At 40.2% G+C, this 72089-nt stretch overlaps 3 protein-coding genes and 1 pseudogene across 3 annotated transcripts; 2 read left to right on the forward strand and 2 right to left on the reverse strand.

The window, feature by feature from the left end:
* Positions 1-4123: 4123 nt before the first annotated feature.
* Positions 4124-6267, forward strand: LOC149818092 (zinc finger protein STOP1 homolog). Its single transcript, XM_089985612.1, has 2 exons — positions 4124-4141; positions 4246-6267. The coding sequence occupies exon 2, from the start codon at positions 4386-4388 to the stop codon at positions 6108-6110; it is 1725 nt and encodes a 574-aa protein (XP_089841738.1). The 5' UTR covers positions 4124-4141; positions 4246-4385; the 3' UTR covers positions 6111-6267.
* Positions 6268-10354: 4087 nt separating this feature from the next.
* On the reverse strand, positions 10355-13836 carry LOC149818093 (small ribosomal subunit protein uS10y-like; annotated as a pseudogene).
* Positions 13837-15788: 1952 nt separating this feature from the next.
* On the forward strand, positions 15789-27217 carry LOC149818094 (uncharacterized). Its single transcript, XM_089985613.1, has 2 exons — positions 15789-16181; positions 26977-27217. Exons 1-2 carry the CDS (start codon positions 15825-15827, stop codon positions 26998-27000), a joined length of 381 nt encoding a protein of 126 aa, XP_089841739.1. The 5' UTR covers positions 15789-15824; the 3' UTR covers positions 27001-27217.
* Positions 27218-31986: 4769 nt separating this feature from the next.
* LOC149818095 (TLD-domain containing nucleolar protein) lies at positions 31987-59696 on the reverse strand. The gene is made up of 7 exons (XM_089985614.1): positions 59396-59696; positions 58290-58895; positions 57232-57419; positions 33297-33541; positions 33013-33212; positions 32569-32694; positions 31987-32443 (listed from the first exon to the last, which is right to left on the reverse strand). Exons 1-7 carry the CDS (start codon positions 59561-59563, stop codon positions 32345-32347), a joined length of 1632 nt encoding a protein of 543 aa, XP_089841740.1. The 5' UTR covers positions 59564-59696; the 3' UTR covers positions 31987-32344.
* Positions 59697-72089: the final 12393 nt, after the last annotated feature.

The following is a 72089-nucleotide window of genomic DNA, read 5'->3' on the forward strand; positions in this document are numbered from 1 at the left end:
ATTCGAACTTGCAACGTCCCAACACAAGGTGACGTGCACTAACTTCTGCCTGCAGACAAGCGGTGCCCCTCAATGTGTTAAGTGCAGCTTTTTATGACTTGGCTTTGGTTGTCTTTTCTACCCGCCTCTGGTGTGACCCATGACCACCCTGCCTTACATGGCTCACCTATGAAAACTATGAACACTTAAAGCATATATATATATATATATATATATATATATATATATAATGAGATAAAAGTATGTGGGCGAGATGGTGAGTGTAGGGATGGCAGTGGACCGGGGGAAAGCGGGGCCCCGCCCCGCCTCGCCCCGTTTGGACCGGGGATGAAGGGTATGAAACGGGGATGAAGGCGGGGGTGGAGGATAAAATCCATCCCCGCCGCGGAGGCGGGGCGGGGGTGGACGTGCACTTTTCCCCGCCCCGCCCCACCTCATCCCCGTTTGGACCGGGGATGAAGGGTATGAAACGGGGATGGAGGCGGGGGTGGAGGATAAAATTCATCCCCGCCGCGGAGGCGGGGCGGGGGTGGAGGATAAAATTTTGAGGCAGGGCGGGGGTGGAAACCTTGTCCCCCGCCCCGCCCCACTGCCATCCCTAGGTGAGTGGGCAACAATGAAGGGACACGTGTTGCATTTTGAAGGACCGAGTATGCTGCACGACCCAATCACTGAACCACGCCTAGAGATCAGATTATCATATCGGCAGCCATAAACACTCAAGAAATAAAGAATTTTTATAAACAGCTCATTTGTTTTTGGTAAAATATTGCCAATAATAAAAAAAGAATTAAAAAATATTTTTTATAAAAAATACAAAAAAATTATTTTAAAATAGAAATACACATTTTTTTCATCATAAATCATTGTTAAAAATGTAAATATCATATTTAGAACTTGATATTTATGTTTTACACGAGAACATGATATTTTGAAAATATTTTAAGAAATTATCGTTTAAAGTATTTAGATAATTTATCACGATTATTTGACAATTGTCTCATTTTTCTCACATTTTTACATTTCATTTTTCTAATGCTACATGCTACGCAAACAAGTAAAAATAATTTCATTTTAGAAAAGTTCACATCAAAACCAACGGTGGGCTCCGCCAAAGCCCGACATGTAAAGAGGCCAATGAGGCTTGGGCCTCAGGGCCCCTCGGCCCAAAAAAAAATTTAGGGGCCCATTTTTAAGGCCCGAGCTCCCCATAAAAATTTTAGGGGCCCATTTTATTGTTATTTTGATTCTTTAAAAAAATTTTGAAGGCGCTGCCCCGAACTCCTACTATTAATAGGGGGCCCATTTTTTCTCTCCGCCTCAGGCCTCATAAAACACAAGTACGGCTCTGGGCTCCGCTTGTCTGGCAAGAGCAATTAGTGCATGTCACCTTGTGTTAGGGGTGCACACGAGCCGAGCTTGGGCTGTTCAAGCTTGGCTCGAACAGAAATAACAATGCTCGAACTCGGCTCAAGCTTGGGGGCAATTGCTTGAACAACATTGTCTAGGATCTGCTCGACCTTGAGCTCTAGCCCGGCCGAGCTTGACCCACTTTCAAAAAAATATATATTGTTTTACATTTTTCAAGGGGTCTAAAAAGTTAAATATAAAGCCTGCCCATTAGGTACAGTACCTATTTTGAATTAAAGGACACAGGAAAAATACATATAAATGAGCTTTACATCTGAATGGTAAAAAATATACACAACTGGATTGTTAAAAATAAAAAGATTTTTAAGTAATTGTGGGATTCAAACCATAAAAAGGTATTCACCGGGCCCATTAAGGCAAAAACACTTTTTGAAACCATATGACAAATAAATATTTACATATTATCTAACCAAGCTTTTCGAGCTTAATCGAGTTCAGCAGCTTGATCAAGCTCGGCTCGCTTATATAAGTCAAACCTAGTCTTATGTTCAAGCTCGGCTCATGTATCTTCATGGATAATTTCGAACTTAACTTAGTCAAGCTGAGCTCGAGGTAGCTCGGCTCGTCGTGCACCCTTAGTTGCAAGTTCAAATCCAGTGATATTAGTTGTATAACTGTTACGTTCTGCCTAATTTCAGCTGTCAAAAAATAAAAGTTATCACATTAAAGATGACGTCATGGGTGATGTCAAATGAGATGGGGGCTTGATTGATAAAGTGGCACATTTTTATGTCAACCCACGTAAAGCAATGACGTTCGTGTTTTCTTTAGTTCAGCCAATGAGAAAAAGGGTAATTTACGTGATAACTTAACATTTAGATGTCTCAGTTTTCAAATATTTAAAATAAGCACTCACTTTTAAAGAAAAACTATTAAGAAAACCAGGTTTTGGTCTACCTGCTTTTTAAGTTTAAAACTTGGTTTATCAGGCAAAAGTGGATTCCTCTCTTCACTATGGTTCAACACCTTTCTATGTCAGGCTGAAAAATGGCTTGGATGGATGCTGGCCGAAGAATCGCTGGTCAAATATTTTTCATTTTTTATTGTTTTTTATTTTTTCAATTTTTGACCATTTTCTGGCCAGCCACCGATCGGAAAATGATCAGGATGGTGTCAATCGACGGGCGTGACACCACTAGGATCATTTTCTGGTGGGTGATCAGCCAAAAAATGGTCAGATTTTTCTCTCTTTTTTTAAAAAAACAACCAACATCTAGTTGTTTTTTAGCCGAAAAATGATGGGCGATTTTTTTTCTTTTTTTTTTGTTTCAATTTTCGACCATTTTTCAGCCAGTCACCGGTCAGAAAATGGCCGGACTGATACCCACCTTTCGGGAAGGTACCAGTTGGCTATTTTTTTTTCTATTTTTCACTTTTCGTCAAGACACCTGCTGGAAAATGGCCAGACTGCCACCTCGCCGGGTGGTACCTGTTCGCCGATCAGTGCAGGCCAGAAAATGGCCAGCCAATATTTTTTTCTTTTTTCACCTTTTTTGGCTTTTTGGACATTTCCAGCCGGTCATCGGCCGGAAAATGGTTGGTCCGGTCTTGCTTGACACAAGCGGTAATAGCTAACCATTTTGGAGCCGGTGGCGGGTTTGAAAATGGCCATCCATTTTTTCTGGTTAATTTTTTTATTTTTAAAAATTTTAAACTTGGTTTTCAAGGTTTTGGGTCATCCAAACGCATTAAAAACTTGGGTTTTGGCAAACCAAGGTTTACACGAAAACCAGGTATTTGAAAAAACCTGATTTTAACCTCTTGTCATCCAAGCAGGGTCATACTTTTTACATCAGTTAACTCTCCAAAACGATACTTTTACCTATTTCTTTCTATAAATTATTGTCACTTTTTTTAGATGAAAGAAACATTTCTAATTCATCAGTTTTGTAGGGTTCATGTTTTTTTTTTAAAGGCAAGTTAGTGTTAAGCATAGCCGCATAGGAATGGCAGTGGACCGGGGCTGGGCAAATCCGGACCTCCATCCTCGCACAGGTTTGAATTTTAACCTGCATCCCCGCCTCCATCCTCGTTTCATGTTCTCCATCCCCGGTCCAAACGGATTAGGCGGGGCGGGGCGGGGCGGGGCAAAGCATAAGCCCATCCCCCCTCCATCCCTTTAGGCAGACGAGGATGTTGAGTTTTACTCAGAGAAACTGCCCTCGGCACAAAGACCTAGCCGCGCTGGCTCAGCCTGCTCTCTGTTCATGGCAGCATAAAACTCCAAGAGCTTACCCCTCGACCCACCCCAGGGAGTCTTGCTTTAGTTATCCAGACCGGACCTCCATCGGACGATCCTGCCATCCAGACCGTGGATTTCGATCTGGCTATAGCCTGGACCTTGGGACCCACGTCTCGGGCTACCCAAAAAAACTCGCAGTTTCCAAAGCGACCACGGCACCCATGATTCATCCCCTAATGCCGGTTCTGTGTTTCGAATCGGATGATTCCTAAGCAAGATTCCTCCCCAGCCAATCCCGCGTTGACTAAAAGGGTACTTTAGTCCTTTCATAAATGAATCGGGTGATGCAACTCGCACGTGCGGGAGGGAGAGACTGTCAGACTTCCCTCCTTTTTAATGGCGACGCCACAAGAGCCCTCATCTTTCTTTTCCATAAAATCCAGATAAAGTGGTAAAAAATGGCAAATCTTTAGCAGAAAGTTTGTGAATACCATCAACCCATCAGTCTGAGCCCATACCCACCATCAGGTATCTTCTTTCTTTCTTTTTCCCCTCCCTTTTTCTGTGTAATTATGGCTCAATTATAGCGTTCTGGAATCTTGGGTTTCATTTTCTTTCCTGCAATAATTCAGCTTTCCCAATAGCCCTTTAGCGTTTGGGTACTCTTGCTTTTGAGGGATTCTTCTTTATATTCTTCTCCCCCTTCTTCTTCTTCCAGTAGGGTTTTGTGGGGTTTCTTGAGGTGTAGAGATAGGGACTGGATGATTTGGGGATGGATAATCATACCCACCTGAGGAATTTTGAGACTTCTGCAAATCCGGATGATGGGTTTTCGAAATTTAGGGGTTTCGGGCAAGATGGTGCTTCATTTGGGGATTTCCAGAGCGGTTCTTGCTTCCAGAAGGCCCAGGATTTGGCCTTGTCTAGCCTGAGGTCCCAATTAGGGTTAGGGTTTGAGAATTACAATTTGGATGGTGGGTTGAATTCCAAAGAGGAGGGTTTGCTGTCTTATATGGATTGCAGTCCCAGGGCGTTGCTCAACAATCTCGTTTTTCTTGAGCAGAAGGTCCATGATCTTCAGGGTGTGGTGAGGTCCATGATTGAGGGGGGTTGTGGGACGGATAGATCCGATGGGTTCTTGATTAGGCAGCAGATGATTAGGGCGGATATCGCCTCGATCATAGCTCAATTGCTGTCGGCAGCTGGCCGGTTGATCCCGGCCGGGCATCAGGTTGGTCAGGGGGGTATTCTGGGATCTGGGTTTGAGGATGATGCTTTTGTAGGTCATCTGAGTGATGGGGTGGCTGGGGCAGATGGGATTGGGATGATGGGCAATTTGCAGCAGATGGGTCAAGTTTTGGAAGCCGGTGGTGATATCAAAGTTGGAAATATGGAAATCGATTTCAGTCAGTTGGATGATGATGATTTGTCCGGTAATATACTTGGAACGCCATCGGAGATAGAATTGTCATCAGGGTTAGCAAGAACACCTGATGTTACAAAGATGGTGTTTGATGAGGAGTTTAAGAAGGTGGGCACCAACCAACCTGAACCATCGGTGTTTAGGGCTAATGATTCTGAACATGCATCAGCTGGAGACGTTGAATTCAATGGAATAGTGAAGGATGAGGATGAGGATGGGGAGGAAGAGAACCTTGCTCCTGGTTCATATGAACTATTGGAGTTGGACAAAGATGAGATTCTGGCACCGCATACCCACTTCTGCACCATCTGTGGGAAGGGGTTCAAGAGAGATGCTAATCTTCGAATGCATATGCGTGGTCATGGCGATGAGTATAAGACTCCCGAAGCCCTTGCAAAACCACACAAGGATGCAAAGCTGGAGAGTGGTCAATTAAAGAGGTACTCATGTCCTTTTGAGGGATGCAAAAGAAACCAAAAGCACAAGAAGTTCCAGCCTTTGAAGACTATCCTTTGTGTGAAGAACCATTACAAGAGAAGCCACTGTGATAAGAGCTATACCTGCAGCAGATGCCACACCAAAAAATTCTCTGTACTTGCAGATCTGAAAACCCATGAGAAGCACTGTGGACAGGATAAATGGCAGTGCTCATGCGGCACGACTTTCTCTAGGAAAGACAAGTTGTTTGGCCATGTTGCTCTGTTCCAAGGCCACACGCCTGCACTTCCTCTGAATGAGATTAAAGGGTCTGGAAACTCAGATGATGGTGGAAAGACTGAAAAAATGAAGAACGGTGGGAAAACAGTGCCGAAATTGCCTCCAAGCCCTGCTGGAACTGAGCAGCGAGTTGCTGGTCATGGATTTAATGCACTAATTAAAAACGACGCAGCTCCAACCAACATTAGCTTTGGTGAAGAGGTGAGCAGGAACAACTTTAATGGTGGATCAAACATGATGGAAAGGTTTCCTAGGTCAGGATCTAATCCAATAGGAGGATCATTTTCTTTGCAAGCTATGTTATCTGGCAATCTCCTCCAGCCAAACTGGGATAATCCAAACCAGAATGCATTGTAAGCTTGACCTTTAGATATCTTCAGTATGTCTGGTGTTATCAGAATTGTGTGCTTGTGAGTTTCCGGTTATGATGTTAACCGGTACCTTGTTGAAGTATCTAGCAAGTTTGCTATGTTAGTATTACTGTCAAATAAAGTATTAGTTTCTAGTGCATCATTCAAGTAGAACTTCCAATACTTATTATATTGCTTTTTAATTGAGCCAAACTTGCTTTTTTAATTTCCATCCTGTACTTTCATTTTGCTGATTCAGTAATTTGATTATGGATTGCCAGCCAGATGTTTCCGTGCATTTTTGTTCTTTCATTTTCCATAGGCCTTCCCAGTTTTGAGTGAAATTTGCAGCAAAAATAGAAATCCATGTTCATCCTCCAAAGGGAAGTAAAAGATGGGAGAGCCCATTAATATGCATACAAATTCCTAATCTATAATGCTGAAACAGCCTCTCTGGTGAAAGCCTAGCAGTTTCTTTGCAGAATGCAGCAAAACATGTTTCTTCATTTTTTCAATGCATGGATGCTTATTACTGACGTCCTAATCTAATTGATGTACTACTTCCTTATTTATAGTAGTGTTGTAAGTATGATATGGTGTGATACAGTGGCGGAGCCAGGGGTGGGCATGGGTGGGTTGCCCACCCCAGAATTAGAAACCAAAGCAAGGGTGGTGGGCATGGGTGAGCGAGCCAAGCATTTCTTCAATTCCTTGTTTACCACGACATCCTAGACTTGATTCTCGTCCTCATTATAATTTGCCTAATTTACAATGACAATCTTCTCATTTGCATAAACCAACATTGAGAAAGGTCAATATCTTAAGAAAGGCTTTGTGTGTGTACTCGCACGTGCACACACCTGTTCTAACTTATCAGTCACCATTCACCAATATAAGAAAATTTAAAGAGAAATACCTTTTGCCTAGCTGAAGTACAATGCATCAACAGCCCAAAACATTTTTTAAAAATAAGTAAAAACCACACAAAATAGATACACAAAATAGATACACGATACAAACTACTAAATATGCAATTTGGGTACAAACTGGATATTTCCTATACTTTTCACAAATTTGACCGCACATATGTGTTCCACATAGCACATTTGCTAGGAACCAATACATTCCAGACAAAAAAAAAATATAACTTTTTGAGGCTTGAATATTAATGAAAGTTCTAGGCTATTTATTTTTCAAACGCTAAAAAAACTTGCTCGCATGTTGTAATTATAAGATCGAAGAGCCGATTCCGCCCCCCTGTTCCTCGATTGTCGGCCGGGACTCTGCTTCCCCTTCCTCCTTTGATTGTCGGCCATGTCCTTCGAATAAATGGATCATCCTTCAAGGCCATAGCATTGTCCTTGAGACCCAAAGTCTGCCCATCCAATAAAAAACTTCTGGCTCCGCCACTGGTGCGATAGGGACGATACACACTCGTAGCACGATATCGCGATATGATTATGTATTGTACGATGCACCTATGTATATGTTTGATGCATTTTAAAAAGGTTGAAAGATTTTTTTTTTGGGGGGGGGCAGCTTTAAATACTTTTTGAGGGCCGACTTCTCTATTTGTCTAGAAGCCTGCATTTTCATCATTTTTTCACCTAAAGAAATTGGTTACGGTAAAAAAAAAGTGCATTTTTATTCATTTTTTTTACTCAAAAAAATGGTTAAGGTAAAAATTCTTTATCATAAATAAAATTACAAAGGACTCTACAAATAAGTTAGATTCGCAAAAATTAAAGATCTTCACACTCTTTCTACAAAGATGGCATAAGATGATCCGGCCTTACAATGGCACACTCAAGTAACGAGTGAAAACATATTAAAAATTGAATGCAACTATTGTCATTGTACTTTTGTTTATGAAATATGAAATTACGAGTCTTGTGGCATATTTTTATTTGTAAGATATTTAATATTTTATATTATTCTTGTGAGATATTCATGTAATTATCTATGATTCTATATTAGTTGATGTTTGATGATATCTTATGCGACTCGGAGAGACATAAATGTTTCATATGTGATTTTATGGTTGTATTTTGCGCAATTGATCATTGTTTTATGTAATGTGGTTTTTTTTATTTTTTGTTTTTTAGGTTTTTAAAACTTTTTTTATTAAAAATTTATGATACGGTGTTACTTTGGGCTAGGCTTGATAGATACGGTTTATAGTGATTACAGTGCAAGATAGATGGTCCAACATGTGAGTTGATATACTTGGTCAATTTTCAATCTTATCAAATAATAAATATATTTTGTGTAAAATGTTAAATTGATCATATATTAAAATGTGCTTTCATGTCTTAGTTTTTATTAAGATCACACGTCCATGTCTTGTGTCCAACTTTGTATCCATATCCATTTAACACATTGTTGTACGTGTGAAAAGGAACGAACTAATAAACAGCCCAGAGGTTAATGATGCTTGAGAGGATTTGCATTTTCCACAAAATTGAAACTTTATGAAAATCACATATCCATGTCGCATGCCTGAATTATATCCATGTCAGTTTAGTATGGAATTGCATTTTCCACAAATTTTAAACTTCATGAAAATCACATGTCCGTGCTCGTACCAATTGTATCCATGCTCATATCCATGTCCATGTAAGTTGTAACACAGTTATGTGAAAATGAGCAACAAACAAATAAACCTCCCAGAGATGAATGATGCTTGAAAGGGTTTGCGTTTTTCTACAAAATTGGAACTTCTTCTAGCTGTTTCTTTTTGGTATGTCTGTGTTTTTTTTTCATGAGGAACCGGGAAACCACCCTCGAGATCACAGACTTAGAGACTTAGTTGCGCTGGCTAAGCCTGGCGTACTCACCGTCGCTTTCCTGATGGTGTAAATCCATGGCTTACCCTTTGCCTCCAGGGAGTCTTGCTTCAGCACGGGCAAGGGACTTAATGCCCTGCCCTTTTTTATATGCAAGGGGCTGACGTCCATGAGAATGGAACCCTGACCACCCGTCTAGCAGCCAAGGTCCCCTCCCACTAGGCCTTTTCATCAAGGAAATATTTGTGAAGTTTGCTGCATTTGTGTTTGAATTACCATTTATTCGTAGAATGATCTTCAAATGCATGGCTTTTGTTTCTATACTGAAACTGTCCAGAAGCCCTGGATGTCATGAGTTCGATCCTGCCTGCGATCAAACCTGCATCAGGTATAGAGCACATTGTGGGGGGATCAAACCTGCAACAGGTATTGAGCACATTGTGGGTCTGGTTATAGGGTGAGGCCAGTTAGAGCTCGACCTTGGCAAGTTCCTTGTCGTTGAAAAAAGAGAGAGAGAGAAGCTGTCCCTCCAAACAAAGCGTGTTGAAAAACCTTGTGGTCAACCTTCACTGGTATAGTCTACACAGCCAGTTGTTTTTGCACATGATTAAACAGACCTGTAGAAGTTTAGATGAAAATGGTGGTCTTTGAGCTTACAAAACACGCTAGGAAGTTGGTAATCCCACATCAAGTCAAAATAATGTTTCAATTTTTCTTCTCCTGTTATTTGGTAAGATACTAACGCTAATTTTTTTCTTCTCCTGTTCCTTGGTAAGATACCAATCACATGCTACATCTATATGATTTTATATCACATCCATTCTGGTTGTCTTGCAGGGAGGACCATTTGTAAACATTTATAGTATCTCTAGCACCTGTTTTGCACAAGCACGTGTGATATAAGAAATGAAAAGACAGTTATTTAGAAAAGGCAATTACTGATGTAGCGATAGTAGATAATGATGATCATGCAATTGCATGTACTTAATGAGAATATATCTTTATTAACAATAGAGTTCATTGAACAGATCCTTCAAATTGCCTGAATGGAACTAGTGTTTTTGAGTGCAGCTCATGCTTGAATGGAACTAGTGTTTTTGAGGGGCACAGTGGATCTGGATAGCTCTTGTTTGTAAACAAATTGCCTGATTTGTTATGGCTTCTTTTATAAGGATGCTCAGTTGGCTAGACCGCTATACGTAGATCACCACATAAGGCCAATTATTAGATTCAAATCACAATCCACCCCCGTCTGTGTACCCGTGAATCTGCTGCATAGCAGAGAGAGAGATGCAAACGGTTAACCCCATGTTTTCATGCGTTGCTCCAAATAAGACGAGGTTCACAGAATACTTCAATCAAACGTTCTAAACACGAAATATATCAAGCCAAACAGGGAAGCCATGAAGTTAAACTTGCTTCAATCATCCTTAAACATGAATAAAGTGAAAAGGGAGTTACACACCATATCATCTAATATCATCTAGACAGTTCTACCTGCCTCTGGAGAAATACTAGAACAAAATTGGGAGAAACCAGAGCTGTGCCATTTCTCTTCAAGGGTCGGCAATTGTCACCTCAACCTCCACACTAGGTTCAATGGTGATGGATGTGATCTGTTTCACCACCTCGGATGAATTCACGAGATCGATAACTCTTTTGTGGACTCGCAGCTCAAATCGATCCCAAGTGTTTGTTCCTGAGCACAGACCAACAGATATTTGTATACGTTACCACAAGCTCAGTTGTAGCAGTATATCTAAATACAATAAAGTAAAGCACAGTAAAAGAAATGATCATACAAGTAACTTGGGGAGCTTTGAGTAGCTATGCAGTAACCTGATAATGTGAAAGAAACAAAAATAGTAAAAAAAAAGGAAGGGAAATGTCCATGATAATGAATTGCCTGAACATAAAGGAGGTGTTTTTTCAGGCCTATTTCATCAGAAAGGGGCACTGTTTCCTGCAGGGGTTGAAACGAATGGCCTGAGGGAGACAACCGGGTTTCATATGGAATCTGCACACCTCCCGCCCCACTTGAGAAGCAATTTCCCGCAGCGAGTGCGTTTCAACACACCCAATCAGAAGTAAAAATGCATGGGAAATCTGTTAACATCATCAGGACATGCAAGGAGCATTTCTCCATTGGAGAAGAAAACAAAGCTATAACAGAACACCCTAAAGGCAATGAAGATGCCTTAGGTGAAAGTTCAAAGTGCAAGAGAACCAAGGAGACTTTTAATGGAGTAGTGCAACTTAGGGCACGACCTCAACCACCTGACAAAGTAGAACTTTAACAAGTTTTGAGAAAACTCTTCCCAGATTAGCCACTTTCTTAGGTAATTGCAAACATCAGAATGTGGAAGTTGAGATTCCTCAGTCCACTTGAGAATGTTCCTCCTTTGAAACTTGAGAAAAGTTTGTCACAAGACAGACCACATGACCAACTTTCTCAAGTATGATGGTCCATCCCACCTGTGACCAACGCAAACATGCCAGTGGAATCAGATATCCCAAGCACTCTTAATGGGTAATTTCTTTGTCAGTTTGACCATTCATAACAGCAGTGTTTTCCCTCGACCAGCTAATGCTCCTTAGCTGTAAGCCTGTAACTGATGTAACAAACTGCTGCAAAAATGAGTTCATCTTCACTTGGGGATCAAATAGAATCATCACATTTCAAATTCTTAATTGTATTTGAAGCTAAGCCACACTCTAGATAACTCGTTTCCACTAAAATCAGTCACTGCCACATAATTTAGAGCTGATATACGTGATTTGGTCAAGCAAAACAGACAAATACCAAAGGCAGGAAAATCAGTGGCTGGGCCAGCCAGCCAGGACAGAATAAGGAAAGCCAATGTCTCAATGTTTAGATAGCAACAAGCATGTACTTGAAAGACATGAAGCAAAAGCAGTATCACGGTTAATACCCCTCTATCTTGCTAATGAAACATTGTTCTTTGAAGAGTCATGAAGCAGATTAGCTTGGTGAAGCAAGCCTTCTCCTGGGCCTAGCAAATGATTTTAGAGGAATGAAACTAAATGCAGTCTGGTAAACCCTCAGATGTGAAAGGTAAACCAACCAAGTAATCACAAATATTTTCATCCATAGATCCAATATCCTCCACGAAAAATACATGGACATAAGGCCAGGAAGGTGCAAAGCTTAAATAGAAAGTTGACAACTACTGTAGTACAATTCACAAGCTCCGTTGTCCATGTTGCTATTACAAGCATGCATCAAACAAGCACCCTTTGCTCAACAACAACAACAACAACAAACAACAACTATGCCTTCATCCCAAAACAATTGGGGTCGGCGATATGAACCAACAAAGAAAATCATTCTGGGTCTTCCACATGAATCCTTCTCCTCCAATCATTTCTATCCAATGCCATGTCCTCGGTGAGGTTCAAAGCATTCATATCCTTTCCTATCATCTCCATCCAAGTCTTCCTAGGCCTACCCCAACCTCTTTTAACTAATATATTTTCCCATTTCTCCATCCTTCTAACTGGAGCATCATTAGGCCTTCGCCGAATATGTCCAAACCACCGTAAACGATTCTCTCTCATCTTATTTTCAATGGGTGCAACGCCTACCTTCTTACGTATCTCCTCGTTCCGAATCTTATCTTTTATTGTATTTCCACACATCCATCTAAGCATACGCATCTCAGCTACACTCATTTTTTGAATATGATGTCTCTTGGCAGCCCAACATTCTGTACCATATAGTAAAGCAGGCCTAATAGTCGTCCTATAAAACTTTCCCTTCAACTGCAATGGCATTCTACGATCGCACAACACTCCAGCTGCACTTTTCCATTTCATCCACCCAACCGCAATGGCATTCTACAAGCACCCTTTGCTCACTACCGCAAAAATAGATTGACAAAATCATGGAATTAAATTCCTATCTTAATTAAGAAAAATCTGTGGACTTCAAAAAAACTCACCTAATGGGTTGATAACTACTTTCACTCCCCATGATAATGAGACGTTGCCAATAGTTAAAAGAAAAAGGTGCCAAGTTTGAAATTATTGGAAAAAAAACTACCTAACAAAGTAGGTAAAACTGTATTCCATGTTTATCAATATTCAAAAATCAACTCTGTGTCGTTGTGTTAATCACTCATCCAACTCAGTTGATCTACATATAATATCCTAGGGGGAAGCAAATGGTTGATTTACATATAATCAAATCCTTACCCTACCTTCATTCAAAAAACTGATTCTACTACAACCTATGCGACACATAGCAAGTTTGTTTAGAACCACTTTTTTCAAGAAGCTGACCAAGGTCCTAAGTGTCCAAAACACCTTGAAGATACTTGGACTGTATTTCAATTTCCCCAAAACTTGTGCAAAGAAATGATTTTGGCTAGACAAAACGTTTTCCAATATACCCGGATCTAACTCTCAACAAGTTCAAGCCAATCAGGTCTGAGCAAAGATAAGTACATGACTTGGGCTGAATCTCGAGGTTGTACACCTTTCACCTTGAAGCATATCTCGTCGCAACCACATTGTGATTATGTTTTATTAGCTATAGCATATAAATTGTACATATCATGTGAATCACAACCCATAAATTTACTCATGTTGGCAAAGGTAGAAAGACTACCTTCTCCACATGGGGACTTTCTCGTAGTGATATGCAACTTTTGTAGGCATCCTCACAGGACCCTTAACCTTCAATCTTTTGTCCTTTGCACCACGGACAAGATCAGCACAAACTGCACGCAAACGGCCCATGAGAAGAAACTGAACACCATGAAATTGAAATTTTAGAACAAAATAAATTAAAGAATACCAGAAGCATCTTATACCCTTCTCTATATTCTTCACACTCTTGGATGAGAGAATGATCCGAATTCAATGGAGCTGCTCCTGTGGCTCTTTGAAACCAGGCTTCATAGGTTTCATTACTCCTAACGCCATCACTCTTTTTTCTAGTTATCACTTCAAATAAGCAAGGAGAAGCACATAAGACTTATCTAGAAGAAAAAAAAACTATTGAAATCAATACTGCACAAGCAACATGGTCAGAGGCTCAGAAATGAAAATGAACACATAAATCCTACCTCCCAACACACCTAATCCACATCTCCTACTGGATCAAAGACACAAAAAATCTCACTCGATCAAACATCACATCAGTACTTAATCAGATTAATAACCCACAATTATCTTAACAAGGAAACAGTGGAAACACAGCTGAAGAAAAAATTTGAGAAAAGCATTATTGCAACACAAAATATAAACTATGTCACACGGACTCTTCTAACAGGGCACCGCACCAGCGTCGCACCCGCACCCAGGCGGGTGCAACACTTGGACACAGTTTCCTTTGTGTTAGGTGAAGTCCACCACAATGAGGTTCATTTCTATCCAAAAGTAGATTCAGTTAACCCTAATCAAGTCTATTTTTATCTATATTATATATATAAATACATAAATGCACACACATACTTAACTTAAAACTGTTAAAAATTATATATATACCCTCCCCGCATCCGCACCCAAGTTATTTTAAAGCGCCGCATCCGCACCCATACCCGCATCTGCACCTGCACCTATATGACATAGAATATAAATTATTTACAACAAACAATCCAATCTAGAGCCTTTCCATGAAAAGGAACAAAAGGTCATTGCTTAGTGCAATGGTGAAGTGCCCAGAAACGCAAGTTTGATTCCTGAGAACACGTGTTCCATTGAAAACGGAGAAGGTTAGGACCGTCTAAGCAGATCTCTTCCAAGCAACTCAGATACGGGATTGCACTGGGTACGTTATGACACTCTCTTTCCCATTAAAAGGAACAGAGGAAGAGGACTAGCACCGAAATGATCAAACTACTCAACCGAGCACCTGAACAAACATACCCGGCTCAGAAAGAGGTGGGTTTCGGCACCAATGTAACGTGAAACTGATTAAGATAGAACCCTTCTACCTATATTTTTATGTCATTGTACAGAAGCCCCTAGGCGTGATGCCTCCAACAACAGTAACGATTTCGGGTTAGCGTCACCACCACCCAGATTTTTTCTTTTCTGGGGCGAAATTTCTTTTAACAAGACAGAGAAGGTATGAAATTAAGGTCACAGAGTTTTGACGTTTCCAACCCACTGGTTTCAGGTGGCGACGCGAGAACAATGATGAAATTCTAGTTTCTTTCATAGGAATGATCGGATTAACCAAACCAACTACGAAAAAAAAAATGAACAAATGAATTCAAATCCAAGTTATCGAATAAATTGACCTCCAGATTCATGGATACGCATTCAAAACTTAATAATAAAAAAATCCACACAGAAATATGATGAATTCCATTTTCCTTCACGTATATGATTGAATCAACCAACGAGCTGCCAAAAAACAAAAACAAATAATCCAAGCGCAAGATCTCGCATAAATCCGATGGCCGGAAGGTTTTTTTTTAGACAAAAGATACACAACACAAAAAGCTGATCTAAGAAGAATTTCCGATTCGAAATCGGACAAAAAGGAAGAAAAAAAATCAAAGACGAGGAAGAGGAAGCTACCTCGACGGTATTCTCTCTCTGGTTTGGTTGGGCGAGAGCCGTGGCAGCTGAAACCCTAAACCCCAGATCGGACGGCCAAAAAGGCGGTAGAGAAGGGTTTAACATAAAGCGACCCTTTGATGATGTCAACGGATCGGGCCGACTTTAGGGATGCGCTTGAACAGGGATGCGCTTGAACAGAACAGGAGATCAGAAGCCCAGGCCCGGGCCTGGTACAATATCTCAAAATCGGATCCAATATGTGAACGACTAAACGGTAACATATCTCTTTTAAAAAAAATCACTTAAAATCCTTCGATGTGGGACTATTCTTATGAGACGCCAACGGTAAAAGAACTCTCTGAGAGAGAGATGTACACACACAGAGCGAGAGAGGGGGAGAGATGTTGAAGTTTCTATCGAAGGTGAAGATCGAGTTCAACGCGTTCGATCCGAGGACGGCAGCGTGCATGGAGTTCCTGGCGCAGTGCAACGCCCGGAAGGCCAAGGAGTCGAACCCCGCCTGCCAACTTCTCGTCAAGCGCCGCACCGACGACCACCCACCGCAGATCACCGTGACCTACGTCAACGGCGTGGAGGAGGTCATCGACGCCACCTCCACCACCGCTCAGGCCATCCGCCAGGGCATCCTCGAGAAGGGCCAGCTCCTCGAGACCGAGCAGATGTTCCGCGAGGCCAGCGAACCCTGGCCCATCCTCATCCCCGAGGTCGAGCTCCACCAACCTGCCCCCGGCACCAAGGTCCGTCTTCCTCACTCCTCTCAATCGTCGTCATCTTTATTCGTTGCTATTGAATCAATCGAAAATGATCCCTTTTTCCTTGTTTCATTTTCCCTGCCGTCTTTGTTTCGTTACTTTCGTTCAGGCATTTCGTCAAACACTTTGTGGGTCTCGATAGAATCTTATTTTTTTATGCTGTTTGATGGGAGATTCGATATCGATGCAGTGGTCGCCTTATAACTGTTTCTTGGCATTCGCTTCTTCCTCCTCGTCGTTGTTGATGATATTGAAACTGAAAAATATTCACGCTTCCTTCTTTCCTTTTTCATCTGTCATTGTTTCGTTCAGGCATTTCGTCAAACATTTTGTGGGTATTGGTATATCCCTAACATTTTTTATACTCTTTGATGGCAGTTTGATACGGTGGTCTCCTTCGTTTGTTTCTTCCCAAGTCTTCCTCTTTTTCTCTCTTCTCACAATTTGGTTGGTCCATGTCAACTAAATTCTATCTTGTTCAACTCTAACAAATAATGTATCTGACTAAGTTTTGTCCATGGCTGCATATTAGCTTTTCCCAATACCGTCGCCAATTATTCTGCGCATGGAAAGTGGGACTGAGGCGCGTTGATTCATTCCTGCGGGACTGTAGCTCCAGTTTATGTATGGCAGTTTATATGGCCATTGGTGAAACATGTTTTGACATTGCTATATACAGTCTATTCATGAAATCTTTTCTTTTTGTTAGATTTCTCTTCTGACCACTTCCTGTGCTTACATTTCATTTGCACGGTTTTAGTATCCCATCCAACTTTAGTTGCACTCTGCCAATATCTTGGTCAGTTCTAACAAATCATCTTAATTGGTCTTGGCCTATGTCCAAATATCCTTGCTCAATCCAACTCTCATCCATTTCATACTCAGGGCTGAGGCAAATTGGATCCATTTCATACTCAGGGCTGAGGCAAATTGGATCCATTTCATACTCAGGGCTGAGGCAAATTGGGTGGTTCTCACAAGAACCTTGGATCTACTTTAAATGTACTAGTTTTAATGGTCTTCCGTGCTCTTTTTGTGTGCATTGCACTTATTAGGGGTGAATTTTTTTGTTGAATTGTTAAACCAAAGAGTGATTACATGTCAAAAGGTAAATAGCTTTGATCGTGTCAGTTGTGAAGATTGTATCATCTCCTTAATGAATAGTGACAGGAGTATGAAAGCTGTAGAGTCCACATTCTGCTATATTGGATAAATTAGCATGAACTTAAGATGGAGAGCATGTAATTTCTCCTACAATAATTGCCTGAGGTTAATAGGTTGGATTTTTATTGTATTCATGGAAGATCATGGATTGGAACCTTGCTTATTGAAGATGATTTCTTTTCTTTATTCATTTTGGATTGAAGGCAGTATTGTTGGGTGACCTTTCCTGTAACAGCAGTATCAAGACTGCTAAGAAATGCAACAAAAATTATTTGTGTGAAACTAAGATGTGTCGGTGGTATTTAGGGGATGGTAGCTCATGTAGTACTCTTTGCATAAGACAAATAGGTGGCTATGCTTAGATTCCAAGATGTGGGCTGTTTTTTTTTTATGACGAAGGAAAACCTTCACCAAGAACCAGATTACTTAATGGGCCCACCTCCCTGCAATGTAAAACTCTGGGTTGAGGACACGACCTCCCAACCTTACGTTCCCCAACCATGATAGAGAAACTGCAGCCCCCATGCGCCAGCAGGATTCGATCCTGGGTTGCTTGTTGATCTTGTAAGATCAATGGGATTTTGAAGTGTTTGCACCCATTCAAAATGACAAGATTTCTGAGCCAAGGACATCATCATGTCATGGATTGTCATAGGCTATGTCACATGGGTATGGGTATGGGTAGGGGTAGGGGTGGCGGGTCGTGTCAGCGGGTCAGCATACCTCAACACGAACCCGACCCGTTTATTAAACGGGTTGGCTGTGGCAAACACGAACCCGACTCATTTATTAAACGGGTAACCCGACACGACCCGGTTAACCCGTTTAATAAACGGGTCGGGTCAACACGACCCATTTACACGACACGGGGACCCGTTTATTAAACGGGTCGACCCGATAACATAGACACGATAACCGACCCGAGTAACCCAAATAACCTGTCTAATCATACTGGCCTTCAGACTGATGAGTTAAACTAAAACTGCCAATTGATGAAGCAAAATGAAAAGAGCTGACAGAGTGAATGCATCAGGGTTCGGCTCTTCAAGCTGCATCTTTTTGAACAATTCAAATGCTTTCTCTGACTGGCCATGTTCTGCAAATCCAGCAATCATGGAAGTCCAGGAAACAACATCTCTTTCAACCATTCGTTCAAACAATTGGAAAGCTTCATTGAGGCTTCCACATTTGGAGTACATTGTGAAAATTGAACTAGCGACAGAAACATCAAGAGTTAATCCAACCTTAACAGAAACAGAATGTATTTGTTTCCCCAGTTCTTCACAGTCTATGACACTCAGAACACTTGAAGTTGCATATTTTTTTGGTTTCATTCCTTCTCGAGATATTTGCTAGAACAACTCAATACATCTTCCTGTATTCCGATTTTGAGCATAACCAGCAACCATGGTTGACCATGTGGAGACAACAATCTTGTGACCACTATCCCTTTCTTCATGAAACACTCTCTCAGACAACTCAATATTTCGGCATTTCATATATGCATTGATGAGGGCTTCAGAAACCACAGCATCTGAAAGAAACCCTCCCTTCAAAATCCAACAGTGGAACTGCAAGACTTGTTCTAGTTTGGCCATTTTAGCACAGGCACTAAGTATGCTTGTGAAAGTGTATATGTTTGCATCAACTCCAGAAGTTCTCATGCTTCGGAAGAACTCAAAAGCAGAAAGAGCATCCTCCTGCCTAACATGACCCGAAATTATTGTTGTCCAGGACACAACATTCCTATATGGCATTCTGTGAAACTCCATGAGTGCATCCTTAATCTTTTCACATTTTGCATACATGTCAACCAGTGCAGTTGCAATGAAGACATCATCTTCCAGATTGCATTTGATTACCCAACCATGAATTCCCTGACCCAAGTCCAATTCTTCCAATCCAGCACAAGTTGTTAAGGCACTTGAAAACGTAAAGGAATTTGGCATACAGTGAGAATCATATAGCATACTATTGAAGAGATCAACAACAATCCAATTCTCCTTATGCCTCACACTACCAGCAATAACAGCATTCCACATAACCACATTTCTACAGGGAACATCGTAAAAAACCCGAAGAACGTCATCAAATATTGTATTTTTTCAAAACCTCATACCAGTAAGCAATAACCGAGAAGATCTAGGCAATTTTGTGCAGGAAATGGAGTAACAAGAAACAGGCTGATGAGTAATTATGGACCATGCAAAGCAAGAGTTTTATCATTTATGATGGTTGAGAAATCGACATCCACGCACAATAAGCACACAATCGGATGGGAGATGTAGATATAGACAGCAAAAGAGAAGCTCATGAGCACTGCATCCCTCCAATCCCCTCAATGTTTTGGGGACATGCATCTCTGCAAAGCAATCCCCATATTCTCAATTGAACTCACTGCAAACCTTAGCATGGAGGATGGTGATCTACCTTCTTTCTTCCCTTTCCTCTCTCTTCAGAACGATGATGAGTTGGGTGAGTCAGTGCCTTTCTGGTGATGACAATGGAGAGAACTGGATGCAATGCCTTCAACATATTACATTATCCATGATAATTGTAAAAATCAGCTCCATAAACAATTTAAAACCCATAAAAACTAAGAACCAAATTCAAAGTTAGTGTGCATAAATATAACTGCTCACAATCAGTAAAAATTGCAATCCAACATTAGCTGAAAACACAACTAATCAGCAACAGAGGTTAGGAAACCTAAGGCACCAATAAACAACAAACTTATTCCAGATGCATGGAGGCAAAAAATGCAATTGATCAAAATGATTTGTACTTACACTATTGAAAAGAAAAAAAAACACTCACTATTAGCCAGAACTATATCTTTTAATTGCGTGTTCATCATATACAATAACTCGATACATGCACAAAAATGCATTTTGAATAGCAAAAAGTTTGATAACTGAGAATTAGAAAAAAGGAAAAACACACACCTCATTAACTGCAAGTGTTTGCCCATTACTCTTCACTTTCTTCAGCTTCCTCAAGCCTAACCAAAATGCAGCCTCCAAACCAATTAACGAAACAAATAAAAATAAGAAAACAGAAAAGATTAAGGGAATATTCTCTCAAAAAGCTCACTGAATCTCCCAGCATTGCATATTCTCTCAACATTAGCTCACCGCCAGAAGCATATTCCATTACTATGGCTCACTGAGTTGGTGTAAGGCTAAGCAGCACCTGGAACAGTCAAGTTGGTATTCCACTAAGAATACCAAGCTACCAACGGAGGGATAAAATACAGGACTAAAAATCAATCATTCATGTGAATTAATTGATGCCGCTGGACCAAGCAAGGCACATCCTTACTCAACATAAACACAATGTCTTACAAGTTACAACCATACTACAAACATATCCACCAAGTTGTCTTACAGTCATCAAGATAAACATAAATAATTAAACTTCCACATCACAATAACAATTAAACATTAATCATCAGATACATTGTGTCAATAATCAACATTAAGATCAATTTATCAATTGTTTCAATCCTCCAAAGATCATGACCCTACACAAAAAAATTAAAAGAGTAAGATAAATTATTAAGATACAACATATGAAACAAAAAAAAAACATAAGTATCAAGATTTTTACAAGTACCTTACAAAATATTGGTTTTTAATTTGAGCATTCAACAGATTCTACAACTTCACTCGCGGTCACAGTTGGGTTCAAATCAATAATATCCTCTGTCAACTCCTCCAATAATACTAAATTTTATGTTATACCATAAAATAGTTAGTAACATATCATAAAATAGTTAGTAACATAGAACTCACTAATCAAACTCCACAAATTATTCGATACTTTGTATAAGGAAAAAAACATAAGATTATGGATTACCATTAGCATGAAACAACCAATCTTGAGTGCAAATTAACGCTTCTACTGTATCAGGTTTCAAAGAGCTTCTATATTGATCAAGTACTCTACCACCAATGCTAAAAGCAAATTCTGAAGCAACTGTGGAGATAGGAATACTCAATACATCACATGCCATGAGAGCAAGATTTGGATATCGAAATTTATTTGTTCTCCAATAATCAAGAACATTCAATTGTGAATTCCAATCAATTCGAGGCTCTTTTAGATATAATTCTAATTGTGACTTTTGTGCTTTATTCGCACTCCCAGAGTTCTCAAATAAAGTAAACTCCTACACAAAAAAAAGAAATTTTATTAAAAAAAAACATTGACAAATATAGTAATGAAAATATATGTATTAGAAGTAATTACCATAAAAAGTGAGTTATCATTTGAACCACGTTCTAAACCATTATCCAGAGGAATTGAAGATTCGACATTTGAAGCTTTAGGACTGTTCTGCATATAAATATCAAAAAGAACAAATATCTTCTCACAAACTTGAGCCTCCTGCTTTATTATATAAGAACTCCACAAACTGTAGCTTGTATTGTGGATCCAAAACAGTAGCCATTAGCTAAGATCAGACTGTGATGTTTCCATACTTCTCAAATTTGAGATTCATCTGTGTTGCCATGCATTTAACAAAACTATCCGAGCTTCGCATACCCTTGACTATGCTTAAGTGGATTAGAAACACTTCTTGAAAACATAAATTTGATGTAGAATATGTAGATCTAGAAAATAAGCATGTCACACGATAAAACAACTTCAAGAAGTCACAAATCTTTTCAATTTTGTCCCATTCTTCTATTGACGGACAATGCTTGTAATTTGAATCACTCAATTGTAAATGAAGAAATGCACAACGATATATAATAGCACCTTCAAGCATTAAATAAGTTGAATTCCATCTTGTAGGGACATCTTGTCTCAAACCTTTACTATTATTCAAAGAAACTTGCTTAACACACTCCAAAAACTTTTGTTTTCTACCTTGTGACCCTTTCACATATTTTATGCTCTCTCGGACTTTTTTAACAGAATCATCCATCTCTTTCAGTCCTTCTTGAACTATCAAATTCAGGATATGAGCACAACAACGAATATGGAAGAATTCACCATCACATAATAATACATCCTTCAATGTAAGCCGACTCTTCAACAACTCAACAGATACATCATTTGCAGAAGCATTGTCTAGTGTAATCGAAAATATTTTTTTCTCTATACCCCATTCAGTCAACAATGTATACATTTTTTCAGATATAGCTATTCCAGTGTGTGGAGTTGGCATTGCAGAAAAATTTAGAATTTTCTTTTGCATTATTGAATTTTCATCAACAAAGTGTGCAGTGAGACATATATACCCATCAGTAGTTATAGATGTCCACAAATCAGATGTTAAACATATCCTTCCTAGAATAGATTGCAATAAATCTTTGAGTTTGTCTTTCTCTTTTTTATACATCTTTAAAACATCTGCCTTAGCTGTGTTTTTGCTAATGTGTTTGGCCTCATCACATACATAGGTAATCAATGAACGAAATCCATTATAATCAACAAATTGGAAAGGCAATTCATGCTTAAGAATCATCGTTGTTACCAATTCTCGATACTTTTGTTGATCAAACTTAGAAACTTGTAAAGACATAGTTCCCTCTGATTTTGCAAGGAATAATTGACCTATGTCTTTAGTTTTCAATTTTGGACATGCAAGCATATGACGCTTTAAATTTTCGGTCCCATTCTTGCTATCTGCTAGGTAGGGTTTGTTACATAATTTACATAAAGCTCTCTTTATCCCATCTTCTCCAATTGGAAGTTGCTTAAATACTTCCCAAACATTAGAGGTTAGTTTTCTTTTCCGTCTAGTACTGTAGATGGCGTAACACGAACATCCTCAAAATTAATTTCTTCTGGACCTTCAGCAGATGTATCCACAACGTTGTACATTACTAATTGAAAGTAATATTTAATATTGCCTGAATAGAATAAAAGAACATAGGGAAAAATTAATAGTTGTGAGTCAGAGGTATCATACATAATAAAAGACCATAAAGCTTAAGAGGCTAACCCAGATCTTAGAGAAGTTGTATTCCCTGGATAAGAAGCAAACCAAATGCATATTCCACCCCTGAAATGAGAAAAACAAATTGTAGGAAACCACAAGATAGTATGATTCAGAACTAACCCAGAAATAGTAAGTAGGATCATAACAAATGATCACGTGGAAGGAAATCTTCTATATTGCACTCACTTGCATGCTACAGCAAGTGTCCTGCCACTATTTGGCCTCCGGTCAAGCATTTGAACTCCCCTCTGGGATTCACTAATCAAAATACCCTATCTTTGCAATCTGATGATGTATGTTAAAGCCTAACTACTAATGATGAGAATAAAGAAAAAAAGAGAAGCACATGGAAGATACTTTTCATATGCCACTGACCTAATTCTTCAAAATCGTGCACAGATATTTGATTAGGACCAGATGTAAATGCTAATATGTGCTTATGTGCCAACTTATAGCTTGAACACCAATTTTTTATGGTAACTCCACCTAAAAAGCATGAAGTGATACCAAAAAATCAGCAGATGTGTATATTCTCTTGTCTATCAACCTGACCATATGCCATACTAGGATATGTTTTTTTGAATTATCAATGAAAACACAGTTGAACTAGCACAACAAGGAATCAATTCAAGTGGCCAGGCAAGAAATTTTAGGAAATGAAGATGGACACATACAAGATGACAAAACATTGCATAAAAAAAGATGAGAAAAATCAAACCATTAGCAGCTTTTTATAATGTTTTGGAATCTATTTAGCTCATAATGTAAATTTATTGGCAACACAGCGTGCACATGAATCATAGTATGAAAAAAACCTCATCCTAGCACCTTTAGTTTCCAATATGTGCTTGCCTTCTAACATTTCCCGCCTACAGTGTCAAATATAAATATTACAAATTTTACTTATCACTACTTCTCAAGAAACACAGTGTCAAATATAAATATTACAAATTTTACTTATCACTACTTCTCAAGAAACAAAATACACAATGCACCTTCACTAGAAATGGAGAAACAAAAACAGCCTATGTTTATCAAATTTTAAGAGGCCTAATTCCTCTCTTTGGCATAAAAAAACAAAAGAGAAACAAAAACGGGAAAAAATTGGGTGTTCGTGAAGTTTATTTGGAAATTTGACAGCCGTTTGGGGGGACAATGAGCTTTTCATAAGCTTTGAGGAATGCAAGGCACCCATGAAAAAGCCAAAATGTAGGCAGAGAGGGAATGCATGCTGCCACCAGTCGTGCCTCAGATCAGACCCTTGGTGATCTTGGTGGCCTATTATGAAGAAAAATAAAAAGACCCAAGCATTACCGTCACAAGGTTTCAACCAACACTAGAGAGAGAGCAGTAATATACCAGTGTGACAGTGCTGCTAAACGATGGGAATGGGAAGACCTTTAAAAAAAGCGAATAACAAACCACATACTTATTCCAGCCCCTTCTTCAAGATAAAAAAAATGAGGTGCCTTCAGCAGGAGAGACGAAACGTTGGATTGGACTTGCTTTGCTTGGGTGCCATTGCCAAACCAAGAGGAGGAACAAGAGGGAGGAGAGAAGAGGGTGGTGGTGTGCGCCTGTGCGGTGAATCCTGATGGCAACGAGGTGGAGAGGACTCAGAGGAGAGGTCTCCGACTCTTCGGCTCTCGGTTGCGGCTGGGTAGGAAGGATTCAAGGAAGGACTGAAGTCTTTACACTTTAGGAAATTAGGGTTAGATAATTAAATAGATACGGGTTGCGGGTGGTCGGGTTCGGGTAAACGGGTTGACCCGCCCGCCTAACCCGTTTATTAAACGGGTCAGCCGGGTTGGCCTACCCCTAACACGAACCCGACCCGTTTAATAAACGGGTTAGGTGGGTCGACCCGTTTACGACACAAACCCGTTTAAGCCAAACCCGAACCCGGCTAAGAGGGGGGTTGGCGGGTCGTGTCAGGTTTTGCCACCCCTAGGTATGGGTATGGGTGCAGGTACGGGTATGGGTACGGAAGGTACGACACTGCAATTTCAAAAAATGCAGGTACAGGGACACAGCTACACATAAATACAAAATAAATTCAAAATAAACTGAATATAATCTTAATATATATGCTATATCTAAAATATATATTATATACTGAAAATATAAAGTTACTACATTAGATAAAGGATTTGCACTCTCTTATTCCACCAATGAGGATTGTAGTGAAATCTTGAAGGATGTTTTTGAGAAAAAGAAAACAATCTGTAGCTGAGCCCCAAAAGAGTTCCTAGATCCAATGTATGTACCGTTGGTTTGGCGTATGCAATGTTTGCAAAATGTTGAGATGTTCCATAGATTCCATATTCACAAGATGAGCTGAATGTATCCTATGGTCTTCTCAAGAGAAAAGAGGAATAAAAACAAAAAAGAAAGAGAGACAAGAAAAACATGTTGATCTCTATGACAATGGATGTTGAAGGCTAAATGTTTCAGCCCTTATCAGCCTTATGAAGACCCAGAGATCTCATTTCTGCAATTAAAGTGCAACCACTAAGGATGATGCATCTGTAATGAGATTGTTATGAAAAATGATGCATTATGTTAATATGTCTGCGTAACATTGATGCATATAGCACAAATTTAGAGAGATTTTTATTGTACTCCTTTGGGCAGGGGACTTAGTAGCCAAAGTTGCATTTGAGCTTGATTTTGATGCTTATATACGTAAACCAAAATCGAGTAGCCCTTCTACATATATGATGACCTAAAATGGAAAGATCTCCCTCTGTTCTACTTTTTGACATTGTGATAAAATCCTCATCTTTTATTTCCACCAAGACTTGGTGCTTTGGGTGCATCTTATAAAGGCCTAACTTTCAGTTGCTGGTGGTTTTGTATTTGAACGGAGCTGCCTCGTCAAGCCTAGAGGACTTGGTAAAACTATGGTTTGAAGATCCTTATTGCCAATGTTAAACCTCAACAATGAAAAGAATGTAGTTGAGTTCTGGCATAAACAATTGGCTGTCTGATTATCTGAAGAAATTCTGTGTGCCTAATCAGGCAGGAGAGTTACCAATCAAATGTTTTGGGGATTTCACTAGATCCACTAACACTCGCTTGTCCAGATAAGTGGGATAAATTTAGATATTTTGTTGTGGAGCATAATGCAATGTCACATATTATCCCAGATTTCTGGATGTGTGGGTGCTACACCGAGGGTCTAAAGACTTGCATTCAGAAACTTAAATTGTACACTACTAGATGCCTCTCCTACCATACACAGTTTCAACTTAGTAGGAGACTTAAATGCGGTTGTGGTTTACTGAAAATTCTACCATCAGAAAGTTTCCTAACTAGTGTGTGTTTGTAACCATGGTGCTCAAAGAATGCACACACATGGGAGACAGTTTTGATTGGTAATTGACCCCCTTTTTTGTCATCTACATCATCACCATATGCATAGTATGACCCCTTGATTCAACTGGGAGGATATGCTGCTGGTTTGTCATTGAACCTATTGCCAAATTTATCATGTTTGATGAAGTATGTTGGTGAAGTTTCTTTTCCTTAGGCATGTATTGTTATAATTTCATGATGATTATCATTAGTTTGTATTAATTTCCAAGGGAAAAAAGGAAAGGTTATTAGTTTTCATTGAAGTGGCTATATCTTATACTGATCATGTCATGCATCATTTTGCAGCCACGGAAAGCAGTGGAGAAGTAAAGGTTCGTGGTGATTGCTTGCAGACAAGTTTATGAATGACCTTTGATTAATCATCCTTTATCAGGGTAGTATAACTTTGTAATAATTTCAAATACTTGTAGGTTGTGGTCAGAAATGTCAGTTGATTCTTGTTCAGGAACTTGTCATTATAGCGATGAGGAAAGAATTGCGTTTTTTGTCCCACTATAGTTGCTGCTCTGCCTTTTGTTCACAAAAATTTCTTCCTTAAATATACTTTTTCACTGAGATCACTAGCTTGATATTGACTAGTATTGGCATGACCTCGCTGGTGCTCTGTTTATTTCCAATTTCCCCTGGATTGGTGGTGGTTCAGGTGAAGCTTGCAGTCACAAGAGAATTGGCATGAGGCCACCAGATTGCTGTCCCCCTGCAGCCTGGATTTGGGTGCCATCCCTTTCATGCTGGCCATCGCACTGTTTTCTGATGCTAGACCCTGTTGGCATGGTGCACGGTCTCCAACTTTTTTTTATTTATAACCTGAATAAACCACGCCTGGCACAAAGACCTGCCCATTTTGTATATCTTTTTATTTGTGCAACCACCCTCGGATCAGAGACCTAGTCGTGCTGGCTAAGTCTGCTGTGCTTAGGGTTGCTTTCCCAACGGTTTAAACCCGTGGCACACCCTTTGCCCCCAGGGAGTCGCCTGGTTTTGACTGAGCAATGGCTTATCCCTCAACTTTTATCCCTTGCTCTCATTAATGGGGGTTTGACACTTATTGGAATGGAACCGTGACCACCCGGCTAGTGGCCAAGGCCCCCTTCAACTGAACCGAACTCCTTGGGGCCTTACGGTCCCCAACTTGAAGTTGCCAACTTAAATGTGAATCCAGCATGTGCTCCACGCAACAATACTAAGGTAATAAGGCTGTTTTGAATGCTCAGGTTCCCAAATCCAAGGGATCAGATTTGAGAACCAAGAATCTTTTGCCAGAGGCCTTACCCCCCTCTCCCGGCAGTCAGGCCAAAGATCTGTATATTTCCCTTCAAATACGTAATCTCAGGTCCTCAAAAAGGAAGGTTCTGATATATGTTGTTTGAATGCCTTGGATCTGGGCATGGGCTCTGACTCATCAGTTTCTGGCATCCCAGGATGCAGGCGTTGGGGTGGTCTGCGTCTTGGCATGCAAATACCCTCTAGGTCTCGTCGCCTCAAGGGTCATACAGGTAAGCAATTAAACCAGGAGAGAGGTTTCCTTGTGGAGGAGGATTAAGCCTTTCTGACTCGTTCTACCACAGAGCCAAGTTTGTGGCAAGCAAGAAAATCAGAGTATTGGCTTCTTAGTGTCAAATGGGAGGCTAGGCTAGAATTTTTATGATCGTGAAATTGACAAATCAAAGGAGAGAAAAAAATAAAAATTTTATTATTCTTAAATTTTGTCATTTTGTAGTGTGAGAATTAAACTCCACCTGTGTAGTTATACACTGCCGGTCCCAAGCCCGGATAAAGGAGGAGGGTTGCGGTAGGCCTGTGACAGCCAGCATAAAAACTTTGTCATATCCTATGAAAATGAACCAATATGAGAATTTCGTTGGGGCGTTCCCTACTGAGCGACGCGCTGTACTCTCTAGGCCCGGAGGCAGTGATAAATGTGCAAGGGTTGCTAGGTCGTCGCCCAGAAGCGACGCGTCACACCGGCGCCCGGGTGTGGTGTCAAATAGGCAAGGGTTCCCTCACTTTGTTGGACGGGTGGGGGTAAAGAAGTTAGTCCAAGACCATAAAATTAGGTTAGCCACTTGGAACATAGGGTCTTTAACTGGTAAGTTGGTAGAGTTAGTAGATGTTATGTGTAGGAGAAAGATTGATATTTTATGTCTTCAAGAGACCAAATGGGTAGGTGAGAAAGCTAAAGTGATAGAACCTTGGGGATATAGGATTTGGTATACAGGAATAAATAGGAATAGGAATGGAGTAGGGATTGTTATGAGTCGTCAGTTTATAGATAATGTAGTTGAGGTCCGTAGGAAGGGTGATAGAATTTTACTTATTAAATTAGTATTAGGTACGGATATTATTAATATTATTAGTGTTTATGCACCTCAAGTAGGTTTAGATGAGTCCATTAAGCATCAATTTTGGGAAGATTTAGATGGAGTAGTACAAGAGACATCTTATGGAGAAAAGCTTTTCATCGGCGGTGACCTTAATGGACATGTAGGCATTAGTAGGGATGGATTTGAGAATATCCATGGAGGCTATGGTATAGGAGAAAGAAATGAAAGTGGAGAAAGGATTTTAGATTTTTGTTTGTCCTATGATATGATCTTAGCAAACACTTGGTTTAGGAAGAGGGAGTCTCACCTAGTAACATTTAAAAGTGGGGTTAATACGAGTCAGATAGATTTTTTCCTACTTAGAAAGAGAGATAGGGGTTGTTGCATCGATTGTAAGGTTATACCAGGAGAAAGTGTAGCTACACAATATAGAGTCTTAATTTTAGATCTTAGAATTAGACAATGCCGCAAAAGGGATAGACATAGGATAGATCCTAGAATTAAGTGGTGGGCACTGAAAGGAGCTAAACAAGGAATGTTTGTAGAGCAGGTAGTTAAGGAAGTTGATTGGTGTCTCGAGGAGGATTCAGAATCAATGTGGAATAAGATAGCGGGTGGTATGAGAAAAGTAGCTAAGGAGGTATTGGGTGAGTCTAAAGGCGGTGCACCACTAGGTAAGGATACATCATGGTGGAACGAGGATGTCAAATTAGCTATTAAGGTTAAAAGAGTGTTATAGAAATCTAAGTAAGAGTCGTGATAATGAGAATTTGGAGAAGTATATGATAGCAAAGAAGGAAGCTAAAAAAGTTGTTCGAAACACGAGGGCTAAGGTATATAAGGAGGTTTATGATAAGTTGGATACCAAAGAAGGCGAGAAGGATATTTATAGGCTTGCAAAGATGAGAGATAGGAAATCGAAGGATTTGGGTATGGTTAGATGTATCAAAGATGAAATGCAAAGGGTTTTAGTCAAAGATGAGGAGATTAAGGAGAGATGGAAAGATTATTTTGATAAGCTATTTAATGATAGTCATGCTCAAGATCTTGGAGACTTCTCCATTCCTTTTCATGAGATAAATCGTGACTTCATGCGCAAGATTCAAAAGAAAGAAATTGCAGAGGCTTTGAAGAAAATGAAATCAAGAAGAGCAGTTGGCCCAGATGGTATACCTATCGAGGCTTGGAAATGCTTGGGAGAGAAAGGTTTAGAATGGTTGACAAATCTTTTTAACTTGATTTGGCGAACAAATAAGATGCCTAATGAGTGGAGGAAGAGTACTTTGGTGCCTTTATATAAGAATAAGGGTGATATACAAGATTGCACAAACTATCGTGGTATAAAACTCATGAGTCATACTATGAAACTTTGGGAGAGGGTGATTGAGTCTAGGTTGAGGAAGGTTGTCATGATATCGGAGAATCAATTTGGTTTTATGCCTGGAAGATCAACTATGGAAGCTATACATCTTCTTAGATAACTTATTGAAAGATATAGAGAGAGGAACAAAGATTTGCATATGGTTTTTATTGATTTAGAGAAGGCATACGATAGAGTACCTAGGGACGTTCTCTGGTGGACAATGATGAAGAAAGGTGTTTCTCTCAAGTACATTAGTATAATTAAAGATATGTATGAAGGAGTAGTAACCAATGTCCGCACTTGTGGAGGGGTGACAACCAATTTTCCGATAACGGTTGGGTTACATCAAGGATCTGCTTTAAGCCCTTTCCTATTTGCGATAGTGATGGATGAGCTTACGAGATCAATTCAAGAAAATGTATCGTGGTGTATGTTGTTTGCTGATGATATTGTTTTGATTGATGAGTCTAGAGCTAGGGTTAATGCTAAGTTAGAATTATGGAGACAGACATTGGAAGCTAGAGGTTTTAAGTTGAGTAAGAGTAAGACTGAATATATGGAATGTCGGTTTGGTAAGCAACGAAATAGTGATGAGAGTGTAGTGAAGCTTGGTGAGCAAGATATACCGGTGAATGATTATTTCAAATATTTGGGATCCATCATTCAAAAGTATGGAGAAATTGATGGAGATGTAAATCATAGGATAAAGGTTGGGTGGATGAAATGGAAAAGTGCTACTGGAGTGCTGTGCGATCGTAGAATGCCATTGCGGTTGAAGGGAAAGTTTTATAGGACGACTATTAGACCCGCTTTACTATATGGTACGGAATGTTGGGCTGCCAAGAGACATCATATTCAAAAAATGAGTGTAGCTAAGATGCGGATGCTTAGATGGATGTGTGGAAATACAATAAAAGATAAGATTCGGAACGAAGAGATACGTAAGAAGGTAGGTGTTGCACCCATTGAAAATAAGATGCGAGAGAATCGTTTACGGTGGTTTGGACATATTCGGCGAAGGCCTAATGATGCTCCAATTAGAAGGTTGGAGAAATGGGAAAATATATTAGTTAAAAGAGGTCGGGGTAGGCCTAAGAAGACTTGGATGGAGATGATAGGAAAGGATATGAATGCTTTGAACCTCACCGAGGACATGGCGTTGGATAGAAATGATTGGAGGAAAAGGATTCATGTGGAAGACCCAAAATGAATTTCTTTTTTGGTTCATATCGCTGACCCCAATTGTTTTGGGATGAAGGCGTAGTTGTTGTTGTTTGTTGTTGTTGTAGTGTGAGAATTACATTTTTCTCAAAAACTAAAAATGATGGTCACCAATTTAAAGAAAATACATGAGAGGTGAGTGAGAAGTGTGAAAGGAAGCACATGAAAAACATAAAAAAAAAGTGAGAGAAGCGTATATGAATCATGTAGGGAAGTAGGGAGAAAACATGTAGGAAGTGTGGAAGAATCAAGATTCCTATCAAGTTTTGAAAGTGAGGGGTTTTGCACTTCCGAAGCGAGTTTTGGAAAAGCACGCTTCTCACCTATCTATGAAGCTTCCAGTAACTCTGGTTTAACTGCACAGTGAAATCAAAGATCACACAGTTATTTACAGCTCCAAAATATTTATCCATATCAAAGAGTGTCTGGGATGTACTTCCTAACCCGATAGGTCACACATACAATCTCTCTGATCTTAACAGCTGCAAGCATAGAGTACACTTTGTCACTGTGGCCCTTAAATTTTCTGTAGTTTCCAGCTTTGCAGTCTTACGCATTGCCACTAAAGACAGTTATTGAAAACCATCAAAATGGCTACGGATTTGCAGCTTGCCTCACCTGATATGAATCTACAAGCCATTTACCAAGTCAACCTTCACGAGATGTATCCATGCTGACTTAATTCCAAAATTAAAGCCCAAAACTTCAAACTTGCAATTCATGCAGAGGGTTGATCAAAAGGGTGCTAGCGATCTTCGCGTTGGACTTTGTTGGGATCAGAAACCATATCCATCAACATCTTCTCAGGAGAATCTTCCCAGTTTGAAAAAGTCTTCAGATCAACCTGTCCAACAGAGTTGCAAATGAGAATCTTAAAGGCCTAATCAATAAAAAGCAATTTCAATACTGCAAGAAGGAAGCCACATCATGACCGAGTAGGACAATGAAAAATGGGTTTCAAAGACCAACCTTGCGTCTCTGCTCGGTAAAAAGTACTTCTCTTTTCTTATAAGCATCTTGACCTTGCTTTGCAGATTTACCTCCTAAGCCCCATACTTCTACCTCAATGACTGATGCTTCAACAGCCAGAAAACCCTGCAGGTTTCCATGGTATCACATAATTGTGGTGGAGTTTGAGATATGCTCAATATATGAAAATGCACTAAGCCAAAGCAACAATGTCTTTTATTCAGCCAAGCACCATATCCCTGATAAGGTAATAAAACTTCTGAGTAACATAAGTTTCCAGTAGCTAAAGATGCAGGTGACATTCAATGTTAACAATATCGGTAAGAAATCAAGAATTGTTGCAAAACTTTTTAACAATATTTTCAGATAGGTCGAATGTGAGACATCATTTCACAAAGGAAACATAATTAAAATTTTGATTTATTAGGGAATTGAAAAATAGACCTGATCAGGCACAATAGAGCCTGGTTGATAGGTTTTATCTGCTGCATGATGTCGAACAGTAATATGAACAAAATCTTCATCAAGAAATACTCTCTCGTTGCCAATACTTCCCCCGAATCCAATTCCAACAGGCTTTGGATTTGCTTGATACACTCTCCCAGTAGGGCGCAGATGGCTGTAAACAAAGTTCTTATCTTTACCTGTTCAGCCATTAAAGACTTTGCTCAGTCGCTGAGAACATGTCATCAACAAGAGGGATAAAAAATAAAAATCTGAATATGTACCTCTCCAACCAAACACGCGGAAAGCTGGATGCAAGGCAAAAAGAAATCCTGCACTTCCATAGTATACATCTCTATTTTCAAAACCCTGCTGAACAAGTACACCAATAATGCATCGCCTTAAACTCACATGATCTCCATGAGTATCTGAGGTACCTGCAGCTATCAGCATCAGCATCAGCAATGGCCCTTGATAACCTTCAACATTGGACCAAAATCTGTTTATCCCCTTCCCATGCACAGAAGACCTGAAATTTCTCATGTTACAGAATATGATATTCAGCATAGTGACACAACATAAATACATGCACATAGACAAACGTAAAATGAAAATTTAGATATGCACCAAAATTAATGTCATTTCAACTGAGCCACATCATAATTCATATTATGATACACTATCATAATTCATATTATGATACACTATTTGCAGGCCCTTGGAAAGCACAATTGGAACTGCTAAGAAAGTCTAAATCCAGCCCGTCATAATTGCAGTCAAATCTATGTCCAGTGACTTTATGAACAAAGTTATAATGAAGAAGATGTTACCAATTTACAAAATCTTAATCAATCTGTCATAGCTTTACAAAACATTAACAAATTTGACAGAAATCTGCAGACCACAACATTATTGCAATCTATAATTATGTTTCTGTAAGCCAAAAAGAAATTCCCAAAAAAGTCTAACAAAGTTCCAAAAACATCATAACTCAACCAATGTGACACAATATGTTGCAACCATGTACACTGAGAGAGAGAGAGAGGCATCTGATATGCACTAGCAATTTAGTATTATCTGGCCAAGATGAGGCTGGAAATTAGTGAAGTTGGTGCCACTTAGCAAGGACAACATGCCTCTGATAAGTTTCAAGCCTAACCATGGGTGGAAAGTGGAAACTTGCCAGCGCCCTCAAAATATGGTACTTGCTGGATAGTTTTATTAGGCTTCTAACACCTTTAGCATTACTAAGGCAGTTGCCTCACCAATTAAGCCGGAAACTAACATAAGTGACATTCTCTGAACTACATCATGCAGCCCCATGGGTGGAAAGTAGAAACTTGCCAGCGCCCTCAAATATGGTACTTGCTGGTTAGTTTTATTAGACATCTAACACCCTTAGCATTCCTAAGGCAGTTGCCTCACCAATTAAGCCGGAAACTAAAGTGGCATTCTCTGAACTACATCATGCATCTCTCTCTCTCTCTCTCTCTCTCTCTCTCTCTCTCTCTCTCTCTCTCGTTAAAAGAAAACTATCATTTGTAATCTCATTTGTAATCTCATAGCTTATCTCATATGTAATACATCCCTCATATGTAATCTTTTTTAGTTTAGTTACATAGTCTAGTTAGGGTTAGGATAATTACTTTTTTAGTTTCTTTTTAGACTTTTTTAGCCTTTGTGCTTTTTGACCACAAAGAAGAGTGAGCCGTTGGACTCCCAATAGCTCTTAATAGAGCCATTGGCCCAACGACTCCCTCTTCCCTCTCATTCTCTTGTATTATAAATAGGGGATTCTTCCCTCTTATTTTGTATTCTTGAGTGTGGTTTTCTCCCACTTGAATCAAAGTCTTTTTTATTTCCATTTGCTTTGCACTCTTTTTGAGTTTGGTGTATGAACCCTAGTGGTTCTTGTGAGTGTATTTATTTGTGAACCTTCATGGTTCTTTTGTGAGATTGGTTGTGAGCATCATTTGAAGATTCAATTGTGGACTTCATTTCCTTACATAGTATCAAAGCCATTGGAGTGATCAAGCTAAGGTTTCTTGGTGAATTGGAAAACGTGTCATTCGCAATTTCTTTTTTGAAAAAAAGAGGTGAAGTTATTTACAAGTGGTGATCATATGAAAGCTTGGGAGATTGGAAGAATTCTTGTGCACATCATCCCTGGTGGAGTAACATTGCCTTTGGTCCTCTCTTTTTCCATATTCTTCTTTACTCTTCTCCTAGTCATTTCTTTTCTCAATACTTGTAAAATGGATGACAACGACAATGTCACTATTAAGCCCATCAAACTAAACGACTCAAACTATGTTACATGGGCTTCTATCATGAAGCATCTTATATGGGGAAAGGGCTTGTGGGGATTAGTGGATGGGACCGATTTGGAACCTGTTGAAACTTTAATGGAGCACACAGGAACCGAGGCAGAGATATATATAGAGAGAGAGAGGTCGGCAGAGAGAGGGAAAGTTGTTAATTCATTAGGGCTAATCTCCTCTAGTTTAAATAGAGGTTAGTCTAAAAAGAAAATTACATATGGGTCCCTCATTATATATAAAATACTAAAAAACAACTTTAAGAATAAAAGAAGCTTCAGATGGTCGACTAATCTTAACACTTCCCCTCAAGTAGAGCATAGATATCAATCATGCTCAGCTTGTCACAGCAATGAGAGAAACTAGGTCTCGCTAGAGCCTTGGTGAAGACATCAGCTACTTGATCTTCGGAGGATACATGATCTGTGCAAATATAATCAGCCTGAACCAGGTCACGTACGTAGTGACAGTCAACTTCAATATGTTTGGTCCTTTCATGAAAAACTGGGTTGTTGGCAATATATGTAGCAGCCCTATTGTCACACACCATCGACATAGGTAGGGATACTTTCACCTAAAGGTCAGTCAAGACTGATTTTACCCACATAATTTCAGTTGTTGTCTAAGTCATAGCTCGGTATTCCGATTCAGCACTCGACTTGGCTACAACAGTTTGTTTCTTACTCCTCTAGGTAACAAGATTTCCTCCCACAAAAACACAAAATCCCATTGTTGACTTTCTATCTTCAATAGACCCCGCATAATCTGCGTCAGTGTAAGCAACAACGTCTAAGGAGAAATTTTGTTTAAACAACAGTCCTTTACCAGGAGATGACTTTAAGTACCTAAGAACCATCATAGCTGCATCCCAGTAAACTTTGGTAGGTTTATCCATGAATTGACTGATTTTACTCACGGCTAATGAAATGTCAGGTCTAGTAACAGTCACATATAACAACTTACCCACCAAGGATCTGAAACTGGTACTATCCACATATTCAGACTTCTCCTCGAACATATGAGTTTTGGGATCCATCGGAATACACTAATTCTCACAAAGATAGAAGGAGAGAGAAATTCCTCTCACGGAAGTAAAAAAAATTAAAGCTATAACAACTTACGAAAAAAAATAGAAAGAATAGAGAATAGGACATGCCAAGATTATGTCTTAGCTCATATCTAGTGTGAACATCAAGAAATACTCAAGCCTTGCAAAATTTGAGCATGCCAATGATGCTTGGGATTATCTTAAGAGAATGTATTCTCTTAAAGATATTGCACATGTGTGCAACTTACAAATCAAAGTTAGAAATATGGTTCAAGGAGACAAAAATATTAGATAATACTATAATGGCTTATCGAAGTTATGGGAAGAGTTGGCACTTCTTGAACCGAAGTGGCATTGCCCACAAGATATAGAACTCCGCCAAAACCAAATAAATGCGGAGCACTTTTTTCAATTTATTAACGGATTAAGACTTGAGTTCGAATCTACTAAGTTCATTCTTCTTCATCGAGGGAAGGTGCCTTCGATAGAAGACACCATAGAAGAGTAGAATTACTAAGTGTGATGATGACTCGGTTCTTGCCGTATCCAGACTAGGAAATCATGTTCGAACATACAAACCCCCAAACTACAGAAGTACAAATGATGAAAGGCATGAAAATGAATCTGAGAAAAGAAAAATTATTTGTTATTATTGTCGTGAACCAGGACATGTGAAAACTCATTATCCAAAATTGAAGAGACCTTATGAGAAAAAGGTTACCTCTGTCGGACCTCCACAAGAATCAAATGAATCTTCCATTGGAAGTATGTCTTTAGCTCAATTGGTGGAGGCACTTCAACCACTACTCAAGGGAGCATCTTCATCAGCTGGAGCCACAGTCTCTTCCGTTAGCACTTCTGATCCAGGTAAATCTCCTTGGCTTCTTGATTCAGGTGCCTCCTTTCACATGACACCAAATATAAACATATTATCTGAATGTCATAACTCAAATGAGTCAAATATTTTTACCGCTGATGGGACATCACTTGAAATCAAAGGAATAGAGAATTTTGAAAATAATTTCAAAGACCCAAAAGGTTTTTACATTCCAAAAATTAGATATATCCCTAAGCTAAACCTCAATCTCTTATCTGTTTATCAATTATTTGACCATGGATATAACGTTTCCTTCTCCTCTCGTGGTTGTCGAGTGCAGGATCACCAGTCAGGGAAGCTGATTGGGGAAGGCCATAGAGAAGGAGACCTATATTACATGAATTTTTTGGAAATTTCCAAGAATGATTTATGTTGTAATGTTAAAAAAAAGGACTTGGATCCATGGCACAAGAAACTTGACCATCCTAGTATATCCAAGATTCATTTTTTTCCAAAGATGAAACATTTTTATAATTTTGAGACCTTTAAATGTGAAGAATGCATTCTTGAAAAAATGAAGAAATTACCCTTTCAAGAAAGAAATTTTGTCTCTTCTCGACCACTTGAGTTAGTTCATTCGGATGTATGGGGCCTGCACCTATCATATCCGAAGGAGGTTTTACATATTATGTCATCTTCGTAGATGACTTTACAAGGCATGCTTGGATTTATTTTCTCAAACATAAGTCTGAGGTTTTCTTACACTTTCAAATATTTCACAACTTAGTTAAAAATCAGTTTAAAGATGATATTTCCATTTTTCGCACTGATTCAGGAGGAGAGTACTTATCAAAAGAATTTAAAGACTATTTGAATTTACATGGAATTACACATCAAAGGTCATGTCCCTATACTCCACAACAAAATGGTTTAGCAGAAAGAAAGCATAGGTATGTTATAGAAACAACAAGAACTCTACTCATTACTCACAAAGTACCAAAAAAATTTTGGGCCGAAACTACTCTATTCGCTAAACAATATATCTCCTATTGAAAAACTTTTCAAACAAATCCCAGATTATTCAAGATTAAGGGTATCTGGGTGTAAATATTTTGTTTTCTCTAACAAAAATGGCAAGCTCTCTCTTAGTGCTATTCCGTGTGCATTTCTTGGCGACGCAAACCATCAAAAAGGTTATAGATGTTTTGATCTCAAAACTAGAAAGTTATATGTGTCAAGGAATGTATCTTTTCTTGAAAAAGAAAGTTTTTTTTAAGTCAAAAACTCTAGAGAAATAGATGAGTACTCTTTCCTATTGGACTTAGCTCCAAAGATCATGAAGGAGATATTGATCTAGAAGATTAAAATGACATAGTAAGTACTGAATCATCTCATGATAATCAAGGTTGTATTCAATACTCCAGACGGGGCAACTCTGAACAACCTTGTGCTCTAGAAAAATATACTAAAGCACAAGATGAAATAGTAACCAGGAGATCATCTAGGGTGTCAAAGGTTCCTATAAAATTTGTATCCTATGAGTCTTTCTCACCAAAACATCAAGCTTACATCGCTTTAATACACTGAATGGGTCGAAGCTATGACAACAGAGTTAAATGCATTAGAAAAGGCAAATACGTGATCTATTCAAGATATTCCGCCAGGTAAAAAGCTCATAGGATGCTGATGGGTATACAAAGTTAAGACCAAGAGTGATGGTACTCTTGAGAGGTTTAAAGCCCGACTAGTTGCCAAAGGCTATTCTCAAGAATATGAAATAGACTATGAAAAAACCTTCGCACCAGTCGCCAGAATGACCACAGTTAGGATATTAATTGCTCTTGTCTCTGTAAAGAAATGACATATATACCAGATGGATGTAAAAAATGTTTTTCTCAATAGAAGCCTAGCTGAGGAAGTATATATGGAACCACCTCCTGGCATTGAGATCTCTCAAGGGAAAGCTCTTCGTTTACATAAAGCTTTGTATGGCCTTAAGCAAGCCCCAAAGGCGTGGTATAACAAATTCAGTCAAATTATGCTTGATTTTGGTTTTCAATCTTGTCTTACTGACACAACTTTATTTGTTAAGAATCCTAATACAGGTATTATTATTATTATTCTTTATGTGGACGACATAATCATCACAGGAAGTGATAAACAGGGAGTTAACAACATTAAAAAATTTCTCAAAACACATTTCGAAATGAGTGATTTGAGATTCTTAAAATTTTTTCTTGGTATAGAAGTTGCTTATTCCTCTAGAGGTTATTTGTTAACTCAGTCTAAATTTGCCTTGGATATTATTGACAGGTCTGGTATCTCTGATGAAAAACAGGTTGACATTCCTGAAGTGGTGAACATCAAAATAAAGATTGATGAGGGAGAGCCACTGGAAAATCCTACACCTTACAGACAACTTGTCGGGGCGCTGTCTTATCTCTTTATTACCAGACCCGACATTGCACATGCTGTCCACACCGCAAGTCAATTCCAGCATGCGCCTACTACTGTTCATATGGGAGCTGTTTTACGCATTATTAGATACATTAAAACTTTTATCTTTAGAGGAGTTTTTTTATCTGATTCGTCCTCGTTAGAATTAACTGCTTATACTGATGCAGATTTGGGAGGTGATCCTAATGATTGACACTCAACTACCGGTTTTTTTGTGTTTCTAGGTGAATATTTGATTTAATGGAGGTGCAAGAAGCAACAAATGATCTCTCTTTCATCAACAGAAGCTGAGTACAGAACCATGACTACAACCATCATGAAAGTAGTTTGGCTAAGGCGATTGCTTCAAGACATGAGAGTTATGTGTACAGGAGCATCACGACTGTGCTGTGACAACAAAAGTTCTATTTACATTACCAGCAACCGAACATTCTATGAACGAACTAAGCATATCGAGATGGATTGTCACTACATATGAGAGGAATTCTTAGACAACACCATTGATCTTCTGATGCAGAGCAGGCTGTACCAGAGCAGGTTGAACCGCGCGACCCTGGCACGGTCAGGGAACCCGACCCATTACAGGGAATAGACAATTGGATTCAGCAACAGGATCCGATCACAGGTGAGGGGACTCGATGCAGGGATGTAATACGCACCTATTCCAGAAGAGGGAAGACCCGGTTCCAAATTGAAATGGTCTCGGGTCCGGATCCAGACCCGAGACCTGGATCCGGTGATCAGCTTTAAAAAACCTGTCTAGGGTTGCGTGAGGGGACCTTTCTTTGAAGAATAACCGCAGTTTCTTTTCAACAGCATTCCTTTTTTTTCAGCCATTTTCTTTGTTTCCCTGTTACTGTCAGTATTTGTCTTTACCTTTCATTTTATTAAGTACCTTGTTCATTGTTATTGAGATTGAAATAAAAGGAATCCAGCCTCGCCGTCATGGTTGGGCATTATTACTCCAGCCTGTTCAGTGTACAATCGTGTGGGTATTACCTTTCACAGCCACCATCTGGAAACGTGAGGGCTGAAGACTGCATCTCGTGGTTGTGCCTTCACTGCCTTCGGCAAAACGCGTGAAGGCTGCATCAAATTGGTATCAGAGCCTAGGGCTCCCCTCCCTCGAGCGTGATGTCTCAAGAAACGAGGGTTGATCCGGCAAGTGGCAAGGAGCGAGAGGAACCCAACGTTGAGGATCCGGTGCTGCGAGTGCTGGACATGGTGACTAAAATTCAAGAGAATCTTCAGCGCGTCAGCAAAGAGGTCGCGGGTATATCAAAACGTGTGGACGGGATCGACAAACGACTCGTCGCTCTTGAGTCACCATTGGACCAATATGCAATTCCGCTACCAAGACTGGGAGTGGACCCGATTGACGGTGCAGCAGATCGAGTGAATGCCCTGTGCGCAGGAACAGGCCAGCCGACCCCCTTTCAGCCAGACCTTGTCACTGGTGCGCACCCGGTACCCCCTTTCCACCCTGATCTGGTAACTATGGGCACCCGCCAGGCCTGTTCGGGACCCCTGGCTGGAACTCCACAGCACACAGGTGTGCCCCAGTCCAGGCCACGCCTCCCTGTGGGCCAGTCGCAAGTCGGGCCTGGTCTGCAGGACCCCAGCGGCACGTTGGGCCCTATTGCAGGCCCGGGCGCGTCGACCCGACCCGGGAAGGACTCACCTTTCCCTCCGGACCCCGTGTGGGGAGGCCCTGTGGCAGCACACCCGCAAGCGGGAACAGGTGAGCCCCTTTTGATTGGGTCGAACCCAAGAGGGTTCGGTCCAATCTTCACTTCAGCAGGACAGGCTCGGTTCGCTGGGACCATCCGTTGGGTCTCAGGGAGCGGGTCTGGGTCTAGAACCCTTTCACCCGACCTACCTAGTTGGGTCCGGTTCGCGGGCTGCCCCGAACCAGATCCAACACGTTATTTTTTATCCCCAAAATGGATCCAATGTCGACCCAAACCCATATCGGACCCGAACGGAGCTCTAGTTTGGATTTGAGCCGGGTCAAAACCAGACCCATAATCATATGGATCGTGGATCGAGTTCAAACCAAGCCTCTTATCCCCACAACTCGATCATCGGTCTAACCTATCCATATCTGGGTCCGACGAGTAGTTTAGGAATAGACCCGATCCACATCCCATCGGGCGAATCAACCCAACAATATATCAACCAGACCCTGTACCCGAACCAACCTATCAACCCAACCCTGATCCAGAGTCCAATACAGTATTCGATCCAACACCAGTATCCTAACCCAAACCCATGTTATGACATCCCTACCCACCTAGGACCCGAGACCCACCAGACCCATCCACCTTACCCTGGACTTCTCGTCATCCTGGTGCCCCAACGCCGGCCGCAGATGGTTCCCGCCCACGGGCAAGCCAGACCAAGGCAGAATCAGCAGGGACCGGTGCGTCCTAAGCGCCGACCACCCATCGGTAGAGTTCGTCAGCACCAGCATCTAGGCGAGCAGTACCGCACAGAGGGCGATAAAGCAGTATGGGACGACGATGCTTTCTGGAACGGTTATCCTGCAGGAATGGTGGAGGCTCGTCAGCATAGAGCACCTGAGCACCCCTCCACTTATGGGGTGAAGCTGGATCTTCCGGAGTTTGCGGAGCAGTTCTTCGACTGGTCTTATGTCGTGCAGTTCTTTTTCGACTACCACACCGTCGTGTCTCTCTAGCGTCTACTCGGTTGAGAGGCCTAGCCCAGACATGGTGGGTAGAGTTGCAGCGGTCGAGAGAGCGACAGGGACTCGAGCGCGTACAGTCGTGGGAGGAGATGCAGAGATTGATGCAGTCAAAATTCGTGCCTTCAGATCACGCCGAGAGAGCCTACAAGGAGTATCTGACCCTGCGTCAAGGCACCCGAACTGTGGCGAAATACACTGTTGAGTTCCATCATCTTTCCCTACGTGTGCAGATCGAGGAAACTGCCCGCCAGCAGGTCCCAAGGTACGTTTTTGGTCTCTGTCCTGCTATTTCTGATGACTTTAGTTGTATCATAGTTGAGACATTAGATCAGGCAAACAATTATGCCATGAATGTCGAGGAAAAGCTGAAAAAGAGGCAGGAATATAGAACCTCCCGTAGTGAACCATCCAGTCGACCTAAGTCGAGTTTCCCAACCAGGGTAGCAAGTGTAATGAAGTGCCGGATGAAGTCTCCAAGAGCAAAACAAGAGAGCACACACATACACAAATAGCCACTAATGGGCAAAAGAACAACTCAACCACTTAAAGTGGTAAGGCACCCAAAAGAAGAGGAAAAATATATATTCCACTCAAAAGGCTTCAAAGAAGCATGCTTTACAATGGGGAGAAACCCCTTTATTTATAGACAAAAGAGGAGGCCTTGGAAGGGCTCCTAGAGGGGCGTTGGAGCCCTTCCAACGGTCATAAATATGACCGTTGGATGCTCCAACGTCCTCCTAGGTGGGGCCCATTCCAAGGTGGAAAAGAAAAAGAATAAAGAAAAATAAAAAAGAAAGAAAAAAAGGAAATAAAGAAAAAGGAGAAAAATTACAATATGCGATAAGAAGTAAAAAGACTGTTTTACCCCTATATGGGTCTATTTACAAAAGATATAAATATATATATATTTATATATGTAGATAGACACATAGACATATATATAATTAATATATATATGTGTATGTGTCGTGATCTATATATATAAATATATATATGTACAACATATTTTAACACCCCCCCTCAAACACACGGTGAGATCACCGAGAGTTTGCTAAGGAGAAAGAAGAAACGAGGCGATGGCAAAGCTTTGGTGAAGAAGTCCGCCAACTGGTACTCGGTTGGAACATAAGGCAATTGAATGGTGCCTCGTAGGAACTCATCACGAACATAATGGCAATCCATCTCAATGTGCTTTGTTCTTTCATGAAAGGTGTGATTGCTGGCAATGTAGATAGAGCTCTTGTTGTCGCAGCACAGCTTTGAGGGAGTTGAGAATGAGACTCCCATATCTTTAAGCAAACTTCTTAACCATACGATCTCGGTGGTGGTAGTGGCCATCGCACGATACTCTGCTTCAGTAGAAGAGAGTGAAACTTTCTGTTGCTTCTTACACCTCCAAGAGATAAGTGACTCTCCAAGAAACACACAATACCCTGTGGTAGAAATACGATCATCGGGGTTACCACCCCAATCAGAGTCAGTATAAGCAAGTAAAGTAAGAGGGTAAGAATAATCCTTTTGTTATGGTGCCTTTCAAATATCTGATAATTCTCATGACAGCAGCCATGTGAATGGTGGAGGGAGCAGTCTGAAATTGACTTGCACTATGAACTGCATGAGAAATATCGGGCCTAGTGATGGATAAGTATGTGAGCGACCCAATCAATTGACGATAAGGTGTGGGATCAGCTAAAGGAGTGCCATCACTGGCTCTCATCTTGGCAGTGATTATTTCTGGCGTCTCCACCTTCTTGTCATCAGTCAGTCCAGACCTGTCAATAATGTCGGAGGCAAGCTTCATCTGAGAGAGGACATACCCTTTGGGAGAGTATGCAACTTCAATACCTAAAAAATATCTTAGATAACCAAGATCAGACATATCAAAATTTTCTTTGAGAATATTCTTAATAAGGTTAATACCTCTCTTATCATTACCTGTGATAATCATGTCATCAACATATAATAACAGAATTGTAATGTGATCATTAGATTTTTTAACAAATAAAGCAGTATCAGTATAACATGAGGAGAAACCATTATCAAGAACTACTTTGCTAAAAAGATCATACCAAGCTTTAGGTGCTTGTTTAAGACCATAGAGAGCTTTATTTAACTTTAGAATATTTCTTTTACCAATTTCAAGACCTGGCGGAGGATCCATAAGCACTTCTTCATATAAATTTTCATTTAAAAAAGCATTTTTAACGTCAAGTTGATATATAGGCCATTGTTTAATGGAGGCTAAGGCAATTAAAGTTCGCACACTAGTCATCCTAGCTACGGGAGCAAAGGTTTCCTCATAATCAATTCCATATTCTTGGGCATAGCCTTTTGCAACCAAACGAGCTTTGAATCTTTCAAGAGATCCATCACACTTGGTTTTAACTTTATATACCCATCTACACCCAATTGCCTTTTTTCCTAATGGTTGGGGAATAATACTCCAAGTTTGAGCTTTGTTAAGAGCCTCTAATTCAACTTTCATTGCTTCAATCCAATGTGGATGATCTTTAGCTTCTTTAAAGGAAGTAGGCTCATGATATGAATGAATTAACATGAGACAAGCCCTATAATTAGGTGAGAAAGATTCATAAGATACAAATTTTTGTGGAGGTTTACTATTACGAGAAGATCTCCTAGGTGCATTAATAGGTTCTTCTAATGAGAGATCTTGAGAATATCTTTCAAGAGCAGGTTGATGTTCAATTCCTGACCGCCGGGTATAAACATTCATTTCATTAAGATTCTCAACTTGAGAATCATTACCATGTTGGAGTATATCATTATGATGGGAGATGCCATCACAAGTATTATCGCAAGTACTTGCATCTGGTGTTTCAATTCTAGGAGCAAGATCAAATAGGAAGGAATAGTCAAGGTTTTCTCTAGATGTGTGAATATCAAATCCATTTTGTTCTTCAAGAAAGTTTACATTTCTTGATATATAGAGTTTATTATTTCGAGTGTCATAGCATCTATAACCTTTTTGATTTTCACCATATCCAATGAATGCACATTCAATAGCTTTAGGTGATAGTTTATCTTGTCCTTGAACAAGCACAAAACATTTACATCCGAATATCCTTAATCTATTAAAATCTGGAGTAATTTTGAATAATTTTTCAAAAGGCGATACATTTTTTAAAGAAGCAGAGGGCATACGATTGATTAAATATGTTGCGGTAAGAAGAGCTTCGGCCCAAAAGTTTTTAGGAACATTTTTAGAAACAAGAAGTGTTCTTGTAGTTTCAATTAAATGTCTATGTTTTCTTTCCGCAAGACCATTTTGTTGTGGGGTTTTAGAACAAGATCGTTGATGTAAAATTCCATTTGTTTTGAAATAATTTTGAAAATCTTTAGACATGTATTCTCCTCCAGAGTCGGATCTAAATATAGCTATATTGTTTTGAAATTGGTTTTGAATAAGAATATGAAATTCTTTAAAATTATTAAAGACATCGGATTTGTTTTTAATAATGTATACCCATGTATATCTAGTAAAGTCATCAACAAAACTAACATAGTAGGAGTAGCCTCCCTTGGACAGAACGGGTGCCGGTCCCCATACATCGGAATGCACAAGTTCAAAAGGTCTTTTTGACACAAAATTACTATGAGAATACGGAAGCGAATGAATTTTTCCAAGGATACAATCATTGCATGTGAATGTATTTGTATTACAAAATTTTTCCAAAAAAGGAAAGAGATACAATTTAGAAACACTAGGATGTCCAAGTCTTTTATGCCAAGTCTCAATATCTTTGGATTGAACATGATTACAAAATGATTTGGTTGGCAATGACAAAAAATCCATATAATAAAGATCCCCTCTTCTATGGCCTTGCCCAATCCGCTTCCCGGACCGGAGATCCTGCACATAGCAATGGGTAGGTGAAAAAGTGACATTACATTCAAAATCGGTAATTTGGGAAACGGAAAATAGATTTAAATTAAGTTTTGGAATAATTCGAATTTTGGGAACAAAAAATTCTTTGTTTTCATTATAAGTTTTCTCAAGATTCCCAATGCCTTCAACATCCAAGGATGTTCCATCGGCAGTGGAGACAAAAGATTTAAATTTGTTGAGACTTGTTTTTTATAAGAGTGATGCATTCGGAGTCATATGAAAGGAGGCACCCGAATCAAGAATCCAAGAGGTCATACCTGGGAAGGAGGAGATAGCGGCGCCGGAAGTGGATGGTGTAGAGGAAAACTGAGAGGAGCTCATCTTCATGAATTGTTGAAGAGTTTCAGTAAGATGAGCAAGAGACTCTTTTATGTCACCATCTTTCTTTGAATCTTCATTTGGAGGAGCTTCACCAACGGAGGCCACCTTCTTTTTAAATCTTGGGCAATCCGGACGAATATGGCCCGGTTCATTACAATTATGGCAAATGATTTTCCTTCCTCCACCACCATTATTTTTTAAAAAATGAGGTGGTTTGTATGGCCTTACATTGTTGCCGGGTCTAGATACGGCATGAACTTCATCAACATCTCGTTTTAATGTCAAACGAGTCTCTTCTTGACATAAGTCGGCCAAAATATCACTTAGAGGAGTAGAGGCCCTATGGAGAAGGGATCCTCTAAGTTGCTCAAATTCGGGGCGAAGCCCATGAATAAATTGGAAAAATCTTTCTTTTTCCATTTGCTCTTGCCTCATAGCAATAGCACTACCTTCCCATTGGGGTTCGAGAAGGACAAGTTCATCCCATAAAGAAGATAGGGCACTATAGTAGTCCCTAATACTCATATCACCTTGTTTGGTAGCTCTTACCTTTTCTTGTAGAAAGAAATGCCTAGCAAGGTCTCTTTGAGTGTACATGCCTTTCATAAAGAACCAAGCTTCATTAGCCTTCTTGAATTTGGCGAGATTTGCACAAATCTTTAATTCAACATTGTTCATGAACCATGCTAAAATTTTAGCATGCTCACTTTCCCAATCTTCTAATTTAGAAGAGTAATCAAGAATAGCCTTCTCTTTTTCCTCTTCGTTCAAAGCTTTTTCCTCATTACCTTCAAACTTAGTCAACTTCAATTGTGGTTCCGGAATGGTTCCACATACATAACCCCAAAGTTTTTTACCTTTGAGATTGTTTTCCATAGCGGCCGCCCACATGCGATAATTGGTCCCATCCAATTTGAATGAGAGGTCGATTTTTGCATCCTTGTTGGCCATTTGTAGAAGAGGAATATAAATGCACGAAAGAGAAGGATATTACTTGTCAAAAGAAGATCCGATGAAGCTTTATCAACCAAGGCTCTGATACCATGTAATGAAGTGCCGGATGAAGTCTCCAAGAGCAAAACAAGAGAGCACACACATACACAAATAGCCACTAATGGGCAAAAGAACAACTCAACCACTTAAAGTGGTAAGGCACCCAAAAGAAGAGGAAAAATATATATTCCACTCAAAAGGCTTCAAAGAAGCATGCTTTACAATGGGGAGAAACCCCTTTATTTATAGACAAAAGAGGAGGCCTTGGAAGGGCTCCTAGAGGGGCGTTGGAGCCCTTCCAACGGTCATAAATATGACCGTTGGATGCTCCAACGTCCTCCTAGGTGGGGCCCATTCCAAGGTGGAAAAGAAAAAGAATAAAGAAAAATAAAAAAGAAAGAAAAAAAGGAAATAAAGAAAAAGGAGAAAAATTACAATATGCGATAAGAAGTAAAAAGACTGTTTTACCCCTATATGGGTCTATTTACAAAAGATATAAATATATATATATTTATATATGTAGATAGACACATAGACATATATATAATTAATATATATATGTGTATGTGTCGTGATCTATATATATAAATATATATATGTACAACATATTTTAACAGCAAGCTCCCCTAGAAAAGAGGACCCAAAGCTTAGAGCAGACTTTAGCAAACATAACAAAATCAGGACAAGCCTTCCATACCCGGTCTAAAGCCAAACCTAATGAGTCGACCATTCGTTGTTTTAGGTGTCAAGAGTTAGGACATGTCGCGTCTAAGTGCCCCACTGTGAGCAAGAACACCCATCTTGTTGAAGGTATTGTAGAATCAGCATCAGAGAGTGAGAGTGAATCTTCGATCGAGGATGAGGATGAGAGGAGAATCGTAGAGTTCGACGGCAATGTCAAAAATTTATTGTTCATCCGTCATGTTTTGACCGCACCCCGCGAGTCGACCCTTGCAAAATGGTTGAGAAACAACATTTTTAGAACTCGGTGCAACTGTGAGGGTCACGCGTGTGATGTTATTATCGACACTGGTGCTTGTGAGAATATGGTGTCCGAGAGCGTTGTATCTACCTCGAACCTGAAAACCGAGAAATTGTCTCAACCATATAAGATGGCGTGGTTCAAGAAAGGAAACGAGGTTCCCAACACCCAGTGTTGTTTAGTTCGATTCTCCAAGGGGGAGCATTACAGCAATGAGGTGTGAAACCCGCGTTTTCGAAAAAAAAAATCGGACCTGGGCCAGGTCGGGTCTGGACCCGACCCGGGCCCGCCCTCGTTCGGGTTTTTAAAACCCGACGCAGGAGAGGTTTTGTTTAAAAAACAAAACCCCCCCTATGCGCCGCACCTCACCCGCGCAGCTCCACCTCCCTCGACAGGTTTAGGGAAACCCTTTTAGGGTTTCCCCGAAGATCGCCCCCCCCCCCCCCTGAGCCTTTAAGAGCAGCGTAGGAGGGCGAGGGGAGGCACACCTCCCTCTCGAAGCTCCTCGCTCCCCTCACGCGACCTTCTCCTCCTTCCCTGCGCACGCCGCCGACCGCCGCCGTCGTCGATCTCCTTCCAGGTATGCAGTCTCCACCTTCTCCTCCTCCCCCTCCCATCTCTCTCTGTCACCTCGGCAGGACGCCGGCAGGCGGCGCACGGCCCATGCCGCGCCATCCCACCTCCCTCTGTGCCCATCGGAGACCCGATAGGGGGCCTACAGGGCCCCTGTCGTCCCCTTCTCTCTTTTGGGGTGCGTCGGAGTGCCGGCAGGGGCCAATGGCCCCTGCGGACCCCCTTTCTCTTCCTTGTGGGAGATCGGGCGACCGACAGGAGGTCGGTCGTCTCCCTATCACCTTCCCCTCTACCATGACCTGCGTAGGGGTCGGCAGGAGGTTGATGGCTCCTACCGCCCCGATTCCTCTCTCTTTAGTAGGGGCTAGCCCCCTGCCACCTCGGTGATGTCGGCAGGGGCGTGACCCCTGCCGCTTCTGTGCTGACGGAAAGGGGCTCCACCCTTGCCGATTCGCCGGTGTCGACAGGGGCTCGACCCCTGCCGATCTGCTGCCGTCGGCAGGGGCTCGACCCCTGCCGATTCGCCGTCGTCGGCAGGGGCTCGACCCCTGCCGATTCGTTGTCGTCGGCAGGGGTGCGACCCCTGCCGCTTCGTTGCTATCGGCAGGGGCTGTCCCCCCTGTCGATTCGCTGCCGATGGCAGGGGCTATTCCCCCTGCCGCTTCGTTGCTATCGTCAAAGGCTGTCCCCCCTGTCGATTCGCTGCTGTCGGCAGGGGCTAGCCCCCTGCCGCCTTAGTGTCGTCGGCAGGGGCTTGTCCCCTGCCGCCTCGCTGTCATCAACAATCAGGGTTTTACTCCCCGTCAGCTGTTGTTGGGTAGGGGCCGAGGCTCCTGCCATTTGTTGTTCGATCAGGAAGGGGCCGAGGTCCCCCTGTCGCCTAATTCTACCAATGCCTCAGTCGCACCATTAATTATATTAGCAAAATTGAATATTTAACACTCTTGCATATTTACGCAACAGGTCCCGATCGTGCTCCGCGGGTCGACCCTCGTATTATCCTCACGCGTAGGCGTACGCAGCTGCACGACATCCCAAGGTAGGGTAACGTCGCACAAGGGGCAATAGATCTAATTAAGTTGAAATAATTAAAATGTCTATGCTAGTTGTACTTAGATTTATATTGCTTTTGCGTGGCTTATTATTCTTGTCTGCATGTTTATGAGTCGAGTTACGATTTTACTCTTCGAGTATTAATTTGCGTATTTGCTTATCTGTTGAAGGTGGTTTCACACTTTTTGCAAGACTTATGCCCTTAATTGCTTATATATATACTTGCTTGTACGTTCCTATGGGTTGATGTACAATTTCATTCTTCGATTATTATTTTGCGTAGTTGTTTACGAATTTGAGGTGTGGTTTCGTACTTTTTGAAATACATATGCCCTTGTTTGCTTGTATACATTTCTGCCTGCATATTTCCTTTGAGTGAGGTACGACTTCGTGTCTCATGTATTACTATTGACCTTATGTGTTTGGCTATCTAAGTGGTCAAGGTATGGTTTGGCACTTCGTGTGTTACTTATGTGTTTTTCGCTTGATGTGCGGCATCGCAAGTTGAGAGTTGCTTGTCGTCATGTTATAACTTGCATATGCTCACATTTATGGTAAATATGTACTTACATAAATGAAATCTTGTGCCTATCCTGATTCAGTTATTTTCAAAACACTAGAAGTTGTACTTGTGCATTGCAGTTCTTTAAGAGAGGGTTTCCTCCTGCGAACCCGGTTCTCTTCAAATTGCACAGCTTTTGCAAAATTAAGTTTTAAGCCTCGCAGGATTTCGAAGTTACATTTGAGTCCTCCCAAGTCCGCACACTTGGGAGAAATATTTTATAACCCCGATTCGAGTTACGACCCAATTCGAATAACCCCGATCAGAGGCATGAGCATATGAATGAGTGGGGTTCTGTTGAAGGGCCCATTCTTCATTTATCAATCTAGTGTCGTATGTCGTGCGAATCATGTCGATACTAAGATAAATTTTGGATGCTAGATTGTTAGTGTTGTGCCTTGCGTGAATGACTTAATATGGCATTATGGCTTTTAAGGATGAATCGTGCCAAATGAGCACTCCTATATTCTTTGGATCGTTATGAAGTTGTGTGTTGGGTGTTCCTTTTGAGAAGCCCACACACCTCCCTGGTTCAGTATAGCGTACTTTTAGACATGCACAACATGTTAAGTACTTTGTTGATCGGACGAGAGATCCTAGATGACCTTGCATCATGAAATATGAAAAATGTTGTTGAAGTGAATTCAAGACTTATCTTGCCAGGCTGTGTTGTATTAATTCTTTTGCAGATAATATCTGTTGGGGTTTCTTTTGTGGAACCATTTCCCTTTCATCGTAGTCGTACTTTTGACAAGTACGACCGTACTTTTTGACAAGTACGTCTTCTTACGTTGCGATGATTTGATGAGTAGGTTGTGGCAACCTCGATGAGTGCAAATAACAAAATGTTGTGATCACCTAAATAAGTGATGTTTTCGCCTTCACCGGCAAGATACTCGAGTTGGTCGAAAGACCAGAGTATGTAGAATGGGTCTTCAGTTAACTACCCCTGATGTACTCATTCGAATCGCTGACTCCTGTCATGAGAGAAGACAGAAAGGTACAAAACTTAGATGGACAGGCCATTAATGGCAGTTACGAGCAAAAGACTCGGCTTCCCCAGTCATCGGAGTTAGGGGAATGAGACTACCATAATTATCCTAGGTGGTAGCTCTCCATGTTTGGGATGCATCCATTGTTTATGCTGCTTTGGGGATTTCTCTCTTGGTCACCGACCGTCCCCTTAGGTGCGGACTCAGTCAGCTATCCGGGTTATCATAAAATACATAGCATAATAAACCCCCGGATCAGTCTAGGCTGTTTATAGAGTCGTGCCTTGTGCGTACCCACTTGGCCAGTTAATATCGAAACATAATTTAAATCCGATTACACAATTTGTTGAGTTATACGCGTATGAAAGTTATGGTGTACCACCGGTTCAATACTTATGGAATTGTGTGTGTGATTGATGAAATATTGTATTTTGCTAGTTAAATTTCTTATGCAGTTCTTTGCTTGTAGTAGTTAGCCTACTTGTGCCAGTAAAATGCTTGTAATAATTTTAGCATTGTGCTCATGATAGTTTGCTCTATGACTCTGCTGAAAGCAAATTGCTATTTAATTGTCTGTCTACTTGACATATTAAATTATTCTGCTTAATTATGTTCTATATTGTCCTGTCTGTGCACCTACCAGTTTTTAGTGAAACTGACTCATTTTATGGGCATGTTTTGGATAGGTAATACAGTCTGCGATGGCACGATGGCATGATGAGATCAAGATAGAGCTTTTTCCCTAACGTTTCGCTCCTAAGGACATGTTGGTAAATTTGGTATAAAGGGTATTCCAAAATTTCTCTTTTTATTAAACCTTGAGTTACTAAAGCTGTTTTAGTAAACTTCTTCTCAGTTTCAACAAACAAATTCTCCATCATTGAAATTGCATTTCAAAACCATTTGATTTCAATAGTTGTGCGGATTTCGGCAAAGGAAAGTTTACGCTGTAATGCGCTCAAGGTCCATTGACTTGTGGTTTTAAAAATATCATTTTCCGCTGAAGTACTATTTAAACTCTGATTATTGTATGATTTCAAAGCTTTCTAAACTATTCTAAAAGTTACAAGTCCTAGATTTTTGGGGCGTTACATGAGGTGTGGTGTGATGTAGCCTCCATGAGTGTGTCATATTCTGTTGGGACGTCCTTGACAGTTTGATCACAAAATCACTCACGATGGGCGCAAGAACACATATTCCTTCCTTTTTAAGGGTCATAAGATTGTCCTTCTCCCTATCAAGGAGACAAGTTTTTCCACCGTGGATAAGCCTGAGCGAGTCCCCAGGCTTGCGGGCCTATCGTATCGGCCCTTCTTGAACCATTGTCAGGAAGATGGCTATTGTTATGCCCTAGTGGCAAAACGGTTGATGAGTTCGTCTGTGTCCATTCCCGCGGACGTTGCCCCTCTTATAGAGGAGTTTCGCGACATTATGCCGGATGACCTGCCTGATGGGTTACCTTCAACGAGGGTAGTCCAGCACGCCATTGATTTTGTGTCGGGATCGAGCCTCCCCAACCTCCCCGCATATCGCATGAACCCATCCGAGCATGCTGAGTTATTGCGGCAGGTCCAAGAGTTACTGCAAAAGGGATTTATTCGCGAGAGTGTTAGCCCTTATGCAGTACCCGCCCTGCTCACTCCAAAGAAAGATGGGTCCATGCGCATGTGTGTTGATAGTCGTGCGATCAATCGCATCACGGTCAAATACCGTTTTCCCATTCCCCGTTTGGATGATATGTTTGATATGTTATCTGGTGCCTCCATTTTCTCCAAAATAGATTTAAAAAACGGGTATCACCAGATTCGTATACGAGAGGAGGATGAGTGGAAAACGACATTTAAAACACGTGATGGGTTGTATGAGTGGTTAGTCATGTCATTTGGGTTATCTAATGCCCCAAGTACTTTCATGAACATGATGACCCAAGTGTTGCGTCCATGTATAGGGAAGTTTATCGTTGTCTATTTTGATGATAGTTTGATTTATAGTTCGTCTTTGTCCGATCATTTGAGTCACCTGTGTCAGGTCTTAGAAATTTTGAGGAGAGAAAAACTGTATGTCAATGCAAAAAAGTGTGAGTTCATGACGTCCAGTGTCGTATTTATGGGTTTTATAGTGTCTTCCGATGGAGTTAAAGTCGATCCTGCGAAGGTCCGTGCGATCGTAGATTGGCCTACCCCAAAGACTATTGGAGAGATCCGTAGTTTCCACGGGTTAGCTACTTTCTACCGTCGTTTTGTGCGAAATTTCAGTACCCTCATGGCCCCTATCACAGAATGCCTAAAAGGTACTAGTTTCCATTGGACTCCTGCCACGGGAAAAACCTTTACGATCATCAAAGAAAGAATGACTAGTGCCCCTATCTTAGCTTTTCCTGATTTCAATGCAGTCTTTGAGGTTGAGTGCGATGCCTCTAAAGTGGGAATTGGGGCCGTCTTGAGTCAGAACCGCCGACCTGTTGCTTTCTTTAGTGAGAAGCTGACTCAGGCCAGGTGCCAATATTCCACTTATGATGTTGAGTTCTATGCCGTTATACAAGCCCTTCGTTATTGGAGGCATTATCTCATTTATAAGGAGTTTGTCTTGTACACGGATCATGAGGCGTTGAAGTACCTGAATAGTCAGAAGAAGCTAAGTGTTTGTCATGCCAAATGGGTCAGCTTCTTGCAAGAGTACACCTTCACGATTCGTCATCAATCGGGTACTCTGAACAAGGTGGTTGACGCTCTTAGTAGAAAAATAGTCTTCTGATGACCATGTCAGTAGGTCATTGGGTTCGAGCAGTGCAAGGAGTTATACCCGACGGACCCTGATTTCCAGCAAGTCTGGGAAGGGTGGATCTCCTCAGATCACACTATCAACCACCGTTTTAGTATTCATAATGGTTACCTCTTTCGTGGGAACAAGTTATGTGTGTCTGATTTCTCGCTTAGGCTTTAGTTGATTTCCGAATTACATGAGGGAGGGTTAGTTGGGCATTTTGGACATGATAAGACGTTCGCTCTGTTAGATGAACGATACTTCTGGACCAAAATGCGCAAAGATGTTGTCAAGTTCACTGAAGGTTGTCATGTGTGTCAAGTGTCTAAGGGTCATCGTCAGAATAGTGGTCTATATACTCCGTTACCCATCCCTGAGCGATCGTGGGTGCACGTGTCCATGGATTTTATCGTGGGCCTTTCCAGAACTCCACGTCGTTTTGATTCAATTTTAGTCGTTGTTGACCGGTTCTCCAAAATGGCTATTTTTGTCCCGTGTAAGCGAACCACTGACGCCTCATTAGTAACTTCCTATTACTTCAAAGACGTCGCCCGCTTCCATGGGTTACCCCGCACGATCACCTCCAATCGTGACACGTGCTTTATGAGCCATTTTTGAAAATCGTTATGGGCTTTATTGAAGACCAAACTTCAGTTCAGTAGCACGTATCACCCTCAAACCGATGGCCAAACCAAAGTTGTGAACCGCACCTTAGGAAACTTGTTACAGAGTTTAGTGGGGGAAAATATCAAAACCTGGGACCTAGTTTTGCCTCAAGCCGAGTTTGCATATAACAGCTCCATTAACAGATCTACGGGCAAATCTTCTTTTCAAGTTGTTTATAGTCGGTCGCCCACTCATGTCGTAGATCTAGCTCCAGTGTCCAGTCTCCCCGACCCAGCCCCAGACGCCTTTGATGCAGTTGAATACATGCATGATATACATAGGCAAGTCCAAGCCAAACTTGTTGAGAGTTACGAAGCGTACAAAGCTTTCGTTGACCAAGGTCGTCGCGACATCCAGTTTCAAGTCGATCAGTTAGTTTGGGTTTACCTACGTCCAGAGTGTTTCCCAGTCGGTACTTATAGTAAACTGAGCCCTAAGAAATATGGCCCCTTCAAGGTCCTCCGACGATTGGGTCTGAATGCCTACCTCCTTGAATTGCCCGAAGCTTGGAACATTTCTCTAATTTTCAATGTGTCTGATCTATATGCTTACTGTGGGGACAAGTCGTCAGAGCCGACTTCTTCCCAACCAGGGGAGAATGATGCAGAGCAGGCTGTACCAGAGCAGGTTGAACCGCGCGACCCTGGCACGGTCAGGGAACCCGACCCATTACAGGGAATAGACAATTGGATTCAGCAACAGGATCCGATCACAGGTGAGGGGACTCGATGCAGGGATGTAATACGCACCTATTCCAGAAGAGGGAAGACCCGGTTCCAAATTGAAATGGTCTCGGGTCCGGATCCAGACCCGGATCCGGTGATCAGCTTTAAAAACCCTGTCTAGGGTTGCGTGAGGGGACCTTTCTTTAAAGAATAACCGCAGTTTCTTTTCAGCAGCATTCCTTTTTTTTCAGCCATTTTCTTTGTTTCCCTGTTACTGTCAGTATTTGTCTTTACCTTTCATTTTATTAAGTACCTTGTTCATTGTTATTGAGATTGAAATAAAAGGAATCCAGCCTCGCCGTCATGGTTGGGCATTATTACTCCAGCCTGTTCAGTGTACAATCGTGTGGGTATTACCTTTCACAGCCACCATCTGGAAACGTGAGGGCTGAAGACTGCATCTCGTGGTTGTGCCTTCACTGCTTTCGGCAAAATGCGTGAAGGTTGCATCATCTTCAATACGTTTCCTTAGAATATCAACTGGCAGATTTCTTTACCAACCCTCTCGCAACTCCTCGATTTCACCTTCTCTTGGACAAACTTTCGGTTATTCAACCGTAAGTTTGAGGGGGAGTGTTAAAAGAAAACTATCATTTGTAATCTCATAGCTTATCTCATATGTAATGCATCCCTCATATGTAATTTTTTTTTGTTTAGTTACATAGTCTAGTTAGGGTTAGGATAATTACTTTTTTAGTTTCTTTTTAGACTTTTTTTAGCCTTTGTGCTTTTTGACCAAAGTCAAAAAGCATAAAGAGTGAGCCGTTGGGCTCCCAACGACTCCCTCTTCCCTCTCATTCTCTTGTATTATAAATAGGGGATTCTCCCCTCTTATTTTGTATTCTTGAGTGTGGTTTTCTCCCACTTGAATCAAAGTCTTTTTTATTTCCATTTGCTTTGCACTCTTTTTGAGTTTGGTGTATGAACCCTAGTAGTTCTTGTGAATGTATGCTATTTGTGAACATTCATGGTTCTTTTGTGAGATTGGTTGTGAGCATCATTTGAAGATTCAATTATGGACTTCATTTCCTTACATCTCTCTCTCTCTCTCTCTCTCAAACCATTATCAGTGATGCACTTGAACATATTTAGTCTGAGAGAATTCAAGCATCAACTATCAAGCCAGTCTTCCTCGATATAAGCTATTACATGCAAGCATAGCAAGAAATAATGCATCATATTAGGTTTCCACTATGTTTTTTCAGTTATTTGGGAAAGCATAGCTTCCAACATCCAGGTCCTTAAATAGGTCGATGGTGACAAACCTCTATCAACAAATCTGCACAACAAAGATATTATCAATTTTTTAAAAGCTACAAAGAAGATATTACAAACCGGTAGAGAAGGTTTTCAGATGTTCCAAAGCTTCTTCCAGAAACACATGCCTCTATTAGCTCTTCGCTAGAGAAGTTCCTTAAAGTAAGAGATACAGCCCAGGCCCGTCCGCATGTCAGCAGATACACATCTGGTTCCTCTTTAGCAAAGCAATCACCAGCTGATTGAGTGCAAGGTTCTGAGACAGTCTGTTACACCCAACAACAAATGTCAATTGCTAACTCCAAAATTTGACGAGTCTATGTAGCACTGCAACTTACTATTGTTAAACATGCAACTTAGGACATCCTATTTTGTTCTTAGAAGAGAAAAGGTTGGGCTCTCCTTTTTTGGTAGTGAATTAACAAAGAAGCAAAAGTCTGTTCTTGGTTATGTGTGGAGGTTGAAAAGATAGAACAAAGAAAAGAAAAAGCATAGCTCATAATACGTGCAGCCTTTTATTCAAAAATGCACCTAATGTATCCAAGTTAAACGGGTTTACATTAAAAGGAACTTTGGACGCACACAGTTATTTAAAAAATGCGATAACATGGAAGTTTTCATGGCTCACCACAATGAAATATGACATATTATTGTCCACTTCTCTAGATAAGTTCATGCAGCTACACAAACCCTAAATGAAACACACACACACACACACACACACACACACACACTATATATATATATATATATATATATATATATATATATATATATATATATATATATATATATATATATATATATATATATTTTATTTTATTTTTTTTTTTTTGTGGAGGAACAAATAAGCATGTAACATACAACATCTATAGATACCCAAAAAAGTGTGATGAATAAGTCAGACATGAATAATGGTAAATCAAAGTACTCACTAGATGCACATTTTTTCCTCTTAGTGTTTAGACTTCAGAACAACATTAAATTCAAATAATTCACTATTTCTACTTCCAATGTACAAATGCAGATAAACACTAAGAAATATCCAATTGTAAATGATAATTGTGCTCAAGGCTTGACAAACCAGAATACCAAGAAAACAACACAAGATAGTTAACACAGAAGAAGCATTCTACCTGCACAGTTGAGCTTGCAGCTTGCATTCTCTCATTCATATACTGGGTGAAGCAATTTGAAAGCACAGGGACCACTGTCAATGCCCATTTATGAAGCTTGTCAGCGGAAACCTGCTGCGACCAATCAAGATTATCCCAATCTACATTTTTAAGTTCAGACCCAATTTCATTGCACGACAACACGGCCGACCATAACAAATGATTTAATTCCGGAAGAACCAATGTACCCTCCTCCGCCTTTGGAATCTTTGAATCGTGCATCATGATCCAACAAACCCATAAAAGCATAAGCACATTGCTTAAGGCAAAACACCCACTGATCCTGTGATCTACAGAATCATAATCGAACTCCAACTTTAAAGGCATGCCTGCTTTCATGCTTGCCTCTGCGTACAACTTGTACAAATTACAAAGGGATTCTGACGCTGCAACCCTTCCACAGCACTTAATATAGCCTCTCAGAAACTCTACCCATGAAACTTGACCATTTTCAGAGGCGAAAAATAGGTCAACAATGGCTTGGCTTATATTGTCCAACAAATTCAGAAAGCGATCATGTATCGGTGATATCGACTCGAGCTTCTTGTAACGAATGCTGAAGCAATCCTGTGGGTTTTACAGACGGTAATATGATTCAAACCAGCTTGAACCAAGTTAGAGATAATTTCCAAAAAAAATGGATGGAAATGCATATACAAGAGTTGGCACAAAAAAATGGGAACAAACGCAGGAAAAATGATAGATCGTGAACGAGACAATCCATTAAAACGTAAATAAAAAGAAAAAAAATTAAGTCGCGTAAAATAATTGCCGACAAGGAGAAAACTCTGTGTGTGTGTGTGCGTGAGTGTTCTTGGCTCATCAGAGAATAATTCCCCGGGAGTTTCTCTACCTTTAGAGAATTTCTGGATACAACCAATTATCTAGAAAATCATGACAAGTAGGGATTTTTCTCTGTGAAACTTGCTGCAATTGTCCCAACTTATATGGATAATTGGGGAAATTCAAAACCCACCATTACACACACACACAAACAAGATGGGTAATTTTCCTTTTCTCCCAACATGTACTAAAAAGAAGAAGAAAGGATTTCCCGACATACCAACCTTGAGGGTATCAGCGTGTATGGCATCGGAAGGAGGAGGATGGTGGGAGTGGGAGAGTCGGGAGAATGTCTTCTGAAGCATCGAGAGGCGGCCCGTCGTCGCCACCATCGTCTCCAATTCCTTCGTTTCGTCTTCTGCGGGCCTCTGGGCCGACTCCGACGCACCCATCCTGCTCTCTCTCTCTCTCTCTCTCTCTCTCAACGGTCGCAGACAGTCCAGGGGAAGAAATACAGATCAGGTAATATGCCGACTCACATCTCGGCCAACTTTTTTGGCATAAATAATCAGCGTCCATCGTGGCGATCAACTTCAACCGTTGATAACGTTATAACAACGTTAGATGGACCCACCAAACAATGTCGGCAATGGATGCCACGTGGAGATGCCAATAGGCGAGGAGCTGACACGAGCAGCTCGCCATTCAGCTCGGCAGGATGGCAGTGGACCGTGGGGAAACGGGGCCCTGCCTCGCCCCATTTGGGCTGGAGATGGAGGACATGAAACGAGGATGGAGGCCGGGAGGAAGGTTAAAATCAAAACTCATGTGGGGATGGACTTATGCTTTTCCCTTTCCCGCCTTCTCCCGCCCCGCCCCGTCCCCAATCCTTATAAGGATGGCAATAGATTGCGGAAAAACGGGTCCTGCCCTGCCTTGCCCCGTTTGGATCGGGGATGGAGGACAAGAAACGGAGATGGAGGTTAAAATTCAAACCCGTGCAGGATGGAGGTTTAAATTTTGAGACGTCTCCAGCCCCCGCCCCGGTCCTCTGCCATCCCTACCTGTATAGGCTCATTTTATATATATATATATATATATATAATTTGTTTATTTAATACATATTATATATGTTTTACTTTTATACATCTATTCTAATATATTTTATGTATTGTTAAGTTTTAAAAAACATTTAAAAGATAAACTTTTAAAAAAACCCAAGCTCGGCTCAGCGAACCCAAGCAGGAGTATTTCCTTAAAGAGCCGATCCTAAACAGCCCAAGCTCAGTTTATTCAGCTTGTTGACCAGCCCTAGCCATCATGGTTCAAGTTTGGCTCAAGTATATAACTTGACCTGAACCCAAATGTTTCATATATGTAGGGGTGTCAATTGGTCAAGTTTGACCAAAACCCAATTCGTACCAAACCAGTAAGGGTTTGGTGACCCTGCTTATAGTCGGTAAAACCAATTCTCGGTAAAATAAAATAAAATGATGTTTTCTGTACATTTTACATTGTTTTTTATATGTTTTGCAGTGAAAGATTGTGGTTCTTATTTGGATTTCGAATCAGATCTTCACGTCTCTTAAACCATACCCAATCCTTACATTAATTACTCTATAGGTCCGACCCAAACTTTTAATCGGTCATCTTTTTTTCATGCCAAATCTGGATCCTATTGTTCCCAGTAAGGGTGAAGATTGGGTCACCGGGTGCACGTCCTTAGTTGTCAACAGGACCCTTACTGGACTTGTGTAGGTTCAGACTCGAGTCCAAGTTAGAGGTGCTGGCAGGGCTGGTAAACAAATTGAGTAACTCGTGGCTCGGCTCGCCATGAACTCACAAGTGTGAGCCAAGCCACAAGCAGTTTGTTAAGCATAAACGAGGTGAGCACGAACAAGTTGTGTTCGGCTTGGCTCAACTTATGCAAGCTCGTGAATATATATATATATATATATATATATATATATATATATATATATATATATATATATATATATATTATTTATATATATATATATATATTATTTAAGTGAAAAAAATACATAAAAAGTTGTTTTGTACACTTGGTTTGAGGCCCGAAGCAGGGTTGGCATACCAAGATGGAGCCCTCGCCACTAGACGGGTGGTCAAGGTTCGATTCCTATGAGTGTCTCTCCTCTCCGCAAGCTGACACCCAATGTAGGCGGGGGGGGGGGGGGGGTCCTAGCCTCGGAGTTTTACGTCGTTGGCAGAATGATTGTAGGTATGGCAGGCTTAGCCAGGACGATCAGGTTTTCATGTTGGGTGTGGTTGCTACAGGTTGTAAATCCAAACAAAAAAAAAGATAATTGGTTGGAGTTTTAACATATAAGAGGGAGATTTGAGGTTAAAAAAACTAGTAGTAATATCTTTGAAATTCATTCAAATTTGTTTATAGGAGAACTTATGGCTCCACTCATTTGACTCAAGCTAGGATCGTTTGACTTGGTTTCATCTAATGTTGCACTCTCTCCAAGATCCAGTTTTGAAGACTCGAAACTTAGACCTGAAGGGAGCCCTTGGCTGGCAAGAGACGAATACTCTAATTGGAGCTCGACAAAAGCGAGAAGATCATGCATGCGGTTCTGCGCCATTTGGGCCTATGACTGATGTGTCTAAGGTTTATACCTTGGTTGACATGGTGTGGTAAGGGTCTGAGGCCTCTAATGGTGATGGTTTAGGATGTACAGAAAGCTATTGATAGAATACTTAAAATTCAAAAAATCACATTGAGGAACACATGCTTTTAACATGGTTCATTTCCTTGAGGAACCTACGTCCATGATGATAACTATACTCATTCCTTTTCTCTTTGTTAGATAACTTGCAGAGAGGAGAGAGTAATGTATTATTTATAATGATGGTTGCATGAGTTTTTAGACTTATCAAGATAGAGTTCTCTTGAATATAAAGTCATTACACGATTAACGTCACATGAGGATATGGACTCTTGTGTGTATTATCTGAATGTTACTCAATCTTGGATAGAGTCCACGTTTTCTTGAACATGTTGTGAATCATCTAATTGTGATTCTCGATCTTGAATAGAATCCATGTTTTCCTTAACAGCCCCCCTCAAGATCATAGAGTTGGGAAGCATAGTGAGCTTGATACGTAAGAGAGCATATCGAGTTGTGGGGAGAGGCTTGAAAAGAACATTAGGGACTTGATCAAAAGAAGGAACATAACAAACTCTGAGTTGGCCTTTCGCAATTTGGTCACAGACAAAGTGAATATCAACTTCAATATGTTTACTCCAAGTATGGAATATTGAATGTGTTGCTAGGTAAGTTGCCCAAACAATATCACACCACAAGGTTGGTAGATAGAGTAATTGAATGCCCATTTATGCAAGAAGATACTTCAACCAAAGAATTTCAGTTGTGCCATTGGCAAAAGCCCGATATTTTGCTTCGGTGCTAGATCAAGCAACAATTTGTTGCTTTTTAGAACTCCAAGAAATGAGATTTTTTTCAAGGTATACGACATAGCCTCCAATAGATTTTTTATCATCAAGAGAGTCGGCCCAATCTGCATTAGTGTAGCCTGCAAGAACAGCAGAACTGGACTTATGTAATTAAAGTCCAAAATGTAAAGTGTGTTTTAAATAACGCATTATGCGTTTGATAGATGACCAATGATTCTTGGTCGCAGCATGAATAAATTGACAGACCTTATTCACTGAATATGCAACATCAGGTCTTTTCATAGTAACATATTGAAGGGGACCCACAACACTTCGATAAAGGGTAGGATCTGAAAATTGAGGACTATCACCAGCGAATAACTTAGTATTTATAGGCATAGGAGATGAAATTGGCTTGCAACCGCTCATACCTATCCTCTTTAAGAGATTAAGAATATATTTCCTCTGACATAAGAAAAGCTCAATTGTATTATATACAACTTCAATCCCTAAAAAGAAATATAGTTGTCCCAAATCTTTAATAGCAAATGTGTGAGCAAAACATGCCAGCAAATGATCAATGTATTGAATAGAATTGCCCATGACAATAATATCATCGACATAAATAATAATGAAAATGACCATAAAGGATGAATAAAAAATAAACACTAAGGTATTCATTTGCGATGCTTGAAACCCTAATGATAGCTAGAAATCACTTAATCATGGGTACCATGCCCGTGGAGCTTATTTAAGATCATAAAGAGCTTTACAAAGGCAACACACATAATTGGGATATCGTAGATCCTTGAAGCCCTCCGTTTGTTCGAGATATACTTCTTCAGACAAATTTCTATGAAGAAGGCATTATTTACATCCAGTTGGCGAATCAACCACCCCTGACTGATGGTGTAAGCAAGAGTCATATGAATCATGGTGGCTTTGACCACAAGATTGAAAGTATCAAATAGTCAAGGCCTTCTTGTTGAGAATAGCCATTGGCAACAAGATAGGCCGTATACCTCTCCAACGTGCCATCGGCCTTTCACTTAATTTGCTATATCCATTTATTGTCAATCACATTATAAGACGGGTTAGGAGGAACTAGTTGCTACATGTCATTCTGAATGAGGGCAATAAATTCATCGATCATAGTTGATTGCCACTGGGCATGCTTACTAGCTTCGATGAAACATGTAGGTTTGTGGTCATGTGTGTACTTGTCCAGAAACACAAGGGGTAGGGTAACGGGTACTGAGAAAGGTCTTTGATTTTAAGGTACCATCTTGAAAGTGAGTGACCATGTGGTATATACGAACAAGTAGGGTTGGAGGTGGAACGACATGTATCTTATGAGGTGAGGCAACAAGGGACGCAATGATAGAAGGAGGGAGGGGGGATCCATTAAGACAAGTGATTTGAAGATCATGCACATGAATAGGGATACTTGGCAGCACCATAGTTGGAGGAGGGAGAATGATGGGTACACTAGGGTGGACTGATGGAAATATCTGGTTTTGATGAGAAGGCAAAGAGGATGAAGTCAACCAGGAGGATAACTCACATGCAATAAGAAGGGTTTTAGTTTAGACATAGACAAACTTGTTTTCATCAAAAAAGACATTACGAGAGATATAGGTGCAAGCCTGAACTGGGTCATAACAAATGTACCCTTTATAATTAGGACCATACCCAAAAAAATTGCATGCTTTAGTTTTGGGTTGTAGTTTATTTGAGTTATAAGAAATAAGATGAGGGTAACAAGTGCAACTAAAAATACAAAGAAAAGAATAATCAAGTTTCCTCCAAAAAAGAATGTGAAAGGGTGATTTTTTGTTTTGGTTGAATGAGGGTAAGCGATTAATAAGATAAACAATAGTGCAAAAAATATTAACCCCAAATGACATCAGCATATTAGAGTGAAATAATAAACTAAGCTTGGTTTCAACAATATGTCTATGCTTGCATTCAACAAGTCCATTCTATTGTTGGGTACGAGGACACCAGATACGATGGTATATATTGCATGCCTGTAAAAATTTTGAAAACCTTTGCTAAAAAGTCACCCTTGCCATCACTTTGAAAATTTATAATAAGACACCCCAATTGATTCTCCACTATGAGTTTACAAATTTTAAAGCACAATAATGCATTAGACTTTTGCTTTAATGAAAAAAACCAAGTAAATCGAGAAAATTCATCGATCAACAAAAAATAATATATATAACCATCACAAGATAAAACTGGGGCAGGTCCCTACAAATTTTCATGAACAATCTCAAGAGGTCGACATAAATGAGTGTCAAATAAATCATAAAGAAGTCTATGAGACTTAGCAAGAAGACAATGTTCACACAACTTATTAAACTGTTTAGGTCCAGAAATTTGAAGTAAACCATCATCATGTAAAAATTGCAAAATTTAGAATTTGGATGACCCAACCGATTGTGCCATTGCTCCATAGACACACACATGCCAATAGTATGAAATGCACAAGGTGCTAGTTGTCTTTGATTTTCCTTACTTGTTTGGATTGGCTAGAGGCCATGCTCAAGGGTCCTCTTAGCAGTTCCTTCCCTGTCATTCGATCCTTAACCACAAAGCCCATATTAGAAAATATAAACACACAATTGTTATCCTTTGTAAGTTTTCCAACAGCGAGAAGATTTTTCTTTATGGAAGAGACATGAAGAACATCATGAAAAATAAATTTATGTTGAGGAGTATAAAGAGTGATGTTACTGGTATTAGTAATGGAAAAATAAAAACCATTGCCAACTGTCATGGATTCAAGTGAACTAAGATCAGACTTACCTGCCATGCTTTGATCATCTGCAGTCATATGATAAGTAGCACCACTATCAGGATACCATGGATTATCCGAAGTTGAGTTCAGGGCAATGGCGGAGAAGGCTTTTGCAATGTTGAAGCACTGTTAGGCTGTATGGTTGCGGCGTCCACAATACTGACATATGACCGGCCCACCAAAGTTATCATTGGGGACCTATAGGATTTTGATTATTGCTACCATTAAAACCATGACTTTAACCACCACGACCACCCCGATCGCGGCCTCTAAATTGATTTTGACATCGTCCTCGTTCTCCAAAAAAAGTTTGTAGTAGTTGAGGTATTATCACTCAGTTGACTCTATTGTCTGCAAACTAAGGAGTCTACGTTCTTGATTAGTAACATGTCAAAAATATCCACAAACGTAGGTAAGTATTTTGATGCAACAACAGTTATAGAGGTTATAAAACTTCCATACTCAGTTGGGAGACCATTCAAGGTTGCTTGAACCATATCATTGTCACTCACATTCTCACCTGTGTCTATTAACGAATGTGCCAGTAATTTTACTTTGTTTAAATAATTAGTCATATCATCTTTACCTTTCTTGATGGTTCGTAGTTGATCCTTTAGCTGCAGAATACGTATCGAAGATTGAAAAGCATACAACTTCTCAAGAACCAGTCATGCATCACGTGCAGTGGGAATCTTGATTATTTGACTCAAAAAATATTCAGACACTGTGACCTTGATCCAACTTATGGCAAGTTGATCTGCCCTGTACTAGGATTGGTATGTAGGATTTATCGTTTCATCTTTCTCATATTTTGATGGTGGAGGATAGGACCCATAGACAAATTTGAACAAGTCTTGACTGTTCATAACAAACTCGATTTGAGTCTTCCATAATAAATAATTATTTTTGTCTAGTTTTATTGAAACTAAACTTGAAATGGCATTTCACTGAGATACCGGATTTGAAGAAACCATTAGGTTGGTTAGGCTTGATTACGAACTTGATTGGGTGACCATTAAATCTGCAACTGGAGGCACTATGACAATGCAATATGTTGTACTGCATCACCCGCTCATGAGGGATGCAATCGAGACCTATCGCTGATCTGCTACACTGCACACAACACTCATAACTAGAACACACTACTGTCCAACAATGCTTGTTAGGACACGATGCTGAGTAGGGATACACTCATGCCCTATTGCACACCTCATCGTGTGCAGAGAATGAAAACAGAATATATCAGACACGTTGATCTGCACTCCGGGTGATGGATATATGCTCACAACCCTTACAAAAACTCCATAACTTGATCAATCTAGCTTGATATGTGAAGTGCTCTAATGCTAATCGGATTTTTGTAAGCGTTATTTTAAAATATTATTTTATCGTTGAAAGCGTTTTGGAAAATCACCAATTAAGTAATAAAACCAATTTTCCACGTAAGTGGTGAGTCAGATCGATCCATAGGGAACGAGATACACTCAGATTAAAACTAAATATTATATTTTATTGATATAGAACTTGTTCAATTACAGAGAATATTACAATGAAATCAAATTTGAACAAGAACAAAAAAGAAACACGTAGTGACTTAAGCCCGCGAGTGCAAGGGCATTTTTATCATTTCACTGATGTGACGATCGACCACCGGGAAGAATTGCTCTTACTGCAACTTAATATCACTTGCACGATATAAAAACAGAGTTAGTAAGCTATTTACATGAATGGAAACAACTATTTCTAAGTTAATGCTAAAATTAATCGCTAGCCTAATTCTATGTAATACGAGAAAATACCAGAGCTAACTTCCTAAACTAATTATCCTAACACTATCATTAACTCTGGACTAATGTTAGAAACCTAATAAAACACTAAAAACTGAAATTAGAAAACTATGAAAAATTGTAAATGACTATTTTGCCCTCGTGCTACGCAGAACCCTCATTTCTGATAGGCGATCAAAAAATGAATCGTAGATAGCCTAAACAAAATTCGATTGGAGTGATTTATGTTCTCTTGAATTCCTAACAGAATTAGAAATTCAACAAAGTTTTTGGATTACAAGGGTCACTCCTGGAACTCTGGATACAGGCGTCACAAATTCAGACAAAAATACGCAATAAGCCTATTTAGGAAATCTAAAATTACGAGAGGCAAAACCACGATAAAACAACCTAAAAGACTAATTACCAGACAAATACACATATACACTAATGACTAACCTAATCATGTTGCTAACTTCTAAAAAAACAGAAAATCTAACTGCTAATGCTCCTCTTCAATACCGCCAACTCCGACTAGACACAAGGTTCTAGTCGGTTTTGACTTCTGACACAACAAATACTCCAGATGCTAACACTCACTAAACATACGAACTTAAGTCATCCAGATTAATTAACCGACTATATACTAACTAATAATCACCTAAACTCTATTGGAAACACAAATCTAGCAGGATATCACCAAACCTAACCTATTAGACATCTTACAAATCACCCATAATGCAACTCTACTTAAGCAATGCTAATATGAGATAATCTAACATACGATTGCAACTATACTACTACAAAACTTGTTGTGTAAGCAGAATTCTAAACAAGGCTACAATCTATACCACTCTTTGCACAATGCCTGAATCTAGTAGACATAGGCTACTTCACTTTCAACTTTCAGATGAATCCAAAAACCACAATAATTAACACTGCAAATAGTAGCCAATCTAGGATACCACGACTAGGGGGCACCTAGCAAATTAGCAATTCTACAGTGATAGCATACCAGGAAAACAAGAGGCTACTGATAATCTACTCAATTCTGATCTAAGATATAAAAATTAAAATTGCCTAGAGTGAAATTACTTCTAACACTACTAATTGCAAAACTATATCAACATGTGAGCAAAACACAACAAGTAATCAATCTAACATTAAATTCATTTATTAGTGAGCCTATAACTAATTAAATCTACTGCTAATGCTGAAAACTCAGAAATTAAGCATATCTATGCTATTGATTCACAAAGCATCAAGCACAAAATGCAAGAATTGGGTAGAACCACTCTACTCGATTTTGCTAATTGCAACAATCTAAAAGCAAAACATCAAAGCACACAACAACTGGTCAATGTACAACATTAAAATTCCCAAACCACAGCCTAATTCTAACTAAACACTTGAATCAATTCCTAAAATCTAACACTCCAGCCGGCTAGACTCAGTCTAGCTGGTTTAGGCACACCAAAGGGAAATCGACATTTAAATATTCAAAAACATAAAACATACAGGAATTCAATGCTACCCGTTTTTGAAAGTGCTGGTTGAAGCACACTCACACCTATATTACGGTAATCAGTCACACAGAAAAATGCAAACACACAGAACAATATGAAATCAAACACACGCTAGGTTCTATCTAGAAGAAGGGGGCGAGAAGACCTACCGGTGGCCTATTCCGGCAATCCGAGGAATGGAGGGGTATGAGGAGAGGTGGTTCAAGCCAAGGGGGGCGAGCTTGCAGCTGCCATGGGTGCTGTTGCACCGTGTTGCTGTTTTGGAGTGCATCAAGTTGTGAGATTGGGGAAGAGACGCCGGCTAGAGAGGGTCAGCGTTTCGAATAGTGTGGACGTCACATTGGACAGAATAGGTGCCTCCAAATGTTGCTACAGGGTGCTGATCCTCTATCCATGGATGCACATGGCTGGAGCTGCTGCTCAAGAGGACACCGATTGGGGAAATGGTGAAAAAGAGATCGGTTAGGAGAATTCGGTCTTCCACTTAGTGCAGACGGCACACCTTATGGAAGAAGCGCCTCCTCATAACAGCTGGACCTGCACAGCACAACCAATGGTGAAAGGTTAGCACGCAGATGAAAAAAATGAAGGAGGAGGTGAAGAAATGGTGAAGAAGAGGAAGTATAGAAGAAGAAGAAGGGGACGATAATGGAGGTAGTCGTGGTGGCGGGCAATGGAGGGCTAGCAATGGAGGAGAGCCATAGAGAAGGGAGGTTGAAGACTGTGGAGAGGAGGAGGGTGAGCTGGGTGGTGCGTTTTCCAAGGCAAGAACACAAGATTAGGGTTAGAGTGCGGTTTTTGAAGCTTAAAACCATATTTTGGTTAATTCCAAAATGAGATTAAAACCAACAGAATGGTTAGGCGCCTCTTTTGAGGGGGGGGGGGGGGGGGGGGTAGCAATTGTTTACCAAAGTCGTGAATGAAGCTAATATGGGTTGGATTGGATACGTTTTGCATTGATCCATGGCACAAATGGCCCATTCGGATCCGATTTGACCTGCTTTGCTCCAAGGTCCGACCCGCTACACCATAAATGTGATCTCTCTCTTGTTTTAGGTCTGATTCGAATGAAATTCGAAACCATAGCTCAATGACATCTAAATATATCTAAGTGAGGGTTCTAAACCTATAAATGATGAATTTATGCAATAAAAATATATTATGTTTATGAGTAATTAATGCATCATCATATACCCCCATGCTAGAATAATTGTTAGTCCCTAGCAATACACCCTACCCTTGCAATGAGGATATGGACTATCCGAATAAAATGCAAACTTTTATTAAATTAACTAATTCACTTTTGTAGGAATTACGGTTGCATTTAGCTTATGCAACAAGCCCTTTTTGAACCCCTGAGTTACCCCAATGGTCGAGCAAGGTCTCGTGAGGGTTTGTAGAAATGCTACCCACAAACATCAGAAATCATGCAGAATTTTAAAATTTCCTTATAAAATGCTAGGCAATTCCAGAGATCAAATTTAGCAGACATTTCATGTAATTTTTCACTTCTCAGAACATAATTAGAGATTTTATGCCTCCACGATAAAAAATTTCCTTTCACTCTTCTAAAAAACACATTTATCTATGATAGTTTCTCAGAAAATTGTGTATTATCATGCTATTATTCATTTTTCATCACTTGTGTATTTTTTCTGCATAGTCTTTTACTCTACTTCTAAGCAATGAATTTTTCTTTTCCTTAAGCTCTCATTTTCTTTTTTCATTGGCTTTTCAATTTTTCCAAACTTTCAGATTCTTTTCTTTTTTTTCTTTTCTTTTGATAGATTGTGTGTGGTCTACTTTTGTGCCATGTGCAATGTTAATGTCTTCTTATACCACTATCTGTATGTCGAGGGTGTTAACTAAGCACAAAAGTGACTTCCTTCATTTACCCTTTCTATATGAGGTTCAGACACTTCACTTTGTGTCTGATCTCAGCTTTTAAGGTTTATGAAGTTCTCACCTTCCGTTTGAATGAAATTCAAATATTTCAACTTGCGTCTGAACTCATCGTACTTGGGATTGTGAACTCATCCAAACAACCTAACACGGGCTCTTTTCTTTTGAGCTCAAGCTTTTTCTTCTATTTTTTATTTACTTCGTAGTTTATTTCAAACTGTGTTTATTTATACTTTGTGATTCAAAATTATCTTTTCACATTCAAATACAGTCTTTTCTTTGAACTTCACATAAACACTCACTCTTTTTAGATTTGTTTAAAAAAATCCTCATGGGGCTTTTAAAAATTTCTAACATGTCAGATTATGTCAAAAACATTCATATATGCTAAACAATTTTCTGAAACGCCTAATTTATGAGTTTTAGCTACTGAAACACGATAAATAGGATGAAATAGTGTGTATCTACTAAACCACCCCCCCATGCTTGAATGACAGTCTCTAGTGGCATGTAGAGATGTAAGAATGCAATGTAGATGTACACTAAGAGACTTGAAATCAAGACAAGAGAACAAATAGATACAACCTAATATGCGAGCCTCTTGAGCTGATTCTTGACTGGATCATGCTCCACCACTAAGCATATGTCGATGCTCAGTTTTTAGCTGACCTTGCCAATTGTCTGCTCTAAAAGCATGTCCTGAATCCAGTAACCTATACTCACACATTGATGTCAGATAAGCCTGCATGAATCAATGTGAATGTGAGCTCATCAGAAATCAAATAACGAAACAAAAATAAATGCTAAAACTGAAAATCTTAATCTACTATGCACATATAATACACTGTCTCTACTCAGCTGATGTCCTATTTTTCAATGGAATTCTGGCATGTGCAGCTTAGAAGCCATGACTTCTTTGCCCTTAGGATTCGTCACCGGTTGGCTTGGCAGATTATGCTCGATCCTCCTCGTCAAAGCGTCTGCCAACTGACCCATCTGCGTTTCAAGCTTGACTATCAATTAGTTCAAAACCAATTATTAATCTTTTCTCTTGCGAAGGACCTTTTTTCCAAGGAGAGTTCGAGGGAGCTCGTTCTTTTCACATGCTTTTATTATTCGTTCGTTGAACCCCTTTTCTAGGGAGAGTTTGAAGGGACTCGTGCTTCACGAACAGTTTGCAAAACAAACTTTATTGTCGCACAAGAAACCCTTTTTTCAGGGAGAGTCTCGACAGAAGCTCGTCCTCCTTGTAACCCTAAATGTCTTTTGTTAGGCCACCCCCGTCATCGAGGACCCTTTTTCCAGGGAGAGTGTGATGGACTCGCTCCTCTATAATATCCTTTCAACCTTTGTTCGCGGCCCTCTTTCCATAAGAGAAGCCTAGAAATAGGGAGTTTTGACGAAAACTTTATTTCTCTTCGAAAGTTCGTTTTGCAAACACCTCCTCTTCAAGGAAAAGAGGACTATCCTTTTATTACCCATTCAGGTAAGGGTCAAGCCTGAGTCTCTTCTTTGGGGAAAGGAGAGGAGAATCTAGCCACAGATGTGTCA

Source organism: Nuphar pumila, chromosome 13 (genome assembly GCF_984573655.1).
Source record: "Nuphar pumila chromosome 13, dmNupPumi1.hap1.1, whole genome shotgun sequence".
Taxonomy (NCBI): domain Eukaryota; kingdom Viridiplantae; phylum Streptophyta; class Magnoliopsida; order Nymphaeales; family Nymphaeaceae; genus Nuphar; species Nuphar pumila.

Coding starts and splice junctions, on each gene's coding strand:
- LOC149818092 (XM_089985612.1), top strand. CDS start 4,386: ATGGATAATCATACCCACCTGAGGAATTTTGAGACTTCTGCAAATCCG.
- LOC149818094 (XM_089985613.1), top strand. CDS start 15,825: ATGTTGAAGTTTCTATCGAAGGTGAAGATCGAGTTCAACGCGTTCGAT. Junction 16,182..26,976: donor AACCTGCCCCCGGCACCAAG/GTCCGTCTTCCT, acceptor ATCATTTTGCAG/CCACGGAAAGCAGTGGAGAA.
- LOC149818095 (XM_089985614.1), bottom strand. CDS start 59,563: ATGGGTGCGTCGGAGTCGGCCCAGAGGCCCGCAGAAGACGAAACGAAG. Junction 33,542..57,231: donor TCTGAAAACCTTCTCTACCG/GTTTGTAATATC, acceptor GAGAAATTTCAG/GTCTTCTGTGCATGGGAAGG. Junction 32,444..32,568: donor TTACCGAGCAGAGACGCAAG/GTTGGTCTTTGA, acceptor TCTGTTGGACAG/GTTGATCTGAAGACTTTTTC.